General features: G+C 43.5%; 1 protein-coding gene and 3 pseudogenes across 1 annotated transcript; 2 read left to right on the forward strand and 2 right to left on the reverse strand.

Moving 5' to 3' along the window:
* Nucleotides 1-6,428: 6,428 nt before the first annotated feature.
* Nucleotides 6,429-14,070, forward strand: LOC139477135 (uncharacterized; annotated as a pseudogene).
* A 10,307-nt stretch (nucleotides 14,071-24,377) lies between these two features.
* Nucleotides 24,378-34,574, reverse strand: LOC139477098 (uncharacterized; annotated as a pseudogene).
* A 103-nt stretch (nucleotides 34,575-34,677) lies between these two features.
* On the forward strand, nucleotides 34,678-40,409 carry LOC139477099 (uncharacterized). Its single transcript, XM_071259649.1, has 6 exons — nucleotides 34,678-34,891; nucleotides 35,017-35,620; nucleotides 36,602-36,924; nucleotides 38,172-38,347; nucleotides 38,743-39,043; nucleotides 39,269-40,409. Exons 2-6 carry the CDS (start codon nucleotides 35,214-35,216, stop codon nucleotides 39,472-39,474), a joined length of 1,413 nt encoding a protein of 470 aa, XP_071115750.1. The 5' UTR covers nucleotides 34,678-34,891; nucleotides 35,017-35,213; the 3' UTR covers nucleotides 39,475-40,409.
* A 7,772-nt stretch (nucleotides 40,410-48,181) lies between these two features.
* LOC139477075 (uncharacterized) lies at nucleotides 48,182-49,312 on the reverse strand (annotated as a pseudogene).
* Between the last annotated feature and the right edge of the window lie 4,153 nt (nucleotides 49,313-53,465).

Genomic DNA, 53,465 nt, shown 5'->3' on the forward strand with positions numbered 1-53,465 from the left:
TGTGCGGATAAGTGGCGTTACTGTATGTTTTAAAGGTATTGACAATAATGATTATTTACATAATTTAAATATTATTTTTATTTCTGTATTCTGCTTATGCAATTGCAAGAGGAAATTACAATGAATCCTAACATGTACCAAATGACGTGGTGTATTTAGTATTTTACGCGTTTTTACTAAAGCACTTGAAATTGTAGGCTCAAGATTGTAATTTTTGCAATGCTTTTGTATGCTGTGATAGAGCTGCAAATATGACTAAACCCACGCCTTAGCAATCTTGATTTACAGACGATTTTCAGTCTGATCTTTGCAATGGCTGCACAGGTTAATGAACATTTCCTTTGGCTAGTAAACGTCTTATTTATAAAAAAAAATCCTTTGGCTTATAAATGTCCTATTCATCACAATTCCTTTTGCTTGTAAATGACTTATTTATAATAATTGTTCACGCTTGTAGACATAATATTTACTCCAGTGTCTTTGGCTTGTAAATGTCATATTTACAACAATTGTTTAAAAGTGTTTACAAGCAAGTAAAGGTATATTTCTTCTTGCGCTTTATATTTTAGAAATGCTTCCAAGAAATGGTACACTTCTTCTGTTCCTGATTTGGGGTACTTTCGTGACTTTTGAACGGAGATGAATTCACTATTACTCAACTTTAGGAACCCCGGTATTTATCTGATTATAACATCACGAAGTGATTTCTTCATACAGTAAACTAGTCGGCCAAGCAGACCTGTAAACAGCCTCATGAAAATGATTCCCTGTTACCCCCATCCCATGGTGATATGCCCTGTGACATATTAGATTAGTTTATTGGTTTGTAACCATTATCATCAACCCACCCACGATCATTTCTATAACTTGTCAATGATAATCGGCTTCCATCTATCCCTATTCCATCCACCCCTATTCCATCTATCCCTATTACTACCACCCCTTTTCCATCTATCCCTATTCCATCGATCCCTATTCCATCCACCCCTATTCCATCTATCCCTTTTCCTTCTATCCCTTTTCCATCCACCCCTATTCCATCCATCCCTATTCCTTCTATCCCTATTCCATCTTTCCCTATTCCATCCACCTCTTTTCCATCTATCCCTAATCCATCTATCCCTTTTCCATCTATCCCTATTCCATCTATCCCTATTCCATCTATCCCTATTCCATCTATCCCTATTCCATCCACCTCTTTTCCATCTATCCCTAATCCATCTATCCCTATTCCATCTATCTCTATTCCATCTATCCCTTTTACATCCACCCCTTTTCAATCTATCCCTATTCCATCCATCCCTATTCCATCTATCCCTTTTCCATCTATCCCTAATCCATCTATCCCTTTTCCATCTATCCCTTTTCCATCTATCCCTATTCCATCTATCCCTATTCCTTCCACCCCTTTTCAATCTATCCCTATTCCATCCATCCCTATTCCTTCTATCCCTTTTCCATCTATCCCTATTCCATCTATCCCTATTCCATCTATCCCTATTCCATCTATCCCTATTCCATCCACCCCTTTTCCATCTATCCCTATTCCATCTATCCCTATTCCATCTATCCCTATTCCATCTATCTCTATTCCATCTATCCCTATTCCATCTATCCCTATTCCATCTATCCCTATCCCATCCATCCCTATTCCTTCTATCCCTTTTCCATCTATCCCTATTCCATCCACCCCTTTTCCATCATCCCTATTCCATCTATCCCTATTCCATCTATCCCTATTCCATCTATCTCTATTCCATCTATCCCTATTCCAGCCATCCCTATTCCATCAATCCCTATTCCTTCTATCCCTATTCCATCTATACCTTTTCCATCTATCCCTATTCCATCTATTCCTTTTCCATCAATCCAAATTCCCTCTATCCCTATTCCATCTATCCCTTTTCCATCTATCCCTATTCCATCTATCCCTATTCCATCTATACCTTTTCCATCTATCCCTATTCCATCTATCCCTTTTCCATCAATCCCTATTCCTTCTATCCCTATTCCATCTATCCCTATTCCATCCATCCCTATTCCATCTATCCCTATTCCATCTATCCCTATTCCATCTATACCTTTTCCATCTATCCCTATTCCATCTATACCTTTTCCATCTATCCCTATTCCATCTATCCCTTTTCCATCTATCCCTATTCCTTCTATCCCTATTCCTTCTATCCCTATTCCATCAATCCCTATTCCTTCTATCCCTATTCCATCTATCCCTTTTCCATCTATCCGTATTCCTTCCACCCCTTTTCCATCTATCCCTATTCCATCTATCCATATTCCATCTATCCCTATTCCATCTATCCCTATTCCATCTATCCCTATTCCTTCCACCCCTTTTCCATCTATCCCTATTCCATCTATCCCTATTCCATCAATGCAAATTCCCTCTATCCCTATTCCATCTATCCCTTTTCCATCTATCCCTATTCCATCTATCCCTATTCCATCTATCTCTATTCCTTCTATCCCTATTCCATCTATCCCTTTTCCATCTATCCGTATTCCTTCCACCCTTTTCCATCTATCCCTATTCCATCTATCCCTATTCCATCTATCCCTATTCCATCTATCCCTTTTCTATCAATCCCTATTCCTTCTATCCCTATTCCATCTATCCCTTTTCCATCTATCCGTATTCCTTCCACCCTTTTCCATCTATCCCTATTCCATCTATCCCTATTCCATCTATCCCTATTCCATCTATCCCTATTCCATCTATCCCTATTACATCTATCCCTATTCCTTCTATCCCTATTCCATCTATCCCTTTTCCATCTATCCGTATTCCTTCCACCCTTTTCCATCTATCCCTATTCCATCTATACCTTTTCCATCTATCCCTATTCCATCTATCCCTTTTCCATCAATCCCTATTCCTTCTATCCCTATTCCATCTATCCCTTTTCCATCTATCCGTATTCCTTCCACCCTTTTCCATCTATCCCTATTCCATCTATCCCTATTCCATCTATCCCTATTCCATCTATCCCTATTCCATCTATCCCTATTACATCTATCCCTATTCCTTCCACCCCTTTTCCATCTATCCCTATTCCTTCTATCCCTATTCCTTCCACCCCTTTTCCATCTATCCCTATTCCTTCTATCCCTATTCCATCTATCCCTTTTCCATCTATCCGTATTCCTTCCACCCTTTTCCATCTATCCCTATTCCATCTATCCCTATTCCTTCTATCCCTATTCCATCTATCCCTATTCCATCTATCCCTATTCCTTCTATCCCTATTCCATCTATCCCTTTTCCATCTATCCGTATTCCTTCCACCCTTTTCCATCTATCCCTATTCCATCTATCCCTATTCCTTCTATCCCTATTCCATCTATCCCTATTCCATCTATCCCTATTCCATCTATCCCTATTACATCTATCCCTATTCCTTCCACCCCTTTTCCATCAATCCCTATTCCTTCTATCCCTATTCCATCTATCCCTTTTCCATCTATCCGTATTCCTTCCACCCTTTTCCATCTATCCCTATTCCATCTATCCCTATTCCATCTATCCCTTTTCCATCTATCCCTATTCCATCCACCCCTATTCCACCCATCCCTATTCCTTCTATCCCTTTTCCTTCTATCCCTATTCCATCTATCCCTTTTCCATCTATCCCTATGAGTATGTTTTAACGCAGCAATATTCCAGGAATAACACGGCGTGGGACTTCACACATTCTACCCATGTGGGGGAATCGAACACTTTACCTTGCTGTGCGACTGCTTTATGAAGTATGTGTTCCTTTGCTGTGCGACTGTTTTGTGAAGTATGAGTTCCTTGCTGTGCGACTGTTTTGTGAAGTATGTGTTCCTTGCTGTGCAGCTGCTTTGTGAAGTATGAGATCCTTGCTGTGCGACTGTTTTGTGAAGTATGAGATCCTTGCTGTGTAACTGCTTTGTGAAGTATGTGTTCCTTGCTGTGCGACTGCTTTGTGAAGTATGTGTTCCTTGCTGTGCAACTGCTTTGTGAAGTATGTGTTCCTTGCTGTGCAGCTGCTTTGTGAAGTATGTGTTCCTTGCTGTGCAACTGCTTTGTGAAGTATGTGTTCCTTGCTGTGCAGCTGCTTTGTGAAGTATGTGTTCCTTGCTGTGCAACTGCTTTGTGAAGTATGTGTTCGTTGATGTGCAACTACTTTGTGAAGTATGAGTTCCTTGCTGTGCGACTGCTTTATAAAGTATGTGTTCCTTTCTGTGCGACTGCTTTGTGAAGTATGTGTTCCTTGCTGTGCGACTGCTTTATAAAGTATGTGTTCCTTGCTGTGCGACTGCTTTGTGAAGTATGTGTTCCTTGCTGTGCGACTGCTTTATAAAGTATGTGTTCCTTGCTGTGCAACTGCTTTGTGGAGTATGTGTTCCTTGCTGTTTGACTGCTTTGTGAAGTATGTGTTCCTTGCTGTGCAACTGCTTTGTGAAGTATGTGTTCGTTGATGTGCAACTACTTTGTGAAGTATGAGTTCCTTGCTGTGCGACTGCTTTATAAAGTATGTGTTCCTTGCTGTGCAACTGCTTTGTGAAGTATGTGTTCCTTGATGTGCGACTGCTTTGTGAAGCATGTGTTCCTTGCTGTGCAACTGCTTTGTGAAGTATGTGTTCCTTGCTGTGCAGCTACTTTGTGGAGTATGTGTTCCTTGCTGTGCGACAGCTTTGTGAAGTATGTGTTGCTTGCTGTGCGACGTGAGAAACTACCTTGCACATGAATTGACAGGAAAGCGTATTCCTTCCGACAACAACCCCTGTAGTTTGTTTTGTCAACAATATTGTCGTAGTTAGAACTCAGGCTTAACATGAAGACACTGTCATTTGTAATTAATATAATCATATATTCCTTTATAGAGCCCGGGGCAACATGGAATGTCGGAGGTAAAGTTGTATTTAAAGCGGAACCAGGTTCATGTTTATTGGCGGACCTCGCAATGTGTATTCAAGTCATTCGAAGCCTGTTTGTCTGTAAACTCGCAATGTTAGATGTATAGCAGTTAATGGTTGGTCTAGTTTGAGTCAATGTTTAAAATCATTCGGGTTAGAATTGGTCTTCATTAAGTAATTCTTGTCGTTGACTTGGTTGATGCATGTCATCGTATCCCAACTGCGTAGTTCGATGCTCATGATGTCAATCACTGGGTTGTCTGTTCCAGGTTCAATTATTACATACCGCCAACATCTAGACCTGGACTGGACATGGGATCTGGACTGTGGAGTCAAGCTTGTGAGTGAGTGAGTGAGTGAGTGAGTGAGTGAGTGAGTGAGTGAGTGAGTGAGTGAGTGAGTGAATGAATGAGTATGGTTTTACGCCGCTTTTAGCAGTATTCCAGCAATATCACGGCGGGGTACACCAGAAATGGGCTTCATACATTGTACCCATGTGGGGTAACGAACCCGAGTCTTCGGTGTGACAAGCGAACGCTTTAACCACTAGGCTACCCGTCCGCCCCTCAAAGCTTGTGGGAATGAACCAAAGGAGATACTGTGAATCCCCTTCTTTGAACGTACTGCAGTACCACCAGTCTGGCGCACACGATACCCCAGCGGACATGGAGATACTGTGAATCCCCTTCTTTGAACGTACTGCAATACCACCAGTCTGGCGCACACGATACCCCAGCGGACATGGAGATTCTGTGAATCCCCTTCTTTGAACGAACAGCAGTACCACCAGTCTGGCGCACACGATACCCCAGCGGACATGGAGTTACTGTGAATCCCCTTCTTTGAACGTACTGCAATACCACCAGTCTGGCGCACACGATACCCCAGCGGACATGGAGATACTGTGAATCCCCTTCTTTGAACGTACTGCAGTACCACCAGTCTGGCGCACACGATACCCCAGCGGACATGGAGATACTGTGAATCCCCTTCTTTGAACGTACTGCAATACCCCCAGTCTGGCGCACACGATACCCCAGCGGACATGTAGTTACTGTGAATCCCCTTCTTTGAACGTACTGCAATACCACCAGTCTGGCGCACACGATACCCAAGCGGACATGTGTCTCACGCAACACTGAAACACTGATTCGAGTCGTGAGGAAATGTTCACTTCACAAGCTGGGAAACAGCCATAATCTTAATCGTGTTATATGTTTATTGACGTTATTATCGCAAGTCCTTCAAAAGGACTCCAACTTATCAGTGACTGTTCGCTATGGGTAAGCCACGGGGTTGTGACATCCTAAACCAGCACACGGTGTCATGTCAACCTCCTGCCCGTCTTGCCAAGGGGGCATCACGGAAGTGAATGTCTGAAACCGGTAGCTGAGTGTGGGGGTGAAGATATCCAAGTTTAACAGCAACAGCAAGGGCCTAATGCTTCACCTTGGCGCAGACACTCTCGATGTGAAAGTCTGTCACACTGGACATGTCCCTTTGTTCTACCATGACAACCGATACCTCGCATGACTTCATGTAAGTAGCAAGAAAAACATCTCTGAAATTCCCATCTCAAGTAGGATTTTGTACATTATAAAAAGGTCTTGAATGTTGATTTGACATCAATTCTACTAGTCAGCGACTCATTGCGAACTGTGTGATGGATATTGTCACAGTTATAGTCTTCGGAACCGCAATCCTAGGTGGACACAATACCCAAATATTGAATATGATATTATGTGTTATACATTTTATCTATTCAATCTCTACTATCCTTATTACTATAATTATGTTATCTGAACAAAATATCATATTTTATGCATTTGCATATAATGCTTAATTATTTAATTAAGTGTGAACTCACGTATATTCGACTTTTGTTAATTCGTTTGTAACATTTCGTACGTGTATATTTATAATATGAAGGCAGTGTTTACAACGTTGGTTTGTCGTGATGAAAATCGTGTTTCCATTTCCCAAATGGACCCAATGAGTGAAACCAAGTCTCTGCGTACATTGTTACTATATTGTTACAAACGTTTAGAGGACAGTTTATGTTTTTGTTCACCCCTCCAAGACACAGATGGACAGAAAACTTTTGTCAGTCAATGAGAGGCGCGGAATCTATGTCTTTTGTAAAACATTGCAAATTTCACTTAGTATTTCTTTTCGAAGCAAGTCACATCCCCGAATATAGAACCCTTTCTCAAATTTATTTTATTGCAACGTCAATCTAATATGAATTATGTTTCTCATTCAGGTGTGTCCTGCGACTGTCGGGCCAGAGATGACACATCCAGAAGTTCTACGTGTGCTGTTTGTAACAGAGGCTACAATTTGGCCTGTACAGCAGAACATTTATCTAAACAGGTATATCACACGATCTCCTATATATAACCACTTCTGTGCTCTAGGGGATAGACCCCCTGGCCGGAGAGCGAAGTATACTGTGTCTGGGTAGGGTATCCATGTTAAACTGCAGCATGGTATCTCAGTGGGCCTGTACTGTACAGGGATTGAATGAGAACTGGTCGGCTCGGAGTCAGTATACTGTGTCTGGGTGGGGTATCCATGTTAAACTGCAGCATGGTATCTCAGTGGGCCTGTACTGTACAGGGATTGAATGAGAACTGGTCGCCTCGGAGTCAGTATACTGTGTCTGGGTGGGGTATCCATGTTAAACTGCAGCATGGTATCTCAGTGGGCCTGTACTGTACAGGGATTGAATGAGAACTGGTCGGCTCGGAGTCAGTATACTGTGTCTGGGTGGGGTATCCATGTTAAACTGCAGCATGGTATCTCAGTGGGCCTGTACTGTACAGGGATTGAATGAGAACTGGTCGCCTCGGAGTCAGTATACTGTGTCTGGGTGGGGTATCCATGTTAAACTGCAGCATGGTATCTCAGTGGGCCTGTACTGTACAGGGATTGAATGAGAACTGGTCGGCTCGGAGTCAGTATACTGTGTTTGGGTGGGGTATCCATGTTAAACTGCAGCATGGTATCTCAGTGGGCCTGTACTGTACAGGGATTGAATGAGAACTGGTCGGCTCGGAGTCAGTATACTGTGTCTGGGTGGGGTATCCATGTTAAACTGCAGCATGGTATCTCAGTGGGCCTGTACTGTACAGGGATTGAATGAGAACTGGTCGCCTCGGAGTCAGTATACTGTGTCTGGGTGGGGTATCCATGTTAAACTGCAGCATGGTATCTCAGTAGGCATGTACTGTACAGGGATTGAATGAGAACTGGTCGGCTCGGAGTCAGTATACTGTGTCTGGGTGGGGCATCCATGTTAAACTGCAGCATGGTATCTCAGTGGGCCTGTACTGTACAGGGATTGAATGAGAACTGGTCGGCTCGGAGTCAGTATACTGTGTCTGGGTGGGGTATCCATGTTAAACTGCAGCATGGTATCTCAGTAGGCCTGTACTGTACAGGGATTGAATGAGAACTGGTCGGCTCGGAGTCAGTATACTGTGTCTGGGTGGGGTATCCATGTTAAACTGCAGCATGGTATCTCAGTAGGCCTGTACTGTACGGGGATTGAATGAGAACTGGTCGGCTCGGAGTCAGTATACTGTGTCTGGGTAGGGTATCCATGTTAAACTGCAGCATGGTATCTCAGTAGGCCTGTACTGTACGGGGATTGAATGAGAACTGGTCGGCTCGGAGTCAGTATACTGTGTCTGGGTAGGGTATCCATGTTAAACTGCAGCATGGTATCTCAGTGGGCCTGTACTGTACGGGGATTGAATGAGAACTGGTCGGCTCGGAGTCAGTATACTGTGTCTGGGTGGGGTATCCATGTTAAACTGCAGCATGGTATCTCAGTAGGCATGTACTGTACAGGGATTGAATGAGAACTGGTCGGCTCGGAGTCAGTATACTGTGTCTGGGTGGGGCATCCATGTTAAACTGCAGCATGGTATCTCAGTGGGCCTGTACTGTACAGGGATTGAATGAGAACTGGTCGGCTCGGAGTCAGTATACTGTGTCTGGGTGGGGTATCCATGTTAAACTGCAGCATGGTATCTCAGTAGGCCTGTACTGTACAGGGATTGAATGAGAACTGGTCGGCTCGGAGTCAGTATACTGTGTCTGGGTGGGGTATCCATGTTAAACTGCAGCATGGTATCTCAGTGGGCATGTACTGTACAGGGATTGAATGAGAACTGGTCGGCTCGGAGTCAGTATACTGTGTCTGGGTGGGGTATCCATGTTAAACTGCAGCATGGTATCTCAGTGGGCCTGTACTGTACAGGGATTGAATGAGAACTGGTCGGCTCGGAGTCAGTATACTGTGTCTGGGTGGGGTATCCATGTTAAACTGCAGCATGGTATCTCAGTAGGCCTGTACTGTACAGGGATTGAATGAGAACTGGTCGGCTCGGAGTCAGTATACTGTGTCTGGGTGGGGTATCCATGTTAAACTGCAGCATGGTATCTCAGTGGGCATGTACTGTACAGGGATTGAATGAGAACTGGTCGGCTCGGAGTCAGTATACTGTGTCTGGGTGGGGTATCCATGTTAAACTGCAGCATGGTATCTCAGTAGGTCTGTACTGTACAGGGATTGAATGAGAACTGGTCGGCTCGGAGTCAGTATACTGTGTCTGGGTGGGGTATCCATGTTAAACTGCAGCATGGTATCTCAGTAGGCATGTACTGTACAGGGATTGAATGAGAACTGGTCGGCTCGGAGTCAGTATACTGTGTCTGGGTGGGGTATCCATGTTAAACTGCAGCATGGTATCTCAGTAGGCATGTACTGTACAGGGATTGAATGAGAACTGGTCGGCTCGGAGTCAGTATACTGTGTCTGGGTGGGGTATCCATGTTAAACTGCAGCATGGTATCTCAGTAGGCATGTACTGTACAGGGATTGAATGAGAACTGGTCGGCTCGGAGTCAGTATACTGTGTCTGGGTGGGGTATCCATGTTAAACTGCAGCATGGTATCTCAGTAGGCATGTACTGTACAGGGATTGAATGAGAACTGGTCGGCTCGGAGTCAGTATACTGTGTCTGGGTGGGGTATCCATGTTAAACTGCAGCATGGTATCTCAGTAGGCATGTACTGTACAGGGATTGAATGAGAACTGGTCGGCTCGGAGTCAGTATACTGTGTCTGGGTGGGGTTTCCATGTTAAACTGCAGCATGGTATCTCAGTAGGCATGTACTGTACAGGGATTGAATGAGAACTGGTCGGCTCGGAGTCAGTATACTGTGTCTGGGTGGGGTATCCATGTTAAACTGCAGCATGGTATCTCAGTGGGCCTGTACTGTACGGGGATTGAATGAGAACTGGTCGGCTCGGAGTCAGTATACTGTGTCTGGGTGGGGTATCCATGTTAAACTGCAGCATGGTATCTCAGTAGGCATGTACTGTACAGGGATTGAATGAGAACTGGTCGGCTCGGAGTCAGTATACTGTGTCTGGGTGGGGTATCCATGTTAAACTGCAGCATGGTATCTCAGTGGGCCTGTACTGTACAGGGATTGAATGAGAACTGGTCGGCTCGGAGTCAGTATACTGTGTCTGGGTGGGGTATCCATGTTAAACTGCAGCATGGTATCTCAGTGGGCCTGTACTGTACAGGGATTGAATGAGAACTGGTCGGCTCGGAGTCAGTATACTGTGTCTGGGTGGGGTATCCATGTTAAACTGCAGCATGGTATCTCAGTAGGCATGTACTGTACAGGGATTGAATGAGAACTGGTCGGCTCGGAGTCAGTATACTGTGTCTGGGTGGGGTATCCATGTTAAACTGCAGCACGGTATCTCAGTAGGCATGTACTGTACAGGGATTGAATGAGAACTGGTCGCCTCGGAGTCAGTATACTGTGTCTGGGTGGGGTATCCATGTTAAACTGCAGCATGGTATCTCAGTGGGCCTGTACTGTACAGGGATTGAATGAGAACTGGTCGGCTCGGAGTCAGTATACTGTGTCTGGGTGGGGTATCCATGTTAAACTGCAGCATGGTATCTCAGTAGGCCTGTACTGTACAGGGATTGAATGAGAACTGGTCGGCTCGGAGTCAGTATACTGTGTCTGGGTGGGGTATCCATGTTAAACTGCAGCATGGTATCTCAGTGGGCCTGTACTGTACAGGGATTGAATGAGAACTGGTCGGCTCGGAGTTAGTATACTGTTTCTGGGTGGGGTATCCATGTTAAACTGCAGCATGGTATCTCAGTAGGCATGTACTGTACAGGGATTGAATGAGAACTGGTCGCCTCGGATTCAGTATACTGTTTCTGGGTGGGGTATCCATGTTAAACTGCAGCATGGTATCTCAGTGGGCCTGTACTGTACGGGGATTGAATGAGAACTGGTCGGCTCGGAGTCAGTATACTGTTTCTGGGTGGGGTATCCATGTTAAACTGCAGCATGGTATCTCAGTAGGCATGTACTGTACAGGGATTGAATGAGAACTGGTCGGCTCGGAGTCAGTATACTGTTTCTGGGTGGGGTATCCATGTTAAACTGCAGCATGGTATCTCAGTGGGCCTGTACTGTACGGGGATTGAATGAGAACTGGTCGGCTCGGAGTCAGTATACTGTGTCTGGGTGGGGTATCCATGTTAAACTGCAGCATGGTATCTCAGTGGGCCTGTACTGTACAGGGATTGAATGAGAACTGGTCGGCTCGGAGTCAGTATACTGTGCCTGGGTGGGGTGTCCATGTTAAACTGCAGCATGGTATCTCAGTAGGCCTGTACTATACGGGGATTGAATGAGAACTGGTCGGCTCGGAGTCAGTATACTGTGTCTGGGTGGGGTATCCATGTTAAACTGCAGCATGGTATCTCAGTGGGCCTGTACTGTACGGGGATTGAATGAGAACTGGTCGGCTCGGAGTCAGTATACTGTGTCTGGGTGGGGTATCCATGTTAAACTGCAGCATGGTATCTCAGTAGGCCTGTACTGTACAGGGATTGAATGAGAACTGGTCGGCTCGGAGTCAGTATACTGTGTCTGGGTGGGGTATCCATGTTAATGAAGCATTAGTGGGCGAGCACTCTCGAACCAACATAAGTCGTGGCGTATACATCACATGTACACACACGTATATTTGAAATGGCTTATTGTTTTATTATTATTGTTAGTAGTAGTAGTAGTAGTAGTAGTAGTAGTAGTAGTAGTAGTAGTAGTAGTAGTAGCAGAGACGGAAGTTGTGATTGTGGTAGTAGTAGTAGTAGTAGTGGTGGTAGTAGTAGTGGTGGTGGTAGTGATTGTTGAAGTGGTAATAGTAGTAGTAGTAAAAGTCTGAGATGTGTCTCACTCACTCACTCACTCTCTCACTCACTTGTTCACTCACACGTTCACTCACTCGTTCACTCACTCGTTCACTCACTCACTCACTCACTCATTCATTCACTCGTTTAATCAGTCACTCACCCACTCACTCTCTCACTCACTTGTTCACTCACTCGTCCACTCACTCACTCACTCACGCATTCACTCGTTCACTCACTTACTCACTCTCTCACTCACTCACTCGTTCACTCACTCGTTCACTCACTCGTTCACTCACTCACTCATTTACTCGTTCACTCAGTCACTCGTTCACTCACTCACTCGTTCACTCACTCACTCGTTCACTCACTCACTCACTCATTCATTCGCTCGTTCACTGACTCACTCACTAACTCACTCGTTCACTCACTCGTTCACCCACTCACTCACTCACTCACTCATTCATTCACTCGTTTAATCAGTCACTCACTCACTCACTTGTTCACTCACTCACTTGCTCACTCACACACTCACTCACTCACTCACTCACTCACTCACTCACTCACTCACTCACTCTCTCACTCACTCACTCACTCACTCACTCTCTCACTGACTCACTCACTCACTCACTCACTCTTTCACTCACTCACTCCCTCACTCACTCACTCACCTGTATGTTGTGTTTCAAGCTACCTGACAAGTGGCCTGGACCAACAAATGGGAACATACTCTGTCCAGCCACTCACTCACTCACTCACTCACTCACCCACTCACTCACTCACCTGTATGTTGTGTTTCAAGCTACCTGACAAGTGGCCTGGACCAACAAATGGGAACATACTCTGTCCAGCCAAGAGGAATCTCCTGAAAGGGGTAAGTTTCGACAACCAACCCACCGACAACTTATCAAAAATAGCTCCTGCTAGATGACATAATTTACATATTCAACTGATCGTGAGGCCAAGTTTATCTCACTGGTTTACAATCGAGAAAATGCTTTCCACGAAAGCTTCAAAGATCGCCATCGACACTTGCTCAAACGTTGATGACCTGGCCCTTGCATGTGTTTGTGACGGGCGCCACCAGTGAGACAGGATACGCTCATCTGTTAAGCGAACACTTGGAAACATACCTATGTCATGAACACATGCTGATGATATATTCGGAATGGTACAACTGAATCCGATTAAATAGAAATTCTATTTGTCTATGGAAATAATTCGCTGTACAGAGTTGCGTCCCCTAGACGCCAGAAACCTATGATTGTGGGTTCGAATCCCGGTTCGCCCCGATTATGTTTCTAAGTTTTTCAGCACCATACACGTGTTTGTGGGTTTCACCGAAGTGGTAAACGTCTGAGGCCTGCATCACTTTGGGCTTTCCTCCCACAGAAAGCTGACACGCCGTGATATAACTGGAATACTTTTAAAAGCGGCGTTAAACCCAACTCACTCACTTTTCGTGTCTTTTGATATCGAACACCTCGTTCGTCGTTAAAAAACTCGAAGTTTTAATTTTTGTCGATGCGTGTGATATGTGTGGTATCAGATAAATGTAATATTTAGTATTATATTATTTATATTGTTTCTTTGCAATGCATTATTTGTTCAAAATGTCAGGATACAGTACATAAAGATTTCCCCGTGTCTATAATCAGTCTAACTCTGCTCTTCTCTGCCTTTGCCGGGTTCAGATTCAGAAGCAAGAGAGCCATCTGGCCGCTATCCACGTCTTGTCTCAATACACCGGGCACCTGCTGCAGATATACAAGAAAACACAAACAGAAGCGGCCATGTTGTATACCTGTACATCTAATGAACGCATCGGTGCCACTCTCACAAAAGTTCATGACGAGGATTTGAACTGGCCGGATAACAAAAGCTACAACATCACTCTTTCCTCAGAGGCTACAGAGACAATGAACGCTCGATTTATATTGAAACAAATTAAACGATTCGGAGAATGTTTACAGGAACCTCCTAAGGCCAGCAACTACCACAGATGTGTGAAGGAGTTGTTGAGGGGGTGCGGGAAAAGTCAAAAGAGAAGAAAAGGGGGACGGAAGAGGGGGAAGGGGAGAAAGGGGGAAAAGGGGAGAAAAGCTCAAAAGGATGGAAAGAAAAAAAGAAAGGATAGAAGAAGAAAGGATAGAGGTAGGACGAAAACAACGCAGGTGAAAAACAAGAATTAACCTGAGGTGGTTTACTTGTCGCATACAGTGTAGTTTCATGGTAGTATTCATTCAACATGTCTGTCAATAACACAACACGTGCTGTATTGAGAAAGACACCCCACCTCGGCCCGGACTCGGTTTTATATCTTCACGACTGACAGGGTTTCACTGGAAACCATGCTTTGTCCTTTACCAACTGGCATATCTGGACTTCTGCAGCAAGACCCCTTGTCATTCTTATTCTACACATTTCACACATTCCACACATTCCACACATTCCACATATTCCAAATATTCTACATATTCTACACATTCCACATATTCCACATATCCCACACATTCCACATATTCCACATATCCCACACATTCCACATATTCCACATATCCCAGACATTCCACACATTCCACACATTCCACATATTCGACACATTCCAGACATTCCACATATTCCAAATATTCCACACATTTCACACATTTCACACATTCCACACATTCCAAACATTCCACACATTCCACACATTCCGCATATTCGAGATATCCCACATATTCCACACATTCCACACTTACCATACATTTCATACATTCCACACATTCCACACATTCTACATATCCCACGAATTCCACATATCCCACATATTCCACACATTCCACACATTCCACACATTCCACATATCCAACATATTCCACACATTCCACACATTCCACACATTCCGCACATTCCACACATTCAACACATTCCACACATTCTACATATCCCACATATTCAGCGAATTCCACATATCCCATACATTCCAAACATTCAATATATTCCACATATCCCACACATTCCACATATTCCACATATCCCAAATATTCCACACATTTCACACATTCCACACATTCAAAACATTCAATATTCCACATATCCCACACATTCAACACATTCCACACACCCCACATAAATTCACACATTCCACACATTCCACACATCCCACATATTCCACACATTCCACACATTCCACATATTCCACACATTTCACACATCCCACACATTCCACACATTTCACACATCCCACACAATCCACACATTCCACATTGTCTACACATTCCACACATTCCACATATCCCACACATTCAACACATTCAACACATTCCACATATTCCACACATTCCAAATATTCTACACATTCCACATATCCCACATATTCCACAGATTCCACATTGTCCACGTATTCCACAGACAGCTTTCAGAACCCAACCCTTTGTTGAAGGAAACAGTCAAGGATATTAAACGTCACAAATGCTACAAACGTTACAATGGAATTGCCGCTCTTCAGTGACGCTAAAAAAGCAAGATAATTTAACTCTTCAAACAACAATACTGGTTCTTTATTTATTATTAAGTTATTTGCCATCGATGATTGGAAGAGAAATGCCTGATTTCTGTGCATTATGCAGTTTCATCAAACAGAATTTTCATTATTTATATTATGTTCATTATTGTGAGGGCATTATCACATAGAACTCCCACTTGTTTATCGTTCGTTATCACGTTGCTTTTCTGTACATAATTAAGATTGCATGAATCAGATATTGAAGAGAAAATACATCGGACATTATTGATATACATATGAATTTATTTTTCATTTTCAATTTACAATGTACAAATGATAGCCCAAAATGACGATTTTTACTGGACTCGTAGTCTAGTGGAAAGACGTTTGCCCGAACGACGTAAGACCAGTGGTTCGATTCCGTGGGCGCGTCATACCAAAAGACGTTGGAAGATGGTATTTGTTGATACCTTGCCTGGTAGTCAGCACAAACTGGACAACCAAGGACTGGTTGGCGTCGGAGTCAGTGTAATGCGCCAGAGTGGGAAATAACGGCTTCATATAAGCACACACACTCCTATACATTCAGGAGTGCAAGCACCCACATGTCCATGCACGTCGCTATTTAATGGCAATAATCTTGAACTCGACGCTAAACCACATTTAACTTCATCTCGCGGAGCTGTGCAAATTTATCAATATGTGATGGATAATGGAAATGTTGCAAGAACATTTTTGCCACAGGTGCAGGTGATTTCAGTGAGTGAGTGAGTATGGTTTTACGCCGCTTTTAGCAATATTCCAGCAATATAACGGCGGGGGACACCAGGAATGGGCTTCACACATTGCACCCATGTCGGGAATCGAACCCGGGTCTTCTGCGTGATGAGCGAACGCTTTAACCACTAGGCTACCCGACCGCCCCGCAGGTGATTTCAACCCCCACAAACTACAACTACTAACAGGGCAAGTGAATGACGTAATTGGGTAACGACTAGTGGTTGGTAGAATGAGCATAATGTGAATGAGAAAGGTAAACGTTGAACAATCATACCACAGGTGATAGTTCAGCGGATCCTGGTACAACTATGGGCGTCAATCCTGCACATGGATTTGCGATGCCTTAGATACCTGGACAACCCATACCTGCACGGATAAACCAGGTGTATTTGATGCTATAAATATGCGGTTGTTCTTGACTGACAAATGTTACTGATTGTAGTTATATACTGGTTAACGAAAATGTTAGAGTGTTGACGTTAGAACCTGACCTGATTGTGGTTATATACTGTTTAACAAATATGTTAGAGTGTTGACATTAGAACCTGACCTGATTGTACTTATATACTGGTTAACGAATATGCTAGAGTGTTGACGTTAGAACCTGACCTGATTGTAGTTATATACTGGTTAACGAATATGTTAGAGTGTTGACGTTAGAACCTGACCTGATTGTAGTTATATACTGGTTAACAAATATGTTAGAGTGTTGACATTAGAACCTGACCTGATTGTGGTTATATACTGGTTAACAAATATGTTAGAGTGTTGACGTTAGAACCTGACCTGATTGTACTTATATACTGGTTAACAAATATGTTAGAGTGTTGACGTTAGAACCTGACCTGATTGTGGTTATATATACTGGTTAACAAATATGTTAGAGTGTTGACGTTAGAACCTGACCTGATTGTACTTAAATACTGGTTAACGAATATGTTAGAGTGTTGACATTAGAACCTGACCTGGTTGTAGTTATATACTGGTTAACGAATATGTTAGAGTGTTGACGTTAGAACCTGGCCATGGTGTAAGATACAGGTACAGCGATAGCCACGGGCACAGGTCTTGTGCAAGGTATGGGCTTAAACTGATCCTACAACCGTGCCCTTAGATACCATGGTGTAAGATACAGGTACAGAGATAGCCACGAACACAGATCTTCCGCAAGGTATGGGCTGAAACTGATCCTACAAGTGGAAGGGTGGCCCAGTAGTGTCAGAGTTCGCTCGTCGTGACGCTGTTCGTTTCCAAACAAGGGTTCTCATTGACCCGTCAACTCATACCGACCCTTGCGTCCCACATTGTGCCTCATACAGGTGTGTATATTTGTAACATATTCAACTTGCTTCCCACATTATGCCTCATAAAGGTGTGTATATTTGTAACATATTCAACTTGCTTCCCACATTATGCCTCATAAAGGTGTGTATATTTGTAACATATTCAACTTGCTTCCCACATTATGCCTCATAAAGGTGTGTATATTTGTAATATATTCAACTTCATTTTTCCACACACTACTACAAATATTAAGCAGTTTTAATTACTGATACTGTTAGGTGACATATAATTCAACACATATGTATGTTCAAAATTATGTACAAAATAATTGGACCCGTAAAGATCCGGGGTAGAATAGGTCTTCAGCAACCCATGCTTTCTGTAAAAGGCGACTATGCTTGTCGTAAGAGGCGACTAACGGGATCGGGTGGTCAGGCTCGCATGTCATCGATACCAATTACGCGGATTGATGCTCATGATGTCAATCACTGGCTTGTCCGGTCCAGACTCGATTATTTACAGACCGCCGTCATGTAGTTGGAATATTGCTGAGTGCGGCGTTAAACAACAAACCAACCAACCAATCAACAAAATAATTTACCATTAACAGTTATATTACATTTGTTCACTCATTTCATGTGGCCTATAATTTGTCCTCTGTTGTCTTGTCTTGACAATACAGGTGAGTATATGTGATTGTATGGGTATTATCCTTCTATGATAATGCGAAAGTAATGAAAGCTTGTACAAGGTGTGTTATGAATTTTCTACCTTGAAGTTCTCGCTCGTGAATATTCAGGTTAGCATAGATCTTCAGCAACCGATGCTTGTCGAAAGAGGCGACTGACGGGATCGTTTTTTAGACTCGCTGACTTGGTTGATGCATGTCCTAATTGTGAAGATCGATGCTCAATATCAATCACTGGATTATCTGACCCAGATACGATTATTTACAGATCGACGTTATATTCCTGGAATATTGAAGAGTGCGGTATTAAACAACAAACAAAAAACAATCCCCAAAAAACTTTGAACTTCTTATTTTGTGATGTGCAAACTCCATGTTATTGGTGCATGTGTACTCTCTGCCTTGTTCACAGTTCTCGAGCCCTCTATTTGTAAACAACCTCGTTCAACATAAAACATTATCTGCACTTTACCACTTGATTTGTTTAGGGCGTTCAACTCAATTTCCTATTCCAGATAAAGGCATAGGACCGAGACAGTAACCCTGCCGTGCACACATATCCGCAATGATCTGTTGTTGCCATTGTGTCCATTATACTATTTGGTTTATTTCGTGAGCTCTTTTATAGATAACGTTGAATTTGCTGCAGTACAAAATGTTTTTATCCTATAATGTATACTACATGAAACCCACTATTATGTTCAGTAAAATATATTTAAAAAATATAGAATTTTATTTCTGTATGTTTTATTGCGTCCCATAAGTCATAAGCCTTGATTACGTAAGGGCCGGTTCGAAAGTCCATTAAAGATCAAAGTTTAATTCCCTATTTATTGGGGCTAGCCAAGCGTGCCACAGCCATCTTACATGTGATCAGTTGTCACAGAGGCATACATTAATGTGCACCCGCTAACCGTAACACATGATCCATATCTGTGCGAAGTCTACCTGACATGTCCTAGGCCGCTGGCAATGTTTGTTAATTGTGGGCTTTCGTATAACGCCTCAGTCGTCTCCAAGGTTAATAGTTCAATTGTTCTCACTTGAATTAGAGGGCACGGGTAACGCCTGTGCCTTTGCGTTTGTTCTGATTCTGTTTCTAAGTTTCTCAACACCAGTTAAAGGGGTCTAAATCTGGACCAGACAATCCAGTGAGTCTAAATCCCCAGGGTGCGTTCCCTCGTTCCACGATCACCAGTATCAGATTCTGACAAATTTGTTTGTTTCTTGTTTAACGCCGCACTAAGCAATATTCCAGCTACATGACGTCAGACAATCCAGTGATTGACAACATCAGTATCAGTCCACGCAATTGGGATACGATGACATGCATCAACCAAATCAGCGAGCCTGACCACCCGATCCTGTTAATCGCCTCTTCCGAGAAGCTTAGTCGCCTTTAACGGCAAGCATGGGTTGCCGAAGACATATTCTACCCCGGATCTTCACGGGGAAACACGCATGGGTTACTAAGGACCTATTTTGCCCCGGATGTTCACGGGGGAGACATGCATGGGTTGCTGAAGATCTATTCTACCCCGGATTGTCACGGGGGAGACAAGAATGAGTTGCTGAAGATCTATTCTACCCCGGATCTTCACGGGGAGACAAGCATCGGTTGCTGAAGATCTATTCTACCCCGGGCCCGTTTATATCCCCGGCCGCGCCATACCAAAAGACGTATAAAAATTGTACTTGTTGTTGCCCTTCCTGATGCTTGGCATTGAGGGGCTAAAAAAGGACTGTTCGGTGCTGAGTCAGTATACTGTATCTGAGAGGGGTATCCATGTTAAACGGTGGCATGGTATCTTAGTGAGCCTGTACTATACGGAGATAGAACAAGGACTGGTCGGCTCGGAGCACGAATATCGGAGCCTGACGTTCAAGATTCTCATGTATTGATTTGTATTGTATTGCCATTTATTTATTTATTTATTTCAACTTTCAGGCTGTAGTTTTAATCTGGTTACGTAGTATTCTCTTACGTTCATGCAGTATTTTAATTCAGATAACGCTCACATAACGGGATATTCGCTCACTGGCTCCTCCTTGATTTGTAATGAATGTCCTGTTTCTTGTGGGTTGTCCTTGACCTCACGTCATCAATGTGCCTGTGCATGTGCATAACAGTGTCATGCCAACCACGCTGGTGTCAGCCTCCTGCATGATACACCATGGCAACCATGCAGACGTCAGCGTCCTGCAAGAAAATACCATGACAACAGCATTGACGTCAGCGTCCTGCATAAATTAGCATGACAACACTCACGTCAGCGTCCTTCGTGAAAATACCATGCCATTGACGCTGACGTCAGCGTTCTGCATGAAAATACCATGGCAACAACACTGGCATCAGCGTTCAGCATGAAAATACCATGGCAACAACACTGGCGTCAGTGTGCAGCATGAAAATACCATGGCAACAACACTGACATCAGCGTCCTTCATGAAAAAAACATGCCAATGACGCTGACGTCAGCGTTCTGCATGAAAATACCATGGCAACAACACTGGCATCAGCGTGCAGCATGAAAATACCATGGCAACAACACTGGCGTCAGCGTCCTTCATGAACATACCATGGCAACAACACTGGTATCAGCGTCCTGCATAAATTAGCATGGCAACAACACTAATGTTAGCCTCCTTCATAAAAATACCATGCCAATGACGCTGACGTCAGCGTCCTGCATGAAAATACCATGGCAACAACACAGGCATCAGCGTGCAGAATGAAAATACCATGGCAGCAACATTGACGTCAGCGTCCTGCATGAAAATACCATGGCAACAACACTGGTATCAGCGTCCTGCATGCAAATACCATGGCAACAACACTGGCATCAGCGTGCAGCATGAAAATACCATGGCAACAACACTGGCATCAGCGTCCTGCATGAAAATACCATGGCAATAACACTGGCGTCAGCGTCCTGCATGCAAATACCATGGCAACAACACTGGCATCAGCGTGCAGCATGAAAATACCATGGCAACAACACTGGCGTCAGCGTGCAGCATGAAAATACCATGGCAACAACACTGGCGTCAGCGTCCTGCATGCAAATACCATGGCAACAACACTGGCATCAGCGTGCAGCATGAAAATACCATGGCAACAACACTGGCGTCAGCGTCCTGCATGAAAATACCATGGTAACAACACTGGCATCAGCGTGCAGCATGAAAATACCATGGCAACAACACTGGTCTGGTCCAGGCTCGATTATTTTCACGCCGCCGTCATACAGCTGGAATATTGCTGACGTGCCGTGTTTGACAACACAAACACATTTTTCGTTTTCGACCACATATCAAACTTATGACTAAATAAATATCCTGGGATCTTTCCATTCCTCGGAAACGTGTTCCCCGTGGCTCACTGGACAACACTGCAAAGATTACTGGACCTGAGTGGTGTTCCCAATAATTAGGAATGACTGGCGCGGTTCAAACATATGCAGGGGTCAATGTTGCGCTGTTTACCAGCAACAGTTGTGTCGTTCACGTCAATGTCAAACATATGCAGGGGTCAAAGTTGCGCTGTTTACCAGCAACAGTTGTGTCGTTCACGTGAATGTCAAACATATGCAGGGGTCAAAGTTGCGCTGTTTACCAGCAACAGTTGTGTCGTTCACGTCAATGTCAAACATATGCAGGGGTCAAAGTTGCGCTGTTTACCAGCAACAGTTGTGTTGTTCACGTGAATGTCAAACATATACAGGGGTCAAAGTTGCGCTGTTTACCAGCAACAGTTGTGTCGTTCACGTGAATGTCAAACATATGCAGGGGTCAAAGTTGCGCTGTTTACCAGCAACAGTTTTGACGTTCACGTCAATGTCAAACATATACAGGGGTCAAAGTTGCGCCGTTTACCAGCAACAGTTGTGTCGTTCACGTCAATGTCAAACATATGCAGGGGTCAAAGTTGCGCTGTTTACCAGCAACAGTTGTGTCATTCACGTGAATGTCAAACATATGCAGGGGTCAAAGTTGAGCTGTTACCAGCACCAGTTGTGTCGTTCACGTCAATGTCAAACATATGCAGGGGTCAAAGTTGCGCTGTTGCCAGCAACAGTTGTGTTGTTCACGTGAATGTCAAACATATGCAGGGGTCAAAGTTGAGCTGTTACCAGCACCAGTTGTGTCGTTCACGTCAATGTCAAACATATGCAGGGGTCAAAGTTGCGCTGTTGCCAGCAACAGTTGTGTTGTTCACGTGAATGTCAAACATATGCAGGGGTCAAAGTTGCGCTGTTTACCAGCAACAGTTGTGTCGTTCACGTCAATGTCAAACAAATGCAAACTACCTTTGAAATACAGTAAACTACATACTGGTCCCCTTGAGTTCGTTATAACCGGAGTTCGATATAAGCGTTTAAACTAAAGTATACCGCAAATGGCCGGGGCTTAAGCAACATTTCGTTATATCCGTCACTTCGTTATAAGCGTGTTAGTTTACTGTACTGGGATCACCCAAGAACACCAAAGGAACAACATTCACAGATGCGTCACTGCATCTACAACTATCTGTGTTTACTGGAACACCAAGCAACAACATTCACAGATGCGTCTCTGCATCTACAACTATCTGTGTTTACTGGAACACCAAGCAACAACATTAACAGATGCGTCACTGCATCTACAACTATCTGTGTTTACTGGAACACCAAGCAACAACATTAACAGATGCGTCTCTGCATCTACAACTATCTGTGTTTACTGGAACACCAAGCAACAACATTAACAGATGCGTCTCTGCATCTACAACTATCTGTGTTTACTGGAAGGGACATTTGAGGGTACTGGCGGCTGAATCGTCCAGGGTGCCGGAATTTACTGTGCGGACCTGCGTACCTTATGACTGTCAGTATCCTAAAATCGTACATTATCATTACTGTTCTCGTGGGTTCGATCTGATACTTTTCATTATTTCTCAGCACAATGTCTTGCTGCTATGTTTCTTAAAAATGGCTAATGCGTCACCTTGAGCTTTCCTCTCAATTCAGGGGACACGGGTGGCCAAGTCGCCTAGGGCGCCGCGATTCGCTGTGCAGAGTTGCGTCCCTTGGGCACGCCAGAAACCTATGATTGTGGGTTCGAATCCCAGTTCGCCCCGATTATGTTTCTAGGTTTGTCAACAACATACCCATGCTCGTGGGTTTCACCGAAGTGGTAAACGTCTGAGACCTGAATCACTTGGGGCTTTCCTCCCTTATTGAGAAGGCATGCCGCGAAATTACTGGAAAACTGTTAAAGTGGCGTTAAACCCAACTCACTCACTCCTCTCAATTTATGAGGGCGGTGGGGTAGCCTCGTAGTTAAAGCGTTCGCTCGTCTCGTCGAAGCCCCAGGTTCGATTCCCCTCATATGTACAATGTGTGAAGCCCATTTCTGGTGTTCCCTGCCGTGATTTTGTTGGAATATAAAGCGGCGTCAAACCAAACCCACTCACTCCCAATTTGTGCCGCCATTGCATGATATGAGTAAAACACGCACAAAGCGGCTTCAAACCGAACCCATTCACTCATGACCCTAAATCTCTACTAATGACGGATGTACCTCGAAAACAGGAAACATTCAACTGCTTCGCGAACACCAGGTGCCTTTCCAGTTTTTCATGAGTGTAATTTAGTTTAGCTTGTGGGGGCCCATTCTTATGACAATGAAACCCTAGTTTATCCAGTGTATTTAATCCCCATGCTATAAATACTCTGGATTCCAGCAAATCTTCACATCGCTAATCAGTGATTGCCCACAGATGAATGCAAATGTACCCTGGGTAGACGGCACTATCACTCGTGGTGTCATTCGACTATTTCATTAAAAACAAAGCAGTACTGTAGTGAATGGCTCCAGGATCTTTATCGTAATAGAATCGTTGATGTTGTGATAACACCCTGGATGCGCGAGGATGGTATGTAGGAGACCATCGCAAAGGAAAAGACTTTTTAACATCCGGGTCGTTTCCTTTTGTGCAAAAAAAAATAATTATTGAAGAACATATGTTCTTTATTGAGTCCGGTTACAATTATTATCAACAGTTGGACAGCGAAACCCTAATCCAGACATATTGCCTTCAGGACGAATACTGTTGGAATCATCTGCATATATATATATTCACAAAGGAACTATATTTATAATAAAACACGCGTTATAAGTTAATCCGGGTGTTGATGTCCGGGTGATTGTATAGGAGACTGTCCTGTCTGGATTATCGAGGTTTCACTGTTAACATAATACATTACGTACATATATTATGAGTTCGGCCTTTAAGAGACAATTAATCCGATTATCTACAAAGTTAAGTGAAGGTGTGGCGCCTTTAACAATGGCCGAGGGAGGGCCCACCTTCCAGTGTTTAAATCACCCTAGGCGATCGAACACAGTTCTTGGTGTCATCTTTAACGTATTTCACACACTTCTTTATCTTTGAAAGAAAGCCACCCTGTAATTGCCTCGGGACATTCTTACCAAGTGACATCGTTCCTCCTGTATTCACACGGTTGGGTAGCCTTGTGGTTTACGTGTTCGCTCGTTACGCCGATGGTCCGGGTTCAATGTCCTACGTGTGAACAATGTGTGACACAATTTCTGGTGTCCCCCGCCGTTATACTGACATACTGCTACCAAAATGCGGCTTAAAACAACAGTCATCCACTCACTCACTCAGTCCTTCAATATAGCGTATGTACCAATGAAAGACATAAAACTGCGAGTGTGAATTATCATGCTGTCAAGCGATGGCAAACCTGAACAGAACTATGAAGAATCCGGGGCTATCAGTTACGTCGAAAGATACGTATGGTGGCTAGCGTCGATGCCACTCTGATGACAATCATCATGATAATTGCAATGTAGAACGTCAGACCGGTCCAGACATCGGAGCTGTTTACGTCCTTGCATATGTCTGTCATCCCGACCTGGGCATGGGGGGTTCCTCGGTCTGCCATAAATTGACAGGCTACTTTCACTTTGTTGACGTCAACCTGGGACTTCAGAAGGAGGTTCAGGAAAAAAGCTACAAACATCGCCTCGATGGTAATCAACAGAACCGACACCCCAGTTTCACCAAAATTCTCAACAATTCCCGTTCGGCTTCCTTTTACTGGAGTCACGCCTTTCGGTGCACGTGTTGGCGTCGTGGTCTCAACTTTCGGTTCGGGAACCGTTTCCGGTGCGAGTCCACGGGAGTAGGACTCATCCTCGCTCAGCACTTGTATGACGGGGTCAGTGACCTGGGTGAAGAATTTCAGCACCGGAAGGTCAAGGTCAGGGATGACGGTTTCTGTTCGCCTGTGGTCCTTGTCGACGTCATCGCAGTAGTTGGAGCAGCGAAGGAACCGATGTTTGGATCCTCCAAGACCTAACGCCTCGATGAACTGACTCTCTCGCTTATCATAGTCCACTTGTCCGATGACATCAATTTTGGCAGAATCGGATCCTGCCTTTTCTTTCAGCTTCTCGAACTCTGCCTGTGGCACCACCTTGTCGTACTTCGTCATGACGCCGAACAACGGAATTGCTGAAAGATGAAATATTGTATTGATTATTGAGTAAGTGAGAGTGATTGAGTTTCTTTTAAGATCACAGTATTTCAGTTATCACACGGCGTGTCAGCTTCCTGTGGGATGAAACCCGAAGTGATACAGATCTAAGATATTTACAGGTATGGTGCTAAAAAACATAACATAATCAGGGCGAATAAGATTATGGCTAGCACTCACCCAAGCCGCCGAATCAGACCACCCTATTCATTAAGTCGACAATGCTTCCAACGAGAAGCACAGGTTGTTGAAATCTAGTCATAAACCTACTGCCACTTTTGCTTTTTGTATTATATCGTCCTATCTCTTATAAACCTGAGTCCCAACTACTGTATTACTGTGTCTCAACATATGGTGCCTTCATGGCAGACAGATGTCAAATCAAGTCTTGTTACTCGAAGGCACCAAGGCTGACCACCCTTTCCATCTAATTGCCTCTTACGACCAGCTATGAGATTCCGGGGCCTGACCAACAAAGCGTTCGTAGCGTTACGAGCTATCGTAATAATATAGTCTGACACAGGTTTGCGAATATCGTAGTGCTACAAATGCTTTGTGGATCGCTCCACTGGGGACCTATTCTAACCTGAAACCGAGAGATTTCTAACTAGTGCTCACTTCTTTTTTTGTCTTGGATTCCCGACGGTCTGGCTGCCTGCATGACACATGAAATGAGGTTCTCAGGGACGAGCTGGGTGGCGGAGGAGAGAAAGATGACACGGTCTGCCTTCAGCTTCTCATTGTTCTGGTTGTACTTGGACCGGAGTCCTTCCAGTCCACAATCCTTGTAGTACTTCGCCGCTTCCGCCAGTGATTCGCCAACCGGAAGTCGACCGTAGAACACAATGCGAAGTAGTTCCACAAACTCATCCCCGGCCTGGTCGTGAAATCCAGCCACATCGATGAGGGTTGGTAGAAGATCATCCGGGTACTTATCGGCCTTGCAGCACTTCTTATAGCTGGCAGAAGAAACAAGTTTTTGTAAAGTGATGCGGTGGGCTTTATAGAGATTATTATACGAGCATGTGTGTCATTCGAAATAAGTGTTAGAATTCGCGTATTTCCCGAGCGTGTGAGTGTAACTCACATGCGATCATGAAAAATTCTTTATTACCCATTATTTCTTTATCCGTTTTCATGCCCCCCTTGAGAAATATTACTTAGCACGACCGCCGTCATTGAAAACCACAATTATCTAATCTTCAGCTATGACGGCGTTTCCAGTGTGACGTCATTCCGACCTCTACGTCACAATAAGATTCTAATGACGTCAAAACGCCGTCCGGATGACGTAAACAATGCACTGGTGGAGTGATATTTGCACTTGTGCACATACGATATTATTAACTGTGCTATTTCTAACTTTTTGGGTAATAAGGTCCTTTATGGAGTAAGTATCGCGTGTTGCTTTATACACCCTAATTTCTAGTATCAGCCACGACTGAGAGCTGTACTGGACCCCTGAAGATCGGGGGTAAAATAGGTCTACAGCAACCTATGTTTGCCGTAAAAGGCGACTATGCTTGTCGTAAGAGGCGTCTATCGGGATCGGGTGGTCACGCTCGCTGACTTGGTTGATGCATGTCATCGTATCCCGATTGTGTGGATCGATGTTCATGATGTTAATCACTGGATTGTCTGGTCCAGACTCGATTATATACAGCCCGCCGTCATATAGCTGGAATATTGCTGAGTGCGGCGTTAAACAAAAAAACAAACAAACACACACACAATTAGAGCTGTACCGCTTTGGTGAATAGAGCTGACATGCCAAGGATCCTAATTAAAGACATGGTCAATACTCCCCAAGTATGTATAACCCCCATCCCCCTCCCCCCCCCCCCCCCCCCCCCCCCCCGCCCTCAAGCCTATAATACTGCCGCTTGTGTAGAGCAGCTACAAGGATATGACACGTTCCACACGAAGTCAAGCCTATAATACTGCCGCTTGTGTAGAGCAGCTACAAGGATATGACACGTTCCACACGAAGTAAAGCCAATAATACTGCCGCTTGTGTAGAGCAGCTACAAGGATATGACACGTTCCACACGCAGTCAAGCCTATAATACTGCCGCTTGTGTAGAGCAGCTACAAGGATATGACACGCTCCACACGCAGTCAAGCCAATAATACTGCCGCTTGTGTAGAGCAGCTACAAGGATATGACACGTTCCACACGCAGTCAAGCCTATAATACTGCCGCTTGTGTAGAGCAGCTACAAGGATATGACACGTTCCACACGAAGTCAAGCCTATAATACTGCCGCTTGTGTAATATAATCTGAGGGTTCGATTGATTGGATTTCCTCTCGCTTGAACCGGGTCATCGCTCGACTGGTTGGTTAAAAATAGGTGATGGAACGACGTAGCGTAAACAAACACTAAAATATTGATGCTGAATTAAGGAATCTAAGATTTGGACCCACTATCATCAGATCCTGGCACGCCAAAGGGACGGAACTCTGCACCCGTGCCCTAAAACTACTTTTATGTCACGACAGCTTCATTATTGACACTATGGTCCAATATCAACTCTTTCGAACTTCGGCTTATTCAATGAGATTTGAGTTATAGAGGCTTCACATGCATCTTACCTTGTGGTAAATACCGTGATCTGTCCTCCCGCCTCGCCGTGAGACCCCGAGTAGCTGTGCTCCCGCCACCTGACGCCGTCAAACGCAGCTCCGACAGAGTTGATAAACGCCGACTTCCCCACCCCAGCAGGCCCTGGCAATATAGATAACCATACAGTCAAGTGGGTGAGTGAGTGAGTTTAACCAAACAATGACAGTGTTTATGTTATGTGTCGCCGTGGCGCTTAAAGGAGGCCATCGAGCTGTACCCAAAGGCTGACAGTCGTTCAGTAACACGTGACCTACGTTAGTCAAAGTAGAGTTAACATTTTGCACACAACACAGTGTAATAACTACAGGTGCGTCTTAAGTGTAGACACAACTTGTTGGATTAAGCAGCGCTTTGACTAAGCACTCGATGCAAACCTTTAACAAGGACAGAAAACGCGACACGATGCTGGTTCCAGATGCTTACAAAATTTGAGAAACAGGTATGACACCAAGAATCAAAATTAGGGCGAATCAGAAATTGTAACCACGTTCCAGGATTCTGAACGCCTAAGGGACATAACTCTGCACAGCCAATTGCGACTCCAGAGACAACAAGGCCACGCGAGCCCGCCTCATCTCTTGCCATTGTGACCAGGACTGAAATCAATACTCACCTATAACAACAACATGGAGAGGCTTGGAGTTGCCGTCATCCTTCCCACACAGCTGCTGTATCTTCCTGATGATGCTCATCCGCTTCTGTTTTTTCTTAAAGTCCGGCGTCCAGTCCTCTTCCTGTATGTCCGTCTCGGCGTCCGAGTCTTGGCTCAACAGGGAAAAGGATTCGCGATCAACCGCCTCCATTTTGAAATTCTGAAAACATAAATTGACAGTCCCAGACGTACTCATTGACTGTTATTTCTTCACCTCGCTTCATATTTACTATTAAAACAATATTTTTGTATTAATTTATTTATTTTATTGTTTTAATTTATTTATATTATTTTGTTCTTATCTATTTTATTAATCTATTCTTTTATATATTTAGATGATTCAGCTACAAATAATCGACAAGGGAAATATAATCAAATTCTAAAAAAGCAATGCAGAACTTGCGCTACGTTCATTCTGTCTATAGTCATGGGTAAAGTATTGTTAATATCTGCTACTAAGTGAAGGAGGATAAACCCCATATCTAGGAATATTGCTGAGTGGGATGTTAAACAACAAACACTTATTTGATCTTATCTAGGAATGTGAAGTTATCAGTCAGCCGCATGACGTCACTCAGGACCCTTGTGTAAATGTATTAATGCGCCACTGTGATCATGAGAATGGAATGCAAATCAAACGTATTGCACTTTGGCTATATATCCTCGCATCTATCCTTTCCTGGCTAACGCGTTTTCTATGACTGGAAAACACAGGAAGGATTACTGGACCAGAGGGTGACTCCAATGATCATGATAAGGAATGTGTGGCAGGCTTCAAAGGTGTGCTAGGGTGAGAGTTGCTCTGTGACTGGCAACAGCAGTACAACAACACTATTGGGGACTGCCCCAGCATGATAAGGAATGTGTGGCAGGCTTCAAAGGTGTGCTAGGGTGAGAGTTGCTCTGTGACTGGCAACAATAGTACAACAACACTATTGGGGACTGCCCCAGCATGATAAGGAATGAGTGGCAGGCTTCAAAGGTGTGCTAGGGTGAGAGTTGCTCTGTGACTGGCAACAGCAGTACAACAACACTATTGGGGACTGCCCCAGCATGATAAGGAATGAGTGGCAGGCTTCAAAGGTGTGCTAGGGTGAGAGTTGCTCTGTGACTGGCAACAGCAGTACAACAACACTATTGGGGACTGCCCCAGCATGATAAGGAATGTGTGGCACGCTTCAAAGGTGTACTAGGGTGAGAGTTGCTCTGTGACTGGCAACAGCAGTACAACAACACTATTGGGGACTGCCCCAGCATGATAAGGAATGTGTGGCACGCTTCAAAGTTGTGCTAGGGTGAGAGTTGCTCTGTGACTGGTAACAATAGTACAACAACACTATTGGGGACTGCCCCAGCATGATAAGGAATGTGTGGCACGCTTCAAAGGTGTGCTAGGGTGAGAGTTTCTCTGTGACTGGCAACAGCAGTACAACAACACTATTGGGGACTGCCCCAGCATGATAAGGAATGTGTGGCACACTTCAAAGGTGTGCTAGGGTGAGAGTTGCTCTGTGACTGGCAACAGCAGTACAACAACACTATTGGGGACTGCCCCAGCATGATAAGGAATGTGTGGCACACTTCAAAGGTGTGCTAGGGTGAGAGTTGCTCTGTGACTGGCAACAGCAGTACAACAACACTATTGGGGACTGCCCCAGCATGATAAGGAATGTGTGGCACACTTCAAAGGTGTGCTAGGGTGAGAGTTGCTCTGTGACTGGCAACAGCAGTACAACAACACTATTGGGGACTGCCCCAGCATGATAAGGAATGTGTGGCAGGCTTCAAAGTTGTGCTAGGGTGAGAGTTGCTCTGTGACTGGCAACAATAGTACAACAACACTATTGGGGACTGCCCCAGCATGATAAGGAATGAGTGGCACGCTTCAAAGGTGTGCTAGGGTGAGAGTTGCTCTGTGACTGGCAACAGCAGTACAACAACACTATTGGGGACTGCCCCAGCATGATAAGGAATGTGTGGCACGCTTCAAAGGTGTGCTAGGGTGAGAGTTGCTCTGTGACTGGTAACAGTAGGACAACAACACTATTGGGGACTGCCCCAGCATGATAAGGAATGTGTGGCAGGCTTCAAAGGTGTGCTAGGGTGAGAGTTGCTCTGTGACTGGCAACAGCAGTACAACAACACTATTGGGGACTGCCCCAGCATGATAAGGAATGTGTGGCAGGCTTCAAAGGTGTGCTAGGGTGAGAGTTGCTCTGTGACTGGCAACAGCAGTACAACAACACTATTGGGGACTGCCCCAGCATGATAAGGAATGTGTGGCACGCTTCAAAGTTGTGCTAGGGTGAGAGTTGCTCTGTGACTGGTAACAATAGTACAACAACACTATTGGGGACTGCCCCAGCATGATAAGGAATATGTGGCAGGCTTCAAAGGTGTGCTAGGGTGAGAGTTTCTCTGTGACTGGCAACAGCAGTACAACAACACTATTGGGGACTGCCCCAGCATGATAAGGAATGTGTGGCACGCTTCAAAGGTGTGCTAGGGTGAGAGTTGCTCTGTGACTGGCAACAGCAGTACAACAACACTATTGGGGACTGCCCCAGCATGATAAGGAATGTGTGGCAGGCTTCAAAGGTGTGCTAGGGTGAGAGTTGCTCTGTGACTGGCAACAGCAGTACAACAACACTATTGGGGACTGCCCCAGCATGATAAGGAATGTGTGGCACGCTTCAAAGGTGTGCTAGGGTGAGAGTTGCTCTGTGACTGGTAACAGTAGGACAACAACACTATTGGGGACTGCCCCAGCATGATAAGGAATGTGTGGCAGGCTTCAAAGGTGTGCTAGGGTGAGAGTTGCTCTGTGACTGGCAACAGCAGTACAACAACACTATTGGGGACTGCCCCAGCATGATAAGGAATGTGTGGCACGCTTCAAAGGTGTGCTAGGGTGAGAGTTGCTCTGTGACTGGCAACAGTAGGACAACAACACTATTGGGAACTGCCGTCCACAGACCTGTGTGTACCAGTATATTCCAGGCCCAAACAAACAGTGGAGGCCACTTTTTTCCACCCAATGTTTTTTTGCAACAAATTTTGACAAGAAGAATTTTGCTCAACCCCTCAACCAAATGGCTAACGTCTACATACCTACAGAATATTTACTGCAAAGCCAAATGTAGAATCAATACAACGACATCATAAATATGTTTAGATTTAATATGTATTTTTTTTACTCGTGAAGATTCTAAATCAGTGCTATTAACAATGGACATGCTCACTGCCCGCTCATAGTATCAGCCATGTGCATGTTCTGTTGGCAAACTACGCAGTGAGTTTCAATAAACTGAAACAGAGACTGTTATTGGGAAATTCCGTTGAGAATTCCGGAGTCAAATAGGTCCAAAACACATAGTTTTTTTTAAAAGAAGTTGCAAAATAACCGTCAAAATTTAGTCCAAAGATATGATATCATTTCATCGCAACCTGTTTGGACTGTTTCATTTCTTGACAATCAGTGCGACAAGTCATTTCTTGGAAACTGTCATGCCATTTTCCACTGAAGGGGTGACAGGTTGTAGAAATAGTTAAAATGCTAAATGAATATATTTCTCCAACAAACTTTATGAATTAACATACTATTCATGTTACATGTGTAAGTCTTATTAGTTAGTTAGAAAATACCCTCAGTAAATAATACACATTGAAAATAAATACCGCTAACTGTCAATGGCTGCCAATGTTGTATACATTCTCCCTGCCTCAGACAAGTCACAGAAGGAAGAGGACAACCCCGATCTTTCATGTGGTTTGATATTAACCTGTAGATTTAATAGGAATGAGACTAATGGTAAAGCGTGATTGCCAGTGGAACTGGGGCATAACTGAACAACCGCTTTCCAGGCTGCAAACGAGCCGGCCATCTTGACGCGAGGGGCCAGGTTTGACATGTCAACTTCAAGATTTCACGGATTAGCCTCGAGCCTGTCCCATACCGACACCTCAATACGCAGAGGGCGTGATGTAACGACGCGACTTGGTAATGTGGCGACATTCACGGTTGACTTGACAACGGCGAAAACACTATAAAACATTCACCAAATTCATGTATATTAGCTTTCGCAAAAAATATTTAAAATGTTTTTATCATAAATATGGATTCATATTAAAACAACGGTTATTACATTTGCTGTTACCCATTCGTCGTTGTTATCACTATTGTCATGAGTGTTATTATTATTATTATTTACAGACGGAATTGGTTTTGTTTTGTTTGTTGTGTAACGCCGCACTCAGGAATAGTACAGATATATGACAGCTGTCTGTAAATAACAGTAAATAGTGATTGATATCATGAGCATCGATCCACGCAATAGGGAGACGGAATTGGTAAAAGTGGTGTGAAAGAATTCTCATCAGCAGCTATGTATTCGTCAGCTTTGCATGAACAAGAATTACCATCTATACAGACAGCTGTGAAAATAACACATACTTCTATTGTGTCTCTGGAGCCATACTCATTAGCCCACTAGATCGACAGGTCAAAGGTTCGAGTCCAAGATTTGACCCGATGGTGACACTTGATCTGATTTCTGGTAGTGTTAAATGTTTGTTACAAGCTTTACTTCGGGGTCACTTTCCACATGAGTGAGTGAGTACATATTTACGCCTCTGTTAACACTATTCCGTCAATATCACGGCGGGGGACGCCAGAAATGGGCGTCACATCTTGTACCTATGTAGGGAATCGTACTAGGAGCTTCGGCGTAGTCACTTGGCTACCTAGCAATTATACTAGTGAAATGCTCATGACGTCAATCACTGGATTGTCTGGTCCAGACCACCGTCATGTAGATTGAATATTATCGAGTGCGACGTTTAACAACAAACAAACAAATAAACAAACAGTTCAACGTTCATCGCACATCGCGGACTCACTTATATTCGTATCAGTCGCGAAGCGGAAACACAGCCATGACAATTTATTCCTCGGTCGGTGGTCAGGTGTCCTAAAAATTAAAGCATGGCCAGGGACAGTGGTCATGCAACTATATGCAGGGTTGGAGGAGATCGCGAGCTTGTTTTGACGTCACCTACTCGGTTGACACTAACCTCAACCCAGCACTCACAACAACTCCGAGAGAACTATGTTGTGTTGTTGCGCCGACCAAACAACATCTGACATATTCAGGGAAGGAAGAGACAACCTTTTCTTCACGTGTTAAAATACACACACGACGCGTATGAAAACATGTCAACATGTGTACACTGCCCTACTTGGCAGAAACCTACCTCGATCCAGCCCTCACTGCGCCTCGGAGAGAAATATGGCGTGTTGTGCTGGTCAGGGGTTCTTATCCATACGCCGAGCTCAACATTACCTGTGGTTATTTTTAACTACATATTCCTACGCCTTAGTTTGCAGTCAAGGGTTTGTGTAAGCGACACGTGTTCAGCAATTTATACTCACTATGTAAGAATGATATTACAACGTTTAAATCTCGCTACGTATACATGCGATGTGCTGTCACTTAAGATCATACCTTAACAGCATTGACACACGGTGCATTGAGAACTATTTACTCCCGCGTAGTGATCAGTATGTAAGGCGGATTTAGAGGAATCCCCAGGACCCCAGGCTGTCGATTCGCGAGACGTGTCGTTTCTTGGAAGGGATGTTAAGGTCAGGGTGACCCTTGAAACTGGTTTTATATTACGCAGTGAGTATAAAGAACGTCGAGACACAAATAGATTGATCGCACGTCCTAACGGGACATCTAACAATTGACTGCATCGGAATATATTAAAGTGGACCTGATCGAGCATTACCTATATTTCTTTTCAGCGGAGAAGGCGATATAGTTCCGCGAACCGTCCGTGTGACCTAGTGCGGTTTAGAAGCAGCTGATTAGCCATTGCTGGGGTGTAACCTCACTATTGTTGACGGAAGTGTATAACGACTTAGACTATGTGAACTGCACTGCGAATGGCAGCCTTGTCGCCCGCTCTTACAACTGCATCGACTCCATTATTCACGCATGAATGGCGTCTGGGGCTGAGATAAAAGAGCCACTGGCGATAGGCAAAGCAGGTTCAGGACAAAAAACAAATCAAACAGAACACGGAGCGGAACATGGAAGGGAGATAACCGTTGACCAGGTTAAATCTGAACCCGGCGATGAACCAACGGCCGATTTAAAAGAGACAGAAGCCTGGAAGACCAACGCGAGTACACAAACTAACAGCTCACCTGGCGCTAGGCCTGGGCCAGATACCCTCAGAACTGACGGATCACAGCCAGACGCTGAGTCGGATTCGACATTGTCTAACGGAGATACCACAGTGACAAACAGAGGTCCTGCTGCAGATAGCCCGAGGCGTGAAGGGACACACACATACCTCAATCCGAAGGTTCCAGTCTTATTCATATGTGCAATGTCGATAACCACGTGAGTATTTCGTCTTGTTGTAATCCTTTCTAAACGCGGTGTCTGGTGTCCCCCGCCGTGATATTGCTGGAACATTGCTAAAGCGGCGTAAAACCATACTCACTCACCACTAGACGTGGTGGACGGCGGGGTAGACGTACAAGGACAGGTTGATGATAGTGACCATAATCAGGACCTGTCTAGGATTCGAACCAAGGGTCATAATGTCTCGACATCACTAAGGGACACGACTCTGCAAACCAACATCAGTGCCTTAGACGACAAGGCCACAAATCTTTTACACAAAAGTTCTACGGAATCCCCGCGTATCTACGCCGATGTTTTACAAATTCCTGTGTAGTTTGTAAGGACATTTTGCAAAATAAATTGTAGTTTGTAGTTGTAGTTGTAGTTTACGTTAACTGCTGATGGCGGGACTTTGGAATAAAATCTTTCTCAATGTTTCTAAACGGTGTACATATCCCTTAAAGAAAAACATATCCTTTTGCGATTTATTGTCAGAATTGCTCCTGAGTACGCTATGATTGTCAGAAAAGCTGACAAAAGTAAGCTATACCCCCATGACGTAGATCCCTGCTTATGCTTTCGGTCACTGGTTTACCTGGTGCAAATTCTTTTATTTACAGGCTGTAGTGATATAGATATTGTTGATTACCATATTAAACCATACTGAAGAAAATCCCGGCACACCTTTGCCACCGAATATGTAACTAAGAACTTATATGTTAGAATAGGATTAACTTTAATGTGAGGCAAGGGTGGCAGACGTTGCTGTGTGGAGTTGCACCCCTTAGGGGTGTCAGAACACTATGACCCTAAGTTCGAATCCCATTTCGCGCTGATAAATTTCTAGGCTTCACCAAAGTTGCGTTCCTCCCACATGAAGCCGTCAGGCCATGGTGGATCTGAAATACTGTTATAATGCTACGTTTTAAACCATAATCACTCACTCACTCACTCACTCGTGAACTTGATTTTTAGGGGATTCGCGGGCGGCATACTGGGGACACTCGGCACCCTGTATTTCGCCCCCGCCTTTGTCAGCGTCTGGAACAGCAGCAACTCCATCCCGTCAGCGACTGTCGAAGTGGATCCCGAGCTACATCGGAAGATGAGCACAATAGACACAGCTCTGGAACAGTGCTTGGTGCGAAACGTCGCAGACCAGGAAAAGATGAAGTGGTTAGAGGCCAACATCACGGTTATACGTGACGACATGCTAAACAACTACACCAACGTTGAGCTGAAAAGCTACATCTTCGACGGTCGCTTGGAAGAACTCAGGAACAAGTTTTTGTCGAAGGGTATGTACAAAAATAAACTCTTCTTTGGACATGCTGGATGTCCTGAAATAATGTCATGCCATGACAGATTAACTGTTGTAATGTGAAATGATGTCATGCCATGACAGATTAACTGTTGTAATGTGAAATAATCATGAGTTCTTTAACTACAACTGTAGTATATGGTAATGTGAAATAATCATGAGTTCTTTAACTACAACTGTAGTATATAGTAATGTGAAATAATCATGAGTTCTTTAACTATAACTGTAGTATATAGTAATGTGAAATAATCATGAGTTCTTTACCTATAACTGTAGTATATAGTAATGTGAAATAATCATGAGTTCTTTAACTACAACAGTAGTATATGGTAATGTGAAATAATCATGAGTTCTTTAACTACAACAGTAGTATATGGTAATATGAAATAATCATGAGTTCTTTAACTACAACAGTAGTATATGGTAATGTGAAATAATCATGAGTTCTTTAACTACAACAGTAGTATATGGTAATGTGAAATAATCATGAGTTCTTTAACTACAACAGTAGTATATGGTAATGTGAAATAATCATGAGTTCTTTAACTACAACAGTAGTATATGGTAATGTGAAATAATCATGAGTTCTTTAACTACAACAGTAGTATATAGTAATGTGAAATAATCATGAGTTCTTTACCTATAACTGTAGTATATAGTAATGTGAAATAAGCATGGGTTCTTTAACTACAACTGTTGTATATAGTAATATGAAATAAGCATGGGTTCTTTAACTATAACTGTAGTATATAGTAATATTAGATAAGCATGGGTTCTTTAACTATAACTGTAGTATATAGTAATATGAAATAAGCATGAGTTTTTTAACTATAACTGTAGTATATAGTAATATGAAATAAGCATGAGTTTTTTAACTATAACTGTAGTATATAGTAATGTGAAATAAGCATGGGTTTTTAAACTATAACTGTAGTATATAGTAATATGAAATTAGCATGGGTTCTTTAGATATAACTGGAGTATATAGTAACTATGATCGTGGAATCGACTCCCAGATTCGCCCTGATGGTACTTCTAAGTTGTCAGCGCTACCCGTGCTCTTGGGTTTCACCACGTGGGGTACACGTCAAGCGGACAGGCTATGAGAAAACAAAAATGCTGTTTCAAGTGCGTTAAAACCCATCTCTCACACGAATAATCAACCACTTGGCCCATTCTACACGATAATTGTACATTTTTGTTATACATCATTATTTGTTCCAGAATGGATTTTCCTCATCCTATTGATGGGGATATTTGAGGTCGCTGTGATGGTTGCTGTGTGGAAGATGTGGTCCAACTTCACTGACATCCTCGCCGCCATGTTGGACCGCCAGGGGGGAGGGGCACGGCGAGAGGCCCCTAATGGGGGACCACGCCCTGATACCGACATCATTCGGGTAGGTCTTGTTTGTGATGGATATAAAATAAACGAATTTGGTAAGAAAGAAAATATGACATGGTCCATATTGTGAAGGTAAACAATATTGCAATACACGACAAGTTTTAAGCACGATTCTCACCGTGTGAGTCATGATCAAGTTACAAATACTGTGTGACCAGGTTTTTTTCCAAGCCCATTAATAATTTCATTGTATGTGATGTAGCGTTTGACGTCATTATTTCAAGGGAAGCAACTCTATGGTATTTGTATAATAGTGTTTCCTAATTGTTCAAGTTAGTCTGGGTTGGGCGAGATCGAAACTCAAGCAACCAACTTTATTTATTGTTCTGTTATTTTGAGTTGCTATCAAAATACATAAATACAGCCCATAATGAAAAGATGAATTTCCAGGGAGACGAGAGGACGTTGAACAGAGTGTCACGCCGCCATCTTGAGAACCGTGTGTGTGTGGTCGGCTTTCATTCAGAGACCACCAACCAACACCACGCCAAAATCCAGGCTGTCCTATCTGAGAACATTGCTGTCGAAAAGCACCACGTCAAAGGACACGAGCAAATATTAAACCTTCCACTTTGTAAAATCTACTTTGTGTGTGTGGACTTTAATGAACGAAATGTCATCCTCGAAGACCCTACAAAGGGACTGGGGGATCTCCGGCTTACAACGGTACAAGCTATCCAGAAAATGGGAGGTGAGAACACATCTGTTGAAAACTGCAAACATTGTGAGGCCAAATGATAAATATTCTTGTTCCTCATTTGGTTATAAAGCTCATGATCAGAACGATCATAGCGTTACAGCAATCGCATCTCCCCTACGTTATTGCTGACCTACGACGGTCGTAGCGAGCGTTAAGACAATGTATACGTTAATGCTTATACGGACATTATATCATTTTGACCCTGATCTATTGCAGGAGATGTCGTACTAATATACAGCAAAGATGGCGGATCCACGTCCCTTCCATCTGGGGCATTATATAACAGCAACTTAACCTCGATCAAGAAACACCCCGATCTCCGTCGCCTGGACAACACCCAGTGCATGCTCAGTGTGTTTGAGAAGTTCACCCCGTCACAGATTGATCGTATTGTGAAGATAGTGAAAGGACATGGAATGTAGCAGGCTTCAGTGTGGTCTCTGCGTGGTTCTCAATGAAAACGGGTCTCAGAAAAGTCAACTCTTCACAACAATCGGACCAGGATCAGGAGAAAGCGAAACTAAGTCTTTTAGCACTTAGGGGCCCATCATTTGATCTTGGGAGCAGAGGGGCTGGATTGTGGTCCTATTCTTTTAGATATAACTAAATGTATGCCTTAAAGCACTGACTGAAATAACAACCCTTCAGTTTATAAAATGGTTGGTCACATCGTAATTTATGAAAGTACACAGACTGTACTAAAATACGGATAATTTACATTCGATTGAGCGGATTATCACCTGCCTGGTGTTTAGTTAGCCTCCAGAAAGTGTTATCTAACTTGAAAGTGGACATAAACGTATTTATCATATAATGAGTAGGTTTCTCGGCAGGATAAAGCCAACGGATAAAAACGATATCCGTTGGGGTCATATGCGGATAGAGATGCAAATACCAAAGGTCAAGTAGGACTACTTTCACTGTTTATAAACAAACATGGCGTCGCCCTCGTCATTCGGCGATCGAGTCAGAATTAACAATCGTGAATCTGGATAAACTACAGGGATAATTGCTATCATTATCAAACGAACAGTCTAATATACTGAAAATCAGTGTCTAACCGTGACGTAGCTAAGGCATTTTATACGTTTTGGCAACTTTGGAGATATAAATTTTGAAACAATTTTGCGAGGGCACGAGGCCTAGCCAAGCGGGATCAGTAGCCATATCTGTGCTTGTAGACCTCTGTGACTTGAAACCTTCTCCACAAATCAAAATGGTTGGATTCGGCCGAAATATGTTTGAACTGTTACCTTGTTTCGATTTGTCGCTGTGTGTACATCTGACTACACTTCTTAACGTTATGAAAGGACAGACCGACTGTCAACAACGTCTGACCGTGGCCATGACTCATAGACTAGGGTTTCTATAGACTAGACATTGGTTCTCAATGAAAACGGGTCTCAGAAAAGTCAACTCTTCACAACAATCGGACCAGGATCAGGAGAAAGCGAAACTAAGTCTTTTAGCACTTAGGGGCCGATCATTTGATATTGGGAGCGGAGGGGCTGGATAGTGGTCACTTTCATTTAGATATAACTAAATGTATGCCTTAAAGCACTGACTGAAATAACAACCCTTCAGTTTATAAAATGGTTGGTCACATCGTAATTTATGAAAATACGGATCACTGAAATTAGATTGAGCGGATTATCACCTGCCTGGTGAAATGTAAGCCTGCTGGAAGTGTTACGTAACTTGAAAGTGGACATAATCGTATTTATTTGCTATTATGTGTTTAGTAATAACGTGTTTAAATTACCGCCTGTGTTTAGGCAATTTGTGATAATGTATTTCTCGGGCAGTGGATCGCCCCATCCTCGATTATCCGGGGTATTATATCGGCCTTCTATCACAATAAATACCCTGAATCTGTTCGCTACCATAGCGTCCTTTATATCTCCATTCTGAGCCATTCAATCATTACAATGTAACACATCAACGACGGAGAATAACCAGTCTCTATTAGCCGACAACGCACATTCAAATTGACATCAATGGCAAAATAGTTGTGACATCATATGAATGGATCTCTGAATATGATTGAAGCCACCAGGTGTTTGCGAATGAAATGAGTGAGAACACTGAGTGAGTGAGTGGGTTGGTGGGTGAGTGAGTGAGTAAGATACACCCCTTTTAGCACTGTTCCAGCAACATCATAGTGGGGACACCAGAAATGGGCGTCATACATTGTACCCATGTCGGGATTCGAACCCGGGTCTTCGGCGTGACGAGCGAACGCGTTAACCACTAGGCTACCCGACCGCCCCTTCCACATAGAGCTGACAAACTGCCTACACTACTCCAAACACATTTGGAACGCTTTGTTTCCATACCCACCATGACATATTAATTACTCATATGAAAAAATCGGATGTTCTTTACCTGCTTTTGAGTATGATCTGCAGCCATGAAATCAACTCAAAAAGAATATAATCTTTAAAACCATGACGATTGACGTCACATTACACCCACATTGCAACCACCTTGAAGTACTCAAAGGCACACAATCAATGTCCGGAATATCAGTAGAGTTGTCTCCCCTTAAGGTAAATAGCCGATAGTTACTAGTACAGTTATCAGTAGAGTTGTCTCCCTCTAAAGAAAAAAGCAGATTCATTTGAAATCGATTTTGTTATTTATGCACATTTTGTGATCAGTGAGTTGTGCCTGTGACATCACACTACATGGTCCCGTGTGAAGCCGACGAGAACGGTCAAGTTAATGCATTATTACTGAATAAGACACAAATGTGTGCATTATTAATAACTGTATATTTAAACTCATGAACATACACATACATATTTCTTCTAACTCCTAGAACATAAATGTTTGTGAAAACATTTGCTTGCATTGCATATTTGAGTGGTATAGACGACTGGGGTTCGGACTTTTACACACGTATTTCAAACTTTGTCTGTTTATATAGTACATCGCACCAAGACCATCTCTTGGGGATTCCAGGGTAGAATTGCTCCCCAGCAATCAAAGCTTTTCCTAGTATCAATTGTTGTTGTAGGGTGAAACGCTGTTATTTACAGGCTATCGACATATAGCTGGAATGGTGTTAAGTGCGGCCTTGAACAACAAACAAACACATAAATAAATAGGCAAACAAACAAAAACATAAATAAATAAATAAATAAATAAATAAATAAATAAATAAATAAATAAATAAATAAATAAATAAATAAACAAGGCGATGGGGACACAGGGCTCGCCGATATAGAACAATATGTCGTATATTGTTATGGCTTGTTGACTCTTCACCAGGGCTTTGCTTCTGTTGTTATTGTCTTGATGAAACCCTTTCATGTACAAGATGTGTTTCGATGGGTTATCTTAAATAAAGTTTAATGAAAGACATGCTTATCTAATGTTTAATATTTTTAAGGAAATTATAATAAGAATAATAAGAACAACAATATTGTGTACGTGTTTATATTTGTACATGTTTGTGTCTTTTAGGCATCGCAATTAGCTCAGCGGAGTTGCGTCCCTTTGATTACAAGACATCTATGGACGTCAAAGATGTGCATCGCTTGGGGTTTTCCACCCATGTTGTCCTAGTACTTAAAAAACAGAGTTAAGCCACGAACACTTCATGCACAACTTCAGAATGAGCTGTTTAGAGAATATTTAAACAATACCCAAGAGTTCATCAATTTTGAACCTGTATATTCTCATATACTCCCGGCATCGTAGTCCTGTGCCATGACTGTGTGGTATATAGATATCCTGTGCCATGACTGTGTGGTATATATATATCCTGTGCCATGACTGTGTGGTATATATATATCCTGTGCCATGACTGTGTGGTATATATATATCCTGTGCCATGACTGTGTGGTATATATATATCTTGTGCCATGACTGTGTGGTATATATATATCTTGTGCCATGGCTGTGTGGTATATATATATATCCTGTGCCATGACTGTGTGGTATATATATATCCTGTGCCATGACTGTGTGGTATATATATATCCTGTGCCATGACTGTGTGGTATATATATATCCTGTGCCATGACTGTGTGGTATATATATATATCCTGTGCCATGACTGTGTGGTATATATATATCCCGTGCCATGACTGTGTGGTATATATATATCCTGTGCCATGACTGTGTGGTATATATATATATATATATATATATCCTGTGCCATGACTGTGTGGTATATATATATAAATATATATCCTGTGCATTTTCAGGCGGGCGTAATGGAGGATATTCTATACGTGTTGTTAGTTTACCTCCGATAATCTCTGAGTGATTAAGCTTAATGGAGTAATAAGGTGCATACATTAGTAGTAGTGGTAGTTGTAGTGGTAGTAGTAGTAGTAGTAGTGGAGGTAATGGTGGTGGCAGTATTGGTAGTAGTAGTGGTAGTAGTGGTGGTAATGGTTGTAATGGTGGTGGTAGTGGTGGTGTAGGTGGTGGTAGTTTAAGTAGTTGTAGTTGTAGTTGTAGTGGTGGTAGCATTGGTGAGTGAATTGGGTTTAACGCCGCTTTTAACAGTATTCCAGTTATATCACGGCGTGTCAGCTTAATGTGGGAGGAAAGCCCGAAGTGATGCAGGTCTCAGACGTTTACCACTTCGGTGAAACCCACGAGCACGGGTATGGTGCTGACAAACCTAGAAACATAATCGGGGCGAATCGGGATTCGAACCCACAATCATAGGTTTCTGGCATGCCCAAGGGACGCAACTCTGCACAGCGAATTGCGGCTCCTTTTACGAATGGGCCACCCGTGCCTCCGGTAGCATTAGTAGTTGTAGCAGTAGTGGTGGTGGTAGTAGTAGTGGTGGTGGTAGTAGTAGTAGTAGTAGTAGTGGTAGTAGTAGTGGTGGTAGTAGTAGTAGTGGTAGTAGCAGTGGTAGTAGTAGTAGTAGTAGTGGTAGTTGTAGTAGTAGTAGTAGTGGTGGTAGTAGTAGTAGTGGTGGTGGTAGTAGTAGTAGTAGTAGTGGTGGTAGTAGTAGTAGTAGTGGTAGTAGTAGTGATGGTGGTAGTCGTAGTGGTGGTAGTAGTAGTAGTAGTAGTAGTAGTGGTGGTGGTAGTAGTAGTGGTGGTGGTAGTAGTAGTAGTGGTGGTAGTCGTAGTGGTGGTAGTAGTGGTGGTGGTAGTAGTAGTAGTAGTGCTTGTGGTAGTAGTAGTTGTAGTGGTGTTAGTGATAGTAGTAGTAGTGGTAGTAGTAGTAGTAGTGCTGGTGGTAGTAGTAGTTGTAGTGGTGTTAGTGATAGTAGTAGTAGTGGTAGTAGTAGTAGTAGTGCTGGTGGTAGTAGTAGTTGTAGTGGTGTTAGTGATAGTAGTAGTAGTGGTAGTAGTAGTTGTAGTGGTGGTGGTGGTGGTAGTAGTAGTAGTGGTAGTAGTGGTGGTCTTGGTGGTAGTGATGATAGTGGTAGTGGTGGTGGTAGTGGTTGTGGTTGTGGTAATGGTAGTGGTGGTGGTGGTGGTAGTAGAAGTAGAAGTAGTCGTAGTAGTAGTAGTAGTAGTTGTTGTTGTAGAAGTAGGCGTCACGGGTAAGGCACAAATTACCCAGGGGGAAGTTCCCCAGTATAACCAGGCAGGTTTCGTTGTCAGTGTGTGATTTATTCCACAAGGGGCAATTGTTTACTTTCGCTTTCGCTTCCTCGAAATAATGTTTTACTATACTCGCTACAGGGCCAACGACAAAGAGCGTGTATGTCTGGCTTACATCGTGACGGTTAAAGCCTTTTAATATTGAATATGCACTGAGCGAATCAATAAAGCATTATACATTGTCATGTGGTAAATGTCTGTACCATATGTGAATGACGGATTCTCCATGGTAGGGTCCCTCTCACAACGTCATTGAAGGGAAGTATTTAGTTTCGACACGGGATCGGCACATTTTGATACCAGATAGACCCGGGAAGGGTGTCTTACTGGTTCATTCACAGGACGGCGACCAACTGCTTGTTTTAGAGATTACATTATTTTTACCGTTAACCGCAACTCCGCTACCACGTGTTCTCTGTCTTTTTTAAATGGCGATTGGAAACCTGGATATGTATATCATTGCTTCGAATATCTTAATCAAACGACTAAAAATCGGAGTTTAAAATAATACTTTATCCCCAAGACTACGAACATTTACGTGTATGACACTTAAGTCTGCATGGTATTTAGGTCTATTATGATAAAGGGGAAAGCCGGAATTGATGCAGATCTCAGACGTTTACCATTTCGGTGAAACCCACGAGCACGGGTATGGTGCTGACAAACCTACTCGGGGCGAACCGGGATCCGAACCCACAATCATAGGTTTCTGGCGTGGGAAAGGGCGCAACTCTGCATAGCGAGTCGCGGCGCCTTAGACGACTGGGCCACCCGTGCCCCCTCTCCAAATTAGATGTTATTACATGGCCTCCATGAGCGCCTACTTTGATGAACAAGAAGCACAGCATGGATTCATCCTACAGATGACATCCTTACCTTGTCACTTTGCTGACGAGGTTAGCCTCTTTGGTCATGTGTCTGACCTGTGATCAGAAGGTCCGGGGTTCGAAACCCATCACAGGACTTGGAACTTTTATGATAGCTGCATACGTCACAGTTTATTGTCATTTATTTTCAGTTTATTTGCTATTACAATACACACGTTTGTTTGTTTGTTGTTTAACGCCACACTCAGAAATATTCCAGCTATATGACGGCGGGCTGTAAATAATCGTGTTTGAACCAGACAATCCAGTGATTGACATCATGAGCATCGATCCACGCAATTGGAATCGATAACATGTATCAACCATGTCAGCGAGCCTGACCACCCACCCGATCCCGTTAGTCACCTCGTACTCCAATACACACGTAAACTGGCAAGGTGGATATATATAGTTTCAATGTTTCTGGTGCTATTAAAAAGTAAATTCATTTTAAACATGTCAGGTCTAATGTAATAATAGTTGAATACGAATCAGCTGTTCCTCCCATTTTCAAACGAAAGACTTCTACCCACTTCTCCTGTGTCACACGTCAGGCAGACTGGACATTTTCAAACGAAGGACTTCTACCCACTTCTCCTGTGTCACACGGCAGGAAGACTGGACATTCTCAAACGAAGGACTTCTACCCACTTCTCCTGTGTCACACGGCAGGCAGACTGGACATTTTCAAACGAAGGACTTCTACCCACTTCTCCTGTGTCACACGGCAGGCAGACTGGACATTCTCAAATGAAGGACTGCTACCCACTTCTCCTGTGTCACACGATAGGAAGACTGGACATTTTCAAACGAAGGACTTCTACCCACATCTCCTGTGTCACACGGCAGGCAGACTGGACATTCTCAAATGAAGGACTGCTACCCACATCTCCTGTGTCACACGGCAGGAAGACTGGACATTTTCAAACGAAGGACTTCTACCCACATCTCCTGTGTCACACGGCAGGCAGACTGGACATTTTCAAACGAAGGACTTCTACCCACATCTCCTGTGTCACACGGCAGGCAGACTGGACATTTTCAAACGAAGGACTGCTACCCTCATCTCCTGTGTCACACGGCAGGCAGACTGGACATTTTCAGACGAAGGACTTCTACCCTCATCTCCTGTGTCACACGGCTGGCAGACTGGACATTTTCAGACGAAGGACTGCTACCCACATCTCCTGTATCACACGGCAGGCAGACTGGACATTCTCAAACGAAGGACTGCTACCCACATCTCCTGTGTCACACGGCAGGCAGAGTGGACATTCTCAAACGAAGGACTGCTACCCACATCTCCTGTGTCACACGGCTGGCAGAGTGGACATTCTCAAACGAAGGACTGCTACCCACTTCTCCTGTGTCACACGGCAAGCAGAGTGGACATTCTCAAACGAAGGACTGCTACCCACATCTCCTATGTCACACGGCTGGCAGACTGGACATGTTCGTTCCCTTAATGGTATGTTCTGCCTGTTTCAACTGGTTAATTATGATTGGAGATTATTGTATTTGTATTTAATGCATTCTATGTAAGGATAAGAATGAATGCATGAACAACTTTTTTATTACAGTTAAGAGCGACGTTTCGGTGTAGGTTCTATCACCGTTATCAAGCAAGGGAACCTACAACGTCGCTCTTAATTGTAACAAAGAAGTTGTTCATCCATAAATTATTATCCTTACTTAGTACTCCAACTTCTAAATGCCTATCAAAGAAGCCTTCTGTGTATTTGTTCTACTTCTGAATATCTCGTTTATATTGTATTTATGGGCGTATTTCTATTAATATATTTCTGTATGACTCGTTTATATCGTATTTATAAGCGTATTTATACTAATATGTTTCTCGTTTATATCGTATTTATGAGCGTTTTTCTATTAATATATTTCTGTAGGACTCGTTTATATCGTATTCATGAGCGTATTTCTGTTAACTTATTTCTGTAGGACTCGTTTATATCGTATTTATGAGCGTATTTCTATTATTATAGTTCTGTACGACTCGTGTATATCGTATTTATGAGCGCATTTCTACTAATATATTTCTGTACCACTCGTTTATATCGTATTTATGAGCGTATTTCTATCAATATATTTCTGTACGACTCGTTTATATCGTATTTATGAGCGTATTTCTATTAATATATTTCTGTACGACATGTTTATATTGTATTCATGAGCGTATTTCCATTAACATATTTCTGTACGACTCGTTAATATCTTATTTATAACCGTATTTCTATTAATATATTTCAGTACGACTCGTTTATATCGTATTTATAATCGTATTTCTATTAATATATTATTGTAGGACTCGTTTAAATCATACGGTATGTATCACGGTCATTCCATCGATTTGGCAACAGCCGGATCTCTCGAATTATGAGTTCGGCTTTCAAAGGGACTGTCAGATTATGTAAGTGCTTATTTATGTATGTATACAGCTAGGCACCTGGGTTATATTTATGTGTGTAGACAGCTAGGCACCTGGGTTATATTTATGTATGTATACAGCTAGGTACCTGGGGTATATTTATGTATACAGCTAGGCACCTGGGGTATATTTATGTATGTATACAGCTAGGCACCTGGGGTATATTTATGTATGTATACAGCTAGGCACCTGGGGTATATCTTTGCATGTATACAGCTAGGCACCTGGGGTATATTTATGTATGTATACAGCTAGATACCTGGGGTATATTTATGTATACAGCTAGGCACCTGGGGTATATTTATGCATACAGCTAAGCACCTGGGGTATATTTATGTATACAGCTAGGCACCTAGGATATATTTATGCATACAGCTAAGCATCTGGGGTATATTTATGTGTGTATACAGCTAGGTACCTGGAGTATATTTATGTATGTATACAGCTAGGCACCTGGGGTATATTCATGTATGTATACAGCTAGGCACCTGGGGTATATTTATGTATGTATACAGCTAGGCACCTGACGTATATTTATGTATGTATACAGCTAGGCACCTGAGGTATATTTATGTATGTATACAGCTAAGCACCTGGGGTATATCTATGTATACAGCTAGGCACCTAGGATATATTTATGCATACAGCTAAGCATCTGGGGTATATTTATGTGTGTATACAGCTAGGTACCTGGAGTATATTTATGTATGTATACAGCTAGGCACCTGGGGTATATTCATGTATGTATACAGCTAGGCACCTGGGGTATATTTATGTATGTATACAGCTAGGCACCTGGGGTATATTTATGTATGTATACAGCTAGGCACCTGGAGTATATTTATGTATGTATACAGCTAGGCACCTGAGGTATATTTATGTATGTATACAGCTAGGTACCTGGGGTATATTTATGTATACAGCTAGGTACCTGGGGTATATTTATATATACAGCTAGGCACCTGGAGTATATTTATGTATGTATACAGCTAGGTACCTGGGGTATATTCATGTATGTATACAGCTAGGCACCTGGGGTATATTTATGTATGTATACAGCTAGGCACCTGGGGTATATTTATGTATGTATACAGCTAGGTACCTGACGTATATTTATGTATGTATACAGCTAGGCACCTGGGGTATATTTATGTATACAGGCACGCACCTGGGGTATATCATATATGTATACAGCTGGGTACCTGAGGTATATTTATGCATACATTTAGACACCTTGGTTGTATTTATGTGTACAGTCAGGATCCGGACAGACCCCTGGGGTATATTTGTGTATACAGAAAGGCACCAGGGATATATTTGTGTATACATATTTGGTATTTGGTATGATTGTATGATCCAGTGCCATTCATGCAACATCCAGTGCCATTCATGCTCCAGCCAGTGTCATTCATACTACATCCAGTGTCATTCATGCTACAATCAGTCTTATTCATGCTACATCCCGTGTTATTCATGCTACATCCACTGTCATTCATGCTACAATCAGTGTCATAATGCTACATCCAGTGTTATTCATGCTACATCCAGTGTTATTCATGCTACATCCACTGTCATTCATGCTACAATCAGTGTCATTAATGTTACATCCAGTGTTATTCATGCTACATCCAGTGTTATTCATGCTACATCCAGTGTTATTCATGCTACATCCAGTGTCATTCATGCTACAATCAGTGTCATTAATGTTACATCCAGTGTTATTCATGCTATATCCAGTGTTATTCATGATACATCCAGTGTCATTCATGCTACAATCAGTGTCATTAATGTTACATTCAGTGTTATTCATGCTCCAGCCAGTGTCATTCATACTACATCCAGTGTTATTCATGCTATAATCATTGTCATTCATGTTACATCCAGTGTTATTCATGCTACATCCAGTGTTATTCATGCTACAATCAGTGTCATAATGTTACATCCAGTGTTATTCATGCTACATCCAGTGTTATTCATGCTACAATCATTGTCATTCATGTTACATCCAGTGTTATTCATGCTACATCCAGTGTTATTCATGCTACAATCAGTGTCATAATGCTACTTCCAGTGTTATTCATGCTACATCCAGTGTTATTCATGCTACATCCAGTGTTATTCATGCTACATCCAGTGTTATTAATGTTATATTAAGTGTTATTCATGCTACAGTCAGTGTCATTCATGCTAAATCCAATACCATTTATGCTACATCCAATGACATGCATAATACACTCAGTGTCATTCAATCTACAACGGGTGTCATTCGTGCTACATCCAGCGTCATTCATACGTCATCCTTGGGTATGGTGATAACCCATTGGTTACCTTAACAGCAACGTCCCGTAGACCCACAACAGGTTATGATCTCTCTCAACTAAACAATTATAGTTCTTACATTTTTATTCCAGAAAAGATGTTATGATACAGGCGCTCTCGATACGAGAGAGGGAGAGAGAGAGGCTGTAATATTTACTTTACATGATACTTTACTGGTGTAACGAATGCTACAGAGGTGAATGTGTAGATGGGTGTCACTGAACATCCAATCAGTGTCCAGTGTTCCCTCTGATACTACTGCGTGGACGTTACACTACTGCATGCCAGGTAATGATGAGATAGGGAACAGACTCTGGTGTCCAGTGTTCCCTCTGATACTACTGCGTGGACGTTACACTACTGCATGCCAGGTAATGATGAGATAGGGAACAGACTCTGGTGTCCAGTGTTCCCTCTGATACTACTGCGTGGACGTTACACTACTGCAGGCCAGGTAATGATGAGATAGGGAACAGACTCTGGTGTCCAGTGTTCCCTCTGATACTACTGCGTGGACGTTACACTACTGCATGCCAGGTAATGATGAGATAGGGAACAGACTCTGGTGTCCAGTGTTCCCTCTGATACTACTGCGTGGACGTTACACTACTGCATGCCAGGTAATGATGAGATAGGGAACAGGCTCTGGTGTCCAGTGTTCCCTCTGATACTAATGCGTGGACGTTACACTACTGCATGCCAGGTAATGATGAGATAGGGAACAGACTCTGGTGTCCAGTGTTCCCTCTGATACTACTGCGTGGACGTTACACTACTGCAGGCCAGGTAATGATGAGATAGGGAACAGACTCTGGTGTCCAGTGTTCCCTCTGATACTACTGTGTGGACGTTACACTACTGCATGCCAGGTAATGATGAGATAGGGAACAGACTCTGGTGTCCCGTGTTCCCTCTGATAGTACTCCTTGGACGTTACACTACTGCATGCCAGGTAATGATGAGATAGGGAACAGACTCTGGTGTCCCGTGTTCCCTCTGATACTACTGCGTGGACGTTACACTACTGCATGCCAGGTAATGATGAGATAGGGAACAGACTCTGGTGTCCCGTGTTCCCTCTGATACTACTGCGTGGACGTTACACTACTGCATGCCAGGTAATGATGAGATAGGGAACAGACTCTGGTGTCCCGTGTTCCCTCTGATAGTACTCCTTGGACGTTACACTACTGCATGCCAGGTAATGATGAGATAGGGAACAGACTCTGGTGTCCCGTGTTCCCTCTGATACTACTGCGTGGACGTTACACTACTGCATGCCAGGTAATGATGAGATAGGGAACAGACTCTGGTGTCCAGTGTTCCCTCTGATACTACTGCGTGGACGTTACACTACTGCATGCCAGGTAATGATGAGATAGGGAACAGACTATGGTGTCTAGTGTTCCCTCTGATACTACTGCGTGGACGTTACAATACTGCATGCCAGGTAATGATGAGATAGGGAACAGACTCTGGTGTCCCGTGTTCCCTCTGATACTACTGCGTGGACGTTACACTACTGCATGCCAGGTAATGATGAGATAGGGAACAGACTCTGGTGTCCAGTGTTCCCTCTGATACTACTGCGTGGACGTTACACTACTGCATGCCAGGTAATGATGAGATAGGGAACAGACTCTGGTGTCCCGTGTTCCCTCTGATACTACTGCGTGGACGTTACACTACTGCATGCCAGGTAATGATGAGATAGGGAACAGACTCTGGTGTCCAGTGTTCCCTCTGATACTACTGCGTGGACGTTACACTACTGCATGCCAGGTAATGATGAGATAGGGAACAGACTATGGTGTCTAGTGTTCCCTCTGATACTACTGCGTGGACGTTACACTACTGCATGCCAGGTAATGATGAGATAGGGAACAGACTCTGGTGTCCAGTGTTCCCTCTGATACTACTGCGTGGACGTTACACTACTGCATGCCAGGTAATGATGAGATAGGGAACAGACTATGGTGTCTAGTGTTCCCTCTGATACTACTGCGTGGACGTTACACTACTGCATGCCAGGTAATGATGAGATAGGGAACAGACTCTGGTGTCCAGTGTTCCCTCTGATACTACTGCGTGGACGTTACACTACTGCATGCCAGGTAATGATGAGATAGGGAACAGACTCTGGTGTCCAGTGTTCCCTCTGATACTACTGCGTGGACGTTACACTACTGCATGCCAGGTAATGATGAGATAGGGAACAGACTCTGGTGTCCAGTGTTCCCTCTGATACTACTGCGTGGACGTTACACTACTGCATGCCAGGCAATGATGAGATAGGGAACAGACTCTGGTGTCCCGTGTTCCCTCTGATACTACTGCGTGGACGTTACACTACTGCATGCCAGGTAATGATGAGATAGGGAACAGACTCTGGTGTCCAGTGTTCCCTCTGATACTACTGCGTGGACGTTACACTACTGCAGGCCAGGTAATGATGAGATAGGGAACAGACTCTGGTGTCCAGTGTTCCCTCTGATACTACTGCGTGGACGTTACACTACTGCATGCCAGGTAATGATGAGATAGGGAACAGGCTCTGGTGTCCAGTGTTCCCTCTGATACTACTGCGTGGACGTTACACTACTGCATGCCAGGTAATGATGAGATAGGGAACAGACTCTGGTGTCCAGTGTTCCCTCTGATACTACTGCGTGGACGTTACACTACTGCAGGCCAGGTAATGATGAGATAGGAAACAGACTCTGGTGTCCAGTGTTCCCTCTGATACTACTGCGTGGACGTTACACTACTGCATGCCAGGTAATGATGAGATAGGGAACAGACTCTGGTGTCCCGTGTTCCCTCTGATACTACTGCGTGGACGTTACACTACTGCATGCCAGGTAATGATGAGATAGGGAACAGACTCTGGTGTCCAGTGTTCCCTCTGATAGTACTCCTTGGACGTTACACTACTGCATGCCAGGTAATGATGAGATAGGGAACAGACTCTGGTGTCCCGTGTTCCCTCTGATACTACTGCGTGGACGTTACACTACTGCATGCCAGGTAATGATGAGATAGGGAACAGACTCTGGTGTCCCGTGTTCCCTCTGATACTACTGCGTGGACGTTACACTACTGCATGCCAGGTAATGATGAGATAGGGAACAGACTCTGGTGTCCAGTGTTCCCTCTGATACTACTGCGTGGACGTTACACTACTGTATGCCAGGTAATGA

The sequence above is a fragment of the Haliotis cracherodii genome, unplaced genomic scaffold, assembly GCF_022045235.1.
Source record: "Haliotis cracherodii isolate W230 unplaced genomic scaffold, xgHalCrac1.p SCAF_31, whole genome shotgun sequence".
Lineage (NCBI taxonomy): Eukaryota > Metazoa > Mollusca > Gastropoda > Lepetellida > Haliotidae > Haliotis > Haliotis cracherodii.

What these genes read in the sequence shown, in the direction of transcription:
- LOC139477099 (XM_071259649.1), top strand. Translation starts at nt 35,214, where the DNA reads ATGGCGTCTGGGGCTGAGATAAAAGAGCCACTGGCGATAGGCAAAGCA. An exon ending in GAACAAGTTTTTGTCGAAGG is followed by an intron (nt 36,925 to 38,171) that starts GTATGTACAAAA and finishes TATTTGTTCCAG; the next exon opens with AATGGATTTTCCTCATCCTA. An exon ending in AGCTATCCAGAAAATGGGAG is followed by an intron (nt 39,044 to 39,268) that starts GTGAGAACACAT and finishes GATCTATTGCAG; the next exon opens with GAGATGTCGTACTAATATAC.